At 35.9% G+C, this 71,699-nt stretch overlaps 4 protein-coding genes and 2 long non-coding RNA genes across 12 annotated transcripts in view; 1 reads left to right on the top strand and 5 right to left on the bottom strand.

The window, feature by feature from the left end:
- Positions 1–17,970: 17,970 nt before the first annotated feature.
- Positions 17,971–18,985, bottom strand: LOC112747150 (protein C2-DOMAIN ABA-RELATED 7-like). Its single transcript, XM_025795155.3, has 3 exons — positions 18,872–18,985; positions 18,413–18,508; positions 17,971–18,285 (listed from the first exon to the last, which is right to left on the bottom strand). The coding sequence occupies exons 1-3, from the start codon at positions 18,983–18,985 to the stop codon at positions 17,971–17,973; spliced, it is 525 nt and encodes a 174-aa protein (XP_025650940.1).
- Positions 18,986–43,987: 25,002 nt separating this feature from the next.
- On the bottom strand, positions 43,988–47,476 carry LOC112750654 (uncharacterized). Of its 2 annotated transcripts, XR_003175955.2 has the most exons (4): positions 46,844–47,473; positions 46,664–46,711; positions 45,710–45,834; positions 43,988–44,252 (listed from the first exon to the last, which is right to left on the bottom strand). It is a non-coding gene; the product is annotated as an uncharacterized lncRNA (long non-coding RNA). The 2 variants fall into 2 exon arrangements; XR_003175954.2 differs by lacking the exon at positions 43,988–44,252 and having other exon boundaries at positions 44,622–45,834; positions 46,844–47,476.
- Positions 47,477–47,620: 144 nt separating this feature from the next.
- Positions 47,621–54,979, top strand: LOC112750653 (polynucleotide 5'-hydroxyl-kinase NOL9). 5 transcript variants are annotated; one of them, XR_011872236.1, is made up of 10 exons: positions 47,879–48,407; positions 49,714–50,046; positions 50,383–50,416; positions 50,627–50,796; positions 50,936–51,119; positions 51,250–51,430; positions 51,725–51,824; positions 52,577–52,704; positions 52,904–53,687; positions 54,476–54,979. XR_011872236.1 is itself a non-coding variant. In XM_025799458.3 (9 exons), exons 2-9 carry the CDS (start codon positions 49,764–49,766, stop codon positions 54,527–54,529), a joined length of 1,134 nt encoding a protein of 377 aa, XP_025655243.1. In that variant the 5' UTR covers positions 47,621–48,407; positions 49,737–49,763; the 3' UTR covers positions 54,530–54,979. The 5 variants fall into 5 exon arrangements, 3 of the variants coding, with proteins under 3 accessions (XP_025655243.1, XP_025655244.1, XP_025655242.1); XR_003175952.3 differs by having other exon boundaries at positions 47,956–48,407; positions 49,737–50,046; XM_025799458.3 differs by lacking the exon at positions 52,904–53,687 and having other exon boundaries at positions 47,621–48,407; positions 49,737–50,046.
- A 507-nt stretch (positions 54,980–55,486) lies between these two features.
- On the bottom strand, positions 55,487–57,364 carry LOC140178971 (uncharacterized). The gene is made up of 2 exons (XR_011872235.1): positions 56,334–57,364; positions 55,487–56,208 (listed from the first exon to the last, which is right to left on the bottom strand). It is a non-coding gene; the product is annotated as an uncharacterized lncRNA (long non-coding RNA).
- A 49-nt stretch (positions 57,365–57,413) lies between these two features.
- Positions 57,414–66,230, bottom strand: LOC112750651 (protein FLOWERING LOCUS D). Of its 2 annotated transcripts, XR_003175951.3 has the most exons (7): positions 64,142–66,230; positions 62,798–63,559; positions 62,628–62,673; positions 62,422–62,546; positions 60,620–60,677; positions 58,134–58,271; positions 57,414–57,900 (listed from the first exon to the last, which is right to left on the bottom strand). XR_003175951.3 is itself a non-coding variant. In XM_025799456.3 (6 exons), the coding sequence occupies exons 1-5, from the start codon at positions 65,922–65,924 to the stop codon at positions 60,646–60,648; spliced, it is 2,748 nt and encodes a 915-aa protein (XP_025655241.1). In that variant the 5' UTR covers positions 65,925–66,230; the 3' UTR covers positions 57,414–57,900; positions 60,620–60,645. The 2 variants fall into 2 exon arrangements, 1 of the variants encoding a protein (XP_025655241.1); XM_025799456.3 differs by lacking the exon at positions 58,134–58,271.
- Positions 66,231–70,746: 4,516 nt separating this feature from the next.
- Positions 70,747–71,699, bottom strand: part of LOC140179316 (uncharacterized) — a 1,871-nt gene continuing 918 nt past the window's right edge. The window contains exons 3-4 of the mRNA XM_072218040.1: positions 71,575–71,685; positions 70,747–71,465 (exon numbers count right to left, since the gene is read on the bottom strand). Coding sequence (XP_072074141.1) covers positions 70,747–71,465; positions 71,575–71,685 — 830 coding nt within the window. The remainder of the gene's footprint in view (positions 71,466–71,574; positions 71,686–71,699) is intronic.

Here is a 71,699-nt window from a genome sequence, read left to right as displayed (position 1 = left end):
TGTGTATTTTTCTGTAATTTCAGGTATTTTCTGGCTGAAATTGAGGGAGCTGAGCAAAAATCTGATTCAGGCGGAAAAAGGACTGCTGATGCTGTTGGATCCTGACCTCTCTGCACTCGGAATGGAATTTCTGGAGCTACAGAAGTCCAATTGACGCGCTTCCAATTGCGTTGGAAAGTAGACATCTAGGGCTTTCCATCAATATATAATAGTTCATACTTTGCTTAAGGATAAACGATGTAAACTGGCGTTCAACGCCAGTTCCAGGTTGCAGTCTGGCGTCCAGCGCCAGAAACACGTTACAAGTTGGAGTTCAACGCCAGAAACAGGTTACAGCCTGGCGTTGAACGCCTAAAACAGCCCAGGCACGTGAGAAGCTTTAGTCTCAGTCCCAGCACACACCAAGTGGGCCCCAGAAGTGGATTTCTGCACTATCTATCATAGTTTACTCATTTTCTGTAAACCTAGGTTACTAGTTTAGTATTTAAACAACTTTTAGAGACTTATTTTGTATCTCATGACATTTTAGATCTGAACTTTGTAATCTCTGACGGCATGAGTCTCTAAACCCCATTGTTGGGGGTGAGGAGCTCTGCTGTGTCCTGATGAATTAATGCAAGTATTTCTGTTTTCTATTCAAACATGTGTGTTCCTATCTAAAATATCCATTCGCACTTCAACATGAATGTGATGAACGTGACAATCATCATCATTCCCCCACGAACACGTGCCTGACAACCAATTCCGTTCACCGTAGAATGAATGAATATCTCTTGGATCTCTTAATCAGAATCTTCGTGGTATAAGCTAGATTGATGGCAGCATTCAAGAGAATCCAGAAAGTCTAAACCTTGTCTGTGGTATTCCGAGTAGGATTCAGGGATTGAATGACTGTGACAAGCTTCAAACTCGCGAGTGCTGGACGTAGTGATAGACGCAAAAGGATAGTAAATCCTATTCCGGTACAATCGAGAACCTGCAGATGATTAGCCGTGCGGTGACAGCGCACTTGGACCCTTTTCACTGGAAGGATGGATGGTAGCCATTGACAACGGTGATCCACCAACACACAGCTTGCCATAGGAGGATGTGCGTGCATGAATCAGAAACAGAGGAAAGCAGAATTTCAGAAGATAAAGTATCTCCAAAACTCCAACATATTCTCCATCATTGCATACAAGTATAATTTGTGTTCTGCCCTTTTATTCCTTACAATCAAATTTGATAAGTGAATTATTTTATTGTTTTCCTGACTAAGAGTTACAAGATAACCATAGATTGCTTCAAGCCAACAATCTCCGTGGGATCGACTCTTACTCACGTAAGGTATTACTTGGACGACCCAGTGCACTTGCTGGTTAGTTGTGCGAATTTGTGAAGAATTGTGATTTCCAATTTTGTGCACTAAGTTTTTGGCGCCGTTGCCGGGGATTGTTTGAGTTTGAACAACTGACGGTGAATCCTGTTGCTTAGATTAGGAAAATTTTGTCTTTTGGGTCAGAGTCTTTTATATTCTTTTAAAAATAAATAAATAAATAAATAAATTTATTTTTTCTTAGTTATTAAAAATATTTTTCAAAACAAGTGTTACATTTACTGCCCATTTGGCTAGAGCGTTGGTCTGTGTTCTTGGTAAATTGGGTACCTTCTTTTTAAAATTCTTTTTCAAAAATAATTTTTACATTAAATCTTGTGCCAAGCTTTAAGTTTGGTGTTTTCTTGTTGATTTTTCTTTGGTTTTCGAAAAATCTTATTTTGGTTTTCTAAAAATTTTAAGTTTGGTGTTCTTTCTTCATGTTCTTGTGTTCTTGTGAATCTTCAAAGTGTTCTTGAGTTTTTCTTGTGTCTTGATCTTAAAATTTTTAAGTTTGGTGTTCCTTGGTGTTTTCCCTCCAAAATTTTCGAAAACAAGGAGCATTAGATCTAAAAATTTTAAATCTTATGCTATCTTATTGTTTTTCTCTCTCCTCTTTAAATTCAAAAATATCTTTTCTCTCTATTTTAAAGCAAATTTTCGAAATTTACCTTTAAAATTCAGATTTTTATTTCAAAATTTAAAACCTTTTTCAAAAATCATCATATCCTTTTCAAAACTTCCTAACCACTTTCTCTCTCCTCATTTTTTCGAAAATATTCACCCATTTTTATTTATTTTATTTTAATTTATTTTATTTTCAAAATAAATAAATAAATAAAAATAATTTTTTTAATTACATCATCTCCCTTTCTCCGTCATGGATCTAAGTGGAAATGAACAGTCCAGAAGGACTCTGGGGTCATATGCTAACCCCTCTACTGCTTCATATGGGAGTAGTATCTGCATACCCTCCATTGGAGTCAGTAGCTTTGAGTTGAATCCTCAGCTCATTATCATGGTGCAGCAAAGCTGCCAGTATTCCGGTCTTCCACAGGAAGAACCTACAGAGTTTCTGGCATAGTTTTTACAAATTGCTGACACAGTACATGATAAGGAAGTAGATCAGGATGTCTACAGATTATTACTGTTTCCATTTGCTGTAAAAGACCAAGCCAAGAGGTGGTTAAATAACCAACCTAAGGCTAGCATAAGGACATGGAAACAGCTGATAGAAAAATTCCTGAATCAATACTTTCCTCCAAAACGGATGACACAGCTAAGGCTGGACATCCAAGGCTTTAAACAAGGAGATAATGAATCTCTTTATGATGCCTGGGAGAGATACAGAGAGATGCTACGAAAATGCCCCTCTGAAATGTTTTCAGAGTGGGTTCAGTTAGACATATTCTATTATGGGCTTACAGAAAGAGCTCAGATCTCTCTAGATTACTCAGCTGGTGGATCTATCCACATGAGAAAGACAATTGAAGAAGCTCAAGAGCTCATTGATATAGTTGCCAGAAATCAACATCTGTACCTAAGCAGTGACCCTTCCATGAAAGAAGAGGTTAAAACAGTAACTGCTGAACTCAGTCCTGTAGAACAAGCTGCTGAATTCAATCAGCAATTGGACTTTCTAACACAACAGTTAGCCAAATTCAAAGATAGACTACAAGAGACAATGAAGGCTAATTGATAAAACCATATTTCATGAGTTCTTTTGTGCTTAATTTGAGTAATTTATTCAATCCTCCACCTACTTATTCATATTAACTGCATGGTTTTACTTTCCCCTCCTTATTATGTCATATTGTGAAAAACATGTTTCCTAAGCTTTAAAAATTAATTGTTTTAATTACCTTTATTTCCATTCGATGCCGTGATTAGTGTGTTGAGTAGTTTCAGAGTTTCTAAGGCAGAATGACTTAAAGGATGGAAAGGGAAACATACTAAAATGGAAGGAGAAAGCAAAACGAAGCTTTAAGGAAACTGGTATCCACGCGATCGCATGGACGACGCGATCGCGTGCCAAGCACGAATCAGCAGCGATGCGGCCGCATGACTGACGCGACCACGCACCTTAAGCAGAACGCACATGACGCGGTTGCATGACTGACGCGACCGCGTGGCAAGGAAAAGCTCCGAATGACGCGACCGCGTGACCCACGTGGACACGTGACAGAGGCCACGTATCAGAATTTACAGAATGCGCCCCCAGCGATTTCTGAAGCCCTTTTTGGCCCAGATCCAAGTACAGACAGCATAGACCAGAGGTTATAAAGTGTGGGAATGCATCCATTCAAAGAGAACTCGCATATTTTACTTTTCAATGATTTAGATTTAGTTGAGAGGGGGATCTTCTCTCTCTCTCTCTTAGGATTTAGGATTTCTTCTTATTTAAAGAGTGACTCTCAATCCAGGTTTTATATTTCTTTGTTTTAAACTTCCCTCTCACTTTATTTATTTATTTCAATATCTGAGTTGGCTATTTACCTTTATAATTGGATCTATGAATTCTTCCATGTTACAGACTATTATTTGAATTAATGATAATTGAGGTATTTTCAGTTCATGATTGTTCTCTTTGATTTAAGTTACCATTGCTTCCCATCTAAGGATATTTTTATTATTCTATCAATTTTACTTTTTCCCCTTTTGGTTCTGGTTAAGAATTCAGTAACTCAACAGTTATTAAACTCAACATAATTGATAATCGTTATCTTGCTAATTGAGCTGAACTTAAGTAATCCCAACCTTTTCTTAGGAAATAAATAGGATTCAAAGGTCAATTTAATTAGTCCCTTGACTCTCCTTTGCTTTAGTAAAGGTTGACCAAGTGGAGTTTAGATTCAACTTTCATTATAGTTGAGAGAGATAATTACGTTGGACCTCCAACTTCTCTTACCTTACCAAAAGTCTGCTTTACAGTATTTATTTATTTTACTTGTCATTCAAATTACTTGCTTCTCATCTTCTAAACCCCGATTACAACCTTTATAGCCAATAATAAGAACATACTTCCTCGCAGTTCCTTGAGAAGACGACCCGAGGTTTGAATACTCGGTTAACAATTTTTAAAGGGGTTTGTTACTTGTGACACCCAAAACGTTTGTACGAAAGGGATTTTTGTCGGTTTAGAGACTATATCTACAACGCAACTGTTTTTATGACATTCTTTACTGGCAAAAAACTCTAACGTCACTAATATAAATATGGAAGAACAATTGAAGCAAACGAAACAGCAGCTGTCAAAACAAATAACAGAAGAATGCCAAGCAGTTCAATTAAGAAGTGGGAAAACATTAAATACCCCACCTCAAGGCAGCAGGAAGCCAAGGAATGAGCAAACCACCCAAAATCCATCTGAGGACAGTAAAAGCCCAGGAAAAAATAAGTCTGGCGTCAAAACGCCAGAAATTGGGTGGAAGGCTGGCGCTGAACGCCCAGACCATGCTCAGAACTGGCGTTCAACGCCAGAAACAAGCTAGGAACTGGCATTGAACGCCCAAAGGAAGCACAGTTCTGGCGTTCAGACGCTAGGAACAGATGAGGAATTGGCGTCTAACGTCACTCCAGCTTCTAACTCTGGCACTCAAATGCCAGAGAGGGATCAGACACACACAAGTGCTGATGACAACCCCTCTAAAAAGGCTTCTTCAACTATTTCTGTAGGAAATAAACCTACAGCAACCAAGGTTGAGGAATATAAAGCCAAGATACCTTATCCTCAAAAACTCCGCCAAAAGGAGCAGGATAAGCAATTTGCTCGCTTTGCAGATTATCTCAAGACTCTTGAAATTAAGATTCCGTTTGCAGAAGCACTTGAGCAAATACCTTCTTATGCCAAGTTCATGAAAGAGATCTTGTGTCATAAGAAGGATTGGAGAGAAACTGAAAGAGTTCTCCTCACTGAAGAATGCAGTGCAGTCATTCTGAAAAGCTTTCCTGAAAAGCTTAAAGATCCCAGAAGCTTTCTAATACCATGCACATTAGAGGGAAATTACACCAGGACAGCTTTATGCGATCTTGGGGCAAGCATCAACCTAATACCTGCATCCACTATCAGAAAGCTTGGTTTAACTGAAGAGGTTAAACCAACCCGGATATGTCTCCAACTTGCTGATGGCTCCATTAAATACCCATCAGGCGTGATTGAGGATATGATTGTCAGGGTTGGGCCATTCGCCTTTTCCACTGACTTCGTAGTGCTGGAGATGGAGGAGCACAAGAGTGCTACTCTCATTCTAGGAAGACCTTTCCTAGCAACTGGACGAACTCTCATTGATGTCCAAAAGGGGGAAGTCACCCTAAGAGTCAATGAAGATGAGTTTAAGTTGAATTCTGTCAATGCCATACAGCATCTAGACACACCAAAAGACTGCATGAAAGTTGATCTTATTGATTCTTTGGTAGAAGAGATCAACATGGCTGAGAGTCTCGAATCAGAGCTGGAAAACATCTTTAAAGATGTTCCACCTGATCTAGAGGATTCAGAGGAATTGAAAGAGTCTCTGAAATTTCCTCAGGAAGAGGAAAAACCTCCTAAACCCGAGCTCAAACCATTACCACCATCCCTGAAATATGCATTTCTAGGAGAAGGTGATACTTTTCCAGTGATCATAAGCTCTGCTTTAAATCCACAGGAAGAGGAAGCACTAATTCAAGTGCTAAGGACACACAAGACAGCTCTTGGATGGTCCATAAGTGACCTTAAGGGCATAAGCCCAGCTAGATGCATGCACAAGATCTTATTGGAGGACAATGCTAAGCCAGTGGTTCAACCACAGAGGCGGCTAAATCCAACCATGAAGGAAGTGGTGCAGAAAGAGGTCACTAAATTACTGGAGGCTGGGATTATTTATCCTATTTCAGATAGCCCCTGGGTGAGTCCTGTTCAAGTTGTCCCTAAAAAGGGAGGCATCACAGTGGTTCATAATGAAAAAAATGAACTGGTTCCTACAAGAACAGTTACAGGGTGGCGCATGTGTATTGATTACAGAAGGCTCAATACAGCCACCAGAAAGGATCATTTTCCTTTACCATTCATAGACCATATGCTAGAAAGACTAGCAGGTCATAATTATTACTGCTTTTTGGATGGCTATTCAGGCTACAACCAAATTGCAGTAGATCCCCAGGATCAAGAGAAAACAGCATTCACATGTCCATCTGGAGTATTTGCTTACAGAAGGATGCCTTTTGGGCTGTGTAATGCGCCTGCAACCTTTCAGAGATGCATGCTCTCTATTTTCTCTGATATGGTGGAAAATTTTCTGGAAGTCTTCATGGATGACTTCTCAGTATATGGAGACTCATTCAGCTCCTGCCTTGATCACCTGACATTGGTTTTGAAAAGATGCCAAGAGACCAACCTGGTTTTAAACTGGGAAAAATGTCACTTTATGGTGACTGAAGGGATTGTCCTTGGGCATAAAATTTCAAATAAGGGAATAGAGGTAGATCAAGCTAAAATAGAGGTAATTGAAAAATTACCACCACCTGTCAATGTTAAGGCAATCAGAAGCTTTCTGGGGCATGCAGGATTCTATAGGAGGTTTATAAATGATTTTTCAAAAATTGCAAAACTTTTAAGAAACCTGCTAGCTGCTGACACGCCATTTGTGTTTGACACAGAGTGTCTGCAGGCGTTTGAAACTCTGAAAGCTAAGCTGGTCACAGCACCAGTTATTTCTGCACCAGACTGGACATTACCGTTCGAATTAATGTGTGATGCCAGTGATCACGCCATTGGTGCAGTACTGGGGCAGAGGCATGACAAGCTTCTGCATGTCATTTATTATGCTAGCCGTGTTTTGAATGATGCCCAGAAAAATTACACAACCACAGAAAAAGAATTGCTTGCAGTGGTTTATGCCATTGACAAGTTTAGATCATACTTAGTAGGATCAAAAGTGATTGTGTACACAGATCATGCTGCTCTTAAATATCTACTCACAAAACAGGATTCAAAACCCAGACTCATAAGATGGGTGTTGCTTCTGCAAGAGTTTGATATAGAAATAAGAGACAGAAAAGGGACAGAGAACCAAGTGGCTGACCATCTGTCCCGGATAGAACCAATGGAAGGGGCGTCCTCTCCCTCTATTGAGATCTCTGAAACTTTTCTGGATGAGCATTTGTTCGCCATTCAGGAATTAGTATGGTTTGCAGATATTGCAAACTACAAAGCTGCAAGATTCATTCCCAAGGAGTACAGCAGGCAACAAAAGAAAAAATTAATTACTGATGCAAAGTACTACTTGTGGGATGAACCCTATCTCTTTAAGAGATGTGCAGACGGCATAATCCGTAGGTGTGTGCCTAAGGAAGAAGCACAAAGGATCTTATGGCATTGCCATGGGTCACAATATGGAGGTCATTTCGGAGGTGAGCGAACAGCCACCAAGGTCCTCCAATGTGGTTTCTACTGGCCTACACTTTACAGAGATTCCAGAGAGTTTGTACGTAACTGTGACAGTTGCCAGAGAGCTGGTAATTTGCCTCACAGTTACGCCATGCCTCAACAAGGAATCTTGGAGATTGAGTTGTTTGATGTATGGGGAATTGATTTCATGGGGCCTTTCCCACCATCATACTCAAACACTTATATTCTGGTGGCAGTTGACTATGTATCAAAATGGGTAGAGGCCATTGCCACACCCACCAATGATACTAAAACAGTACTAAAGTTCCTCCAGAAACACATATTCAGCAGATTTAGTGTCCCTAGGGTACTAATCAGTGATGGGGGCACTCACTTCTGCAACAAACAGCTTTACTCTGCCATGGTCCGGTATGGGATTCGCCATAAGGTGGCAACTCCATATCATCCACAAACAAATGGGCAAGCTGAAGTCTCTAACAGAGAACTAAAAATAATCCTAGAACGGACTATAAGTACCCGTAGAAAGGATTGGGCACGAAGCTTGGATGATGCTCTGTGGGCTTACAGAACAGCATTCAAAACTCCCATAGGGACCTCTCCTTACCAACTTGTGTATGGTAAGGCTTGTCACCTGCCCGTGGAACTGGAACATAAGGCCTACTGGGCAACCAGATTCCTTAACTTTGATGCCAAATTAGCTGGAGAGAAAAGATTGCTCCAGCTGAATGAGCTAGAGGAATTCAGATTCACTACTTTCGAAAATGCCAAGCTTTACAAAGAGAAATAAAAAAGGTGGCATGACAGAAAACTATCATCTAGAATCTTTGAACCAGGACAAAAGGTTCTGTTGTTTAACTCTAGGCTCAAGCTATTTCCCGGGAAACTGAAGTCCTGGTGGAGAGGACCATATGTGATTACAAGTGTATCACTATATGGTTATGTGGAGCTTCAAGATATTGATTCTGATAAGAAGTTCATTGTTAATGGACAGAGAATCAAGCACTATCTTGAAGGCAATGTTGAGCAAGAGTGCTCAAGGCTGAGGCTAGATTAAAAACTCAGCAAGGTCCAGCTAAAGACAATAAAGAAGCGCTTGCTGGGAGGCAACCCAGCCATGGGGCATCACTTCCTCTAAGCATTTTGCCCTATTCTTGATTTTATTTGTTTATATAAAGTTCATTGATACTAAGGTAAAGAGTCAATTGTATAAGTTTACAGGGTTACAGAAGGATTCTGCACACAAAAGAGAGAAAAAGAGCTCACTGGCAAGAAAACGTCAGTAAAAGTCTATTTTGGGCGTTCAACGCCCAAAAGAAGCATCCACTGGGCGTTGAACGCCAGTAAGGATAGCCATTTGGGCGTTTAACGCCAGATTTACAGCGTCCTGGGCGTTCAACGCCAGAAAGAAGCAACAGCTGGGCGTTGAATGCCCAGGAGAAGCAGCAGTTGGGAGTTGAACGCCCAAAACATGCAGCGTTTGGGCGTTCAAACGCCAGGATGGTGGGGAGGAGGTAAATTCATTTTTTTCTTCATATTTTTCATTTTAATCTTAATTTTCATGTTTCAATTCATGATTTCTTGCATAAACATGTTACAAACCCTGATTTCTAAAATCCCTAATTTCTAAAAACCCCACTTTAAAAATATCAAATGTATCTTAATCCATAAGCACAAATCCTTTTTTTTATCCAATTCAACTCTTTTTCAAAATTTTCAAAACAAATCTATCTCTTTTCATTCAAAAATCTTTTCAACTAATCAATATCTTTTTCAAATCTCCATATTATCTTTTTCAAAAAGATCCAAATTTATCTTTTTCAAATATCTTTCATATCTTTTCAATTTTAAATTATATCTTTTCTTATCATACTTATCTCTTTTTAAATCATATCTTCTATCTTATCTTTCTCCCTATTTTCGAAAAACCCACCCCTCTCCCTTTTAAAAACACATTCGGCCTCCCTCCTCTCATCCACCATTCAACACTAGCTCTCCTTCTATCCCTCTCCTTTCTTTTCTTTTGCTTAAGGACAAGCAATCCTCTAAGTTTGGTGTGTTTATCCGTGATCACTAAACCATACCCACTAAGATCATGGCTCCTAAAGGAAAACAACCCACTCCAAGAGGCAAGAAAGAGAGTATTCCAAAACCACTTTGGAATCAAGGGAGGTTCTTAACCAAAGAACATTCAGACCATCACTACAAAATAATGGGTCTAAGATCTGTGATCCCGGAAGTAAAGTTCGATCTGAAAGAAGATGAATATCCGAAAATCCAAGAGCAGATTCGAAACAGGAACTGGGAAGTCCTAGCTAATCCTGAAACGAAAGTGGGAAGGAATATGGTTCAAGAATTCTACGCTAATCTGTGGCAGACAGACAGGCAGAGAATATCTGGAGCTGCCCTCTATGACTACAGGACTGTGGTCAGAGGAAAGATTGTTCACATCCACCCTGACAAAATCAGGGAGATCTTTAAGCTACCTCAGCTGAAAGATGACCCAGACTCCTTCAATAGGAAAATGATGAGAACAAACAAGGGCCTGGATAAGATTCTAGAGGATATATGCATCCCTGGAGCCAGGTGGACCACCAGCACGAAGGGTGCCCCAAGTCAACTCAAGAGAGAAGATCTCAAACCAGTCGTCAGAGGATGGCTGGACTTCATTGGGCGTTCTATATTGCCCACCAGCAACCGTTCTGAAGTCAATATTAGAAGAGCAGTGATGATCCATTGCATTATGTTGGGAAAAGAAGTAGAAGTTCATCAACTGATCCCATCTGAATTCTACATACTTGCCAACAAGAACTCCAAGGATGCCAGGTTGGCTTATCCAAGCCTAATCTCTATGCTCTGCAAAGATGCTGGAGTAAAGATGGGAATAACAGAGTATATCTCAGTGGAGCAACCAATCACTAAAATCACAATGGAAAAATAACAAATGCAGGATGACCCCATCAAGAGGAGGGCACAAGAATTCCTACCAGAACTCCCTCAATTTGAATACTGGGAGCATCTTGAGGCATCTGTCACTAATTTGCAAGAAACCATGGACCAATTGAAGGAAGAACAGCAAAATCAAAATAGCATGCTTTGCAAACTGCTCAGAGAACAAGAGGTGCAAGGGCGTGAGTTAAGAGAACTAAAGCATCAGAAACTATCTCTTGAAGGGCCAAGCACCCCACAGACTAAAGAGGCATCTGCTTCCCAAAGTCAAGGTTGTTGAGTTCTGATCTTAACCTTAACCCTGTGATAACTTTTTTTTCTATTATTTGAGTTTCACCTTAGGAGTCATATAATGGCAATTAGTATTTATATTTTGATCTTATCCCCAATTAAGCTATAATTTATTTTTCTCATCATCATTAAACATGAATAAAATAGAAGATTTTCTTTAGAACAAGGAGGCAATAATTTTCGAGTTTTTGATAAAACAAATTCTAATTGTTTACATGTGGTGGCAATGCTTTCTGCCTTCTGAATGAATGCTTGAACAGTGCATATGTCTTTGGAATTTGATGTTCTTGAATGTTAAATATGTTGGCTCTTGAAAGAATGATAAACATGAGACATGTTATTGGTAATATGAAAAATCATAAAAATGATTCTTGAAGCAAGAAAAAGCAGTGAATACAAAGCTTGCAAAAAAAAAAAAAGAGCAAGCAGAAAAAGCCAATAACCCTTAAAACCAAAAGGCAAGGGTAATAAAAAGGATCTAAGGCTTTGAGCATCAGTGGATAGGAGGGCCTAAGGAAATCAAATCCTGGTCTAAGCGGCTAAACCAAGCTGTCCCTAACCATGTGCTTGTGGCGTGAAGGTGTCAAGTGAAAACTTGAGACTGAGCGGTTAAAGTCAAGGTCCAAAGCAAAGAGAAGAGTGTGCTTAAGAACCCTTGACACCTCTAATTGGGGGCTTTAGCAAAGCTGAGTCACAATCTGAAAAGGTTCACCCAATTATGTGTCTGTGGCATTTATGTATCCGGTGGTAATACTGGAAAACAAAGTGCTTAGGGCCACGGCCAAGACTCATAAAAGTAGCTGTGTTCAAGAATCAACATACTGAACTAGGAGAATCAATAACACTATCTGAATTTTAAGTTCCTATAGATGTCAATCATTCTGAGCTTCAATGGATGAAGTGAGATGCCAAAACTGTTCGGAAGTAAAAAGCTACTAGCCCCGCTCATTTAATTAGAATCTGAGCTTCACTCAAAAACTCTGAGATATTATTGTTTCTTGACTCATTTGTATTCTATTTTATTTATCTAGTTGCTTGAGGACAAGCAACAGTTTAAGTTTTGTGTTGTTATGAGCGGATATTTTATACGCTTTTTGGGGTTAATTTCATATAGTTTTTAGTATGTTTTAGTTAGTTTTTAGTTTATTTTCATTAGTTTCTAGGAAAAATTCATATTTCTGGACTTTACTATGAGTTTGTGTATTTTTCTGTAATTTCAGGTATTTTCTGGCTGAAATTGAGGGAGCTGAGCAAAAATCTGATTCAGGCTGAAAAAGGACTGCTGATGTTGTTGGATCCTGACCTCTCTGTACTCGGAATGGAATTTCTGGAGCTACAGGAGTCCAATTGACGCGCTTCCAATTGCGTTGGAAAGTAGACATCCAGGGCTTTCCAGCAATATATAATAGTCCATACTTTTCTCAAGGATAAACGACGTAAACTGGCGTTCAACGCCAGTTCCATGTTGTAGTCTGGCGTCCAGCGCCAGAAACACGTTACAAGTTGGAGTTCAACGCCAGAAACAGGTTACAGCCTGGCGTTGAATGCCCAAAACAGCCCAGGCACGTGAGAAGCTTTAGTCTCAGCCCCAACACACACCAAGTGGGCCCCAAAAGTGGATTTCTGCACTATCTATCATAGTTTACTCATTTTCTGTAAACCTATGTTACTAGTTTAGTACTTAAACAACTTTTAGAGACTTATTTTGTATCTCATGACATTTTAGATCTGAACTTTGTAATCTCTGATGGCATGAGTCTCTAAACCCCATTGTTGGGGGTGAGGAGCTTTACTGTGTCCTGATGAATTAATGCAAGTATTTCTGTTTTCTATTCAAACATGTGTGTTCCTATCTAAGATATCCATTCGCACTTCAACATGAATGTGATGAACGTGACAATCATCATCATTCCCCCACGAACGCGTGCCTGACAACCACTTCCGTTCACCATAGAATGAATGAATATCTCTTGGATCTCTTAATCAGAATCTTCATGGTATAAGCTAGATTGATGGCAGCATTCAAGAGAATCCGGAAAGTCTAAACCTTGTCTGTGGTATTCCGAGTAGGATTCGGGGATTGAATGACTGTGACAAGCTTCAAACTCGCGAGTGCTGGGCGTAGTGACAGACGCAAAAGGATAGTAAATCCTATTTCGGTACGATCGAGAACCTGCAGATGATTAGCCGTGCAGTGACAGCGCACCTGGACCCTTTTCACTGGAAGGATAGATGGTAGCCATTGACAACGGTGATCCACCAACACACAGCTTGCTATAGGAGGACGTGCGTGCGTGAATCAGAAACAGAGGAAAGCAGAATTTCAGAAGACAAAACATCTCTAAAACTCCAACATATTCTCCATCATTGCATACAAGTATAATTTGTGTTTTGCCCTTTTATTCCTTACAATCAAATTTGATAAGTGAATTATTTTATTGTTTTCCTGACTAAGAGTTACAAGATAACCATAGATTGCTTCAAGCCAACAATCTCCATGGGATCAACCCTTACTCACGTAAGGTATTACTTGGACGACCCAGTGCACTTGCTGGTTAGTTGTGCGAATTTGTGAAGAATTGTGATTTCCAATTTCGTGCACCAGCACACCAGCAACTTCATCCGGAGTCTCTTTTGGACCTTTCGTCATCCCAACACTTTTCTTTCATGGCACTTTCTTTCAATGAAGAAGCTCGTCCTTCAAACCAACTTGAGCTTTTGCCAAGTCCAACTACTCATTATCTTTGTTCTTTCAATACCTTTTCTACTGTTAACAATTCTTCAAATCGAGATTCATTCTTGAATACTTGGATCATTGATTCTGGTGCCATAGATCACATTGCATCAAATTTGTCTTGGTTTATTTCTTACACACAAATTTCTCCTATTATTGTTCATTTACCAAATGGTTCTCGAACTACTGTTTCTTATAAAGGCATCGTTCAATTTTCACCATCCTTGGTTCTTCATGATGTTCTTTATTTACCTCATTTCAACTTTAATATTATCTCTGTTTCAAAAATTACTTCAGCACTCATATGTGAACTCACTTTTTCATCTTCTTCTTGCACTCTACAGAGCAACAATTTGGGGACAATTGATTTGGCCAGAATGAGAGAGGGATTATATGTCTTTGAACCCAATTTTGGTAAAAATTCATCCACTACACACTCCATAAATTCCATCCAATCTCCACCCATTACACCTTCCAATATATGGCATTTTCGTTTAGGACACCTTTCTGGACAAAGACTTAATCATTTACATAAACAAAAGAAACTTTCATTTTCTCAAAGTTTTAACAAAGCCAATGCAAGTTTTGATTTATTACACTTTGATATTTGGGGTCCGTTTCGACAAAATTCTATTCATAATCATAAATATTTTTTTACTATTGTTGATGATTTTAGCCGCTTTACATGAGTTACTTTATTAAAATCAAAAGGAGAAGTACAAAATCAAATAAAAAATTTTATTACTTTAATTGAAACACAATTCAACTCCAAAGTCAAAACTATTCGTTCTGATAATGGACCAGAATTTATTTTACCTGATTTTTATGCTTCAAAGGGCATTATTCATCAACGTAGTTGTGTTGAAACTCCTCAACAAAATGGAAGGGTAGAACACAAGCATCAACATATTTTGAATATAGCTCGTGCTCTTATGTTTCAATCTAATTTACCATCATCTTTTTGGTCTTATGCTGTTAGACATGCTGTTTATTTACTTAATAGAGTTCCATCATCCGCAATTAATTTTAAAACACCATTTGAGATTTTATTCAATCATCCACCAAATTATCATGACATTAAAGTTTTTGGATGCTTATGTTTTGTTTCTACCCAAATGACAAATAGATCAAAATTGGATCCAAGAGCCAAAAATGCTGTATTTATTGGCTTTCAATATGGTTTTAAAGGGTATATTGTTTATGTTTTAGAAGATAAAAGAATTGAGATTTCTAGAAACGTGATTTTTTATGAAAAGATCTTGCCCTTAGTCACAAAAAATGTCCAATTCCAGACACTCAGCCTAACATTGCCAAACACACCTTCTCAAAAACAAGATTTAGTTAGTCTTCCAGTTGAACCCTCACCTATACCCATTGACCCAACTCCACCTAGTTCTTTATTTTCTCCAACAACCTCTCCTTCTTCCTCACTATCGTTTCCTAACCAAGTTGAACCCATGACCACCGAATCACTTTCAACACTAGACACCAGTCCATCATCACCTTCTCATCCCCCGTCACCTTCTTCACCACCTGAGCAACCCCATCCTCGTCATTCCGACCGGCCTCACCGACCTCCAGCATATCTCTCTGATTACTTATGTAATTCCTCTCTCATCTCTACAAATCAATCTCCCTCAAAGTGCAAGTACCCTTTATCTTCAGTCATGTCTTTTTCTTCTCTTTCATCTTCACATAAAAGGTTTTTTTTATCTCTACATTCTGACGTTGAGCCAAAGTCTTTTAAGGACGCCAATCAACACTCTAATTGGCGTAGTGCTATGAAAGATGAGTTGGATGCTCTTGAGCTGAACAAAACTTGACGTCTTGTTGATTGCTCTGCAGGGGTTAAGTCGGTTGGCTGTAAATGGGTCTATCGCATCAAACGCAAGTCTGATGGTTCAGTTGATCGATATAAAGCACGCCTTGTAGCTAAAGGGTTCACTCAAACTGAAGGTGTTGAATTCTTGGAAACTTTCTCCCCTGTTGTCAAGCCTGCCACTATCAGATTAGTTTTGGCATTAGCCTCTATGAAGCATTGGCCTATACATCAGTTGGATGTCAATAATGCTTTCTTACATGGGGATCTTTCTGAGGATGTTTATATGACTCTGCCACCCGGATTTATATCTCCTCAACCGAATCAATGCTGTAAGCTACTAAAGTCACTGTATGGTTTACGACAATCTAGTCGTATGTGGTATGAAAAACTTTCTCATCTTTTGCTATCTCATGGATATCAGCAGACCTCATCTGATTATAGTTTATTTGTCAAATTCATTGGTGATCAAATTTCTATCCTTTTAGTCTATGTTGACGACATTGTTCTCACTAGTAATTCCATTTCTGAACTTGCTTCCATTAAGTCTATTTTACACCAACACTTCTGAATTAAAGACTTGGGCCTATTAAAATATTTTTTGGGTATTGAAGTTGCTCAATCAAAGAAGGAAATTTGCTTATCTCAGAGAAAATATTGTCTTGATCTTTTGGAGGATTCTGGTTTATTAGGTACTAAACCTGCCTCTGTTCCAATGGATAGTACCACAAGACTATATCAAGACAAAAGTCCCCTACTATCTGACCCTTTTGTATATCGTCGTTTGGTTGGCCGTCTTATCTATCTCACCACTACTCGACCGAACATCATGTATGCCACTCAACAATTAAGTCAATTCATGGCATCTCCTACTGAATCTCATCTTCAAGCTGCCAAGCATGTGTTACGATATCTGAAAACTAGTCCCGGCAAAGGACTTTTCTTTCCAAGGGAATCAGAAATTCAGCTTCTCGGCTTCAGTGACTCTGATTGGGCCGGATGTCATGACACTCGGCGATCTTTAACAGGTTATTGTTTCTTCTTAGGCAGTTCTTTAGTCTCTTGGAAGACCAAGAAACAAACCACCGTTGCCCGCTCTTCCACGGAAGCAGAATATCGTGCACTTGCCAACACAACTTGTGAACTTCAATGGATACTAAATGTGTTATAATTTTTACGCATCTCTCCTATCCGCCCACCAGTTTTATATTGTGATAATCAGAGTGCTCTTTATATTGCTGCTAACCCGGTTTTTCATGAACGGACCAAACATTTAGAGGTTGATTGTCACTTGGTTCGACAAAAAGCTCAAGCTAGAGTGATGAAACTTCTCCCAATTCCCTCTTCTGGGCAACTAGCTGACATCTTCACCAAGCCTTTGTCTCCTCAACCCTTCCATCTTAATCTGAATAAGCTTAGTGTTCTTGACATCTTTCATCCTCCAGCTTGCGGGGGCGTATTAAACCACTCTTCGACCTTAGCCCATGACAACAATAAAGACGTCTCACGGCCCACAAATTCAGCCCAACAGAATACACAAATTAAATTATAATTTAGTCCTTATCTTATCTTATAGTTATCTTTATCTTTATCTCTATCTTATCTTTATCTACTTTTATCTTTCATAGGCCAATACTCTATATATACTTAGTTTTACCTTCATAGTTTACAATTCATTCATTCAACAATCAATAAAATTTCTTCATCTTTTTCTTTCACAATACTTTTATTTTCCTATTCTTTCATAATTTTATTAGTTTTCTTTCTCATATTTTTTTTAGACCAACCTATGAAATAAATAGTGAGAAATCACACTTTATCTTCTAAAATAAAATTCAAAATTTAGAGGATCAAAATTTTAATTTTTTTGCTAATTTAGCTACAAGTGATTTCTTTATATATAAAGTCATACGAGTTAACTTAAGGTATGATGAAAAAACAAGAAAACATTATTATGTGCTAAAGGACTACATTCTGCAATATGCTAATGGAGAGTTGGATGTATTTTTTATATATATACAATCTAATTATCGAAAAAATTAAGCACTTGTTTGGATAAATTTTTAAATTTTTTTTAAGTTATATTTTTTAAAAAAATATTTTGAAAAAACAAAAATAATTTTATTTTGAATATTTTATACAAAAATATTTTTTTATTTATTAATTATGTTTGAGTATAATAATATAAAAATATTTTTTATTTATTTATTACGTAAAAAAATATTTTTAAAAAATATAAATTATCATTTTTCAAAAAAAAAATTCTAAAAAACTTTTTTTAACATTTTTATTTTTATTATTAAAAATTTACCAAATACACTAAAAAAATATTATAAATTTAATAATATCTAAACAAGCACTAAATATACACATAATACTATTATTTCTGAACGTGTATATACACACTATATAGCTAGGAAGGGGCAATTATATAATACTTAAGCATGTAAGTGTTGTAGCTCTAATAAGCCCATAGAACCTAGTACACTAAGCCATTCAAGTTCACAGAGTAATTCACCACACTCAACATTTCTCAATTTTAAGAGCATACGTTGGATTATAGTCCCATTGTGCCAAATACAGGGACTCTCTTCTGCAAGATAGTTATTTTCATTTGGCTGAATTCTTTTCACTACACAACCATTTGGGAGTTTTTCCAATCCTTTGTTCCAGCACTTAACATATGGCTTTATATCTATAACTGCTTCACCCATTTCATCATCTGCTGAGAACAAATCTTTGTCGAAAACTTTCTGCAGAAAAAATTTAAACTATTAGACAGATGTATATGATTAGTTTTATATCTAATTATAATAATTATAATTATTATTGTGACATAGTAAATAAGTCTACTAAACAATTTACTTGACTAATACATACCAGATGTATTGGAGTTTTAATATCGTCAACCATAAGGGTCAATTCTTCATTCCACTCAGGATTGAGATCTTTATGCATGATCTTAGTTTTCAGTTTCTGCACACCAAATCAAATATCAAATTAAAGAATCATTTTAATTTGCTAATAATAATAAGCACATATTTCTAATGAGAAGGGGAAAAAAAGGATTTCAAAAAAAAAAAATTACAAACAATAATTCTTGTTTAACAAAATTATTCTACACATTTTAACTCCAACTAACATACCAAATATGATAGAAAAATTAAGAAAAAAATATTTCAAAACAAATAAATTAAACAACTCAAAATGAAAATTTATTTATATAAAAATATTTTTATGTAAAAGATAATAACTAAAAATTGTTAGATAATTTAATATATTTAATTAAATTGCTTTGCAAATCGCATCTTAACAATTATATTATAATAAGATTCTAACCTGAGTACCCATGCTGACAACAACATAAGGATCACTAGAACGCAAATCGCGAATTGCGAGATTAATGCCTCTCTGAATCCTAAGTTTGAGAACACCATAGATTTGGTCCATCATAGTACAGTTTGTTGTCGCCTCTGAAAATCACCACAGGATGCTAAGATATCGATGATGATGGTGATGATATTCTTGTTACTTATGAAAAACTTAGTTTGATATATAAATATGTATGTCTAATTCTTTAACATTAAACTACTCAACAATAAGTTGCAAGGTTACAATGATTTGTTTAACAAAATCAGTTCAGCAAAAGAAAAGAATATAAAGATGTGAACACTAACAGAACTTAAACTAATCTACACTAATCTATTTTAGATATTTGGTTTTCTTATCATGCGGGCTACACCAAACTTTTCCCCTATGTGACGTGGCCTTAATTAGTTGATTTTAAAAACAAAATAAATTCCTTCAATTACGTTACAGTTTTTAAGTATTTTAAAAACTTACGATCAAGATTATAACAAAGACCATTGTCCGTTTTAATTAAAGGATAAAATTAGCACATTCTGTATTTGTTCGTTGTTGGAGGAGCTCTAATGTACTAGGTTGAACTTGCAGGATATTGTTCTTTCAGTTTGCTGCATGTAACATTTATTATATATTACCATTTTTATTAGTTATTTTTGCTTGAGTTGCCGGTAAAATAACATCGAGTCATTTTTAAGATGTTTGAGATAACAATAAGGCTAAAATAAGTTAGGGACAAATATTAATACTTACCCCAAGTGTGTAGTGCAAAAATGACCTTTGTCTTAAGTAAATCACAATATTTTGGTAACAAAAATATTTAATTTTAGACATAGTCTTCTGGGAAAAAAAAAAGATATATAGTAAATTTTGTTTGACAAAAGTAGACATATTATCAATTGGATTTAGAAATAGATTGTTATATGAGAAAGTGTGGATGTCAATAGTATTCAGTAGCTAAGTCAGTTATGTAGTAAAGGAGTTAGTTATAAATAAGTTAGTTCTGTTAGTTGTGCTGATATGACAGAATTTGTTATAATTCTATTATGCAGTGTTAGTTAGAATGTAAGAATGTCAAGTAGTTAGAACTTATTAGAAGGTATACTATTTTATAGTAGTTGTTGTTAATTATAACAGTTAGTTAGTTCAATTTAATGAAATTTATTTTTCAGACGAAGAGAAACTCTCTCTTTCTATTTGTAAGAAATTCTTTTAAAATATTCTCTTTAAACTTTTCAGTATTTTAACACGGTGTGGTGAACGTAAAAAGAGAAATCAATGAAAAATTGAGCTTTGAAAAAACTTAATCAACAAAAATTTCATTGATTTCGGTTATTTCTCAAATCTATTACATTTTACCATTTTTACTCATTAATTATCATATTTTTTATCTCAATTTTCTCTTCTTTCTTCTTTTTCTTTCCTTCTCTTCCTTTGAGACTCAAAGGATAGAGACTAATAAAATTTGTGTTACTTAAACAAGAATCAAAGATTCAAGTAAGCATTTTTTATTAGCGAGTTTTGAAAAGAAAGTTGAACAATTAATTGTAAACACATGCATTAATTGAAGAATAGCGTCAGAGGCAAATCCAATAATTAATTTGCAAACACCGGCAAGTCTTCTGAATCAACTAAGCCATGTAGTTCAATTCGAATAAAAATCAGCATAATCCAGTATTAAATCTAGCGAGTCCATATTTCTTACCTCTTAGAGAAAGTTCAAGAATAACTTTAAAGGTTTTGCTAGATAAACAATGATTTTTGTAAACAATGTGAATAATAGGTTTTAGAATTGACCCAATAAAGTAAAAAAAATACTCCACTCCCAAATTACCTCCTAAACCTTAACATTAGGATAACCATCTACACACCTAATGAATTGAATATCCAGTCATTGTAAACTGAGTAAATCGAATCAAAAGAAATAACCATTGATAAACCACTATTTTATGGTTTATCTTGTGCTCAATTGAGTGGTTTTTATCTACTCTTTACCCACTTATTCATACTATTATGCATGGTTTTACATTTGCCTTCCTAATTATGTGCTTTGATTGAAAACATGCTTCTTTGATCTTATATTTGCTTATTATTAATCCTCTCTTATTACCATTAGATGCCTTGATATGTGTGTTAAGTGTTTTCAGATATTATAAGGCAGGAATGGCTTGGAGCAGTGGCGGAACTTGAAACAAAATTTTGGGGGGGCCAGATAGAAAATAATTGTCAAAATATTTTTGATATGGACCCCATTTAAGATAAGCTCGTCCAGGGACGGATCCAGAAATATTATTATGGGGGGCCAATAACACATATAATATTAAAAATTATATAAAAAATTATATAATATAAGATGTATTATAAAAATATACCGATAGAGAATATATTTTAAAGTACAAAAAATATGTGTGTATTTTTTATTAACGAAGGAGTAAATTTTTCGTATCATAAAATTCAATGATAATAGAATTTTTGTCAAATTTTTCAATAATTTTCTTTTAAATATAATTAAAAGACAATTAGTAAGAAATTTATTTTTTATTTTATTTCTGAGTTATTTTTCACAATATTCATAGTCGAAAAAGATCTTTTAGTTGTAGCAATTGAAACAGAAAAAATTAATACCAAATGAATCAAAAAAGACGGTCACAAGAAGAAAAAGAATTCACTTTATAAGATTTGAAAATTTTTATTTAATTAAAAAATATTAGTAATAATATCTTTTTCAGATTTTTTTAATATTGTTACTTACTTTTTGGATATTAGAAATCATTAATATTTAAATTGGACTGGACTATTATTTATACTAGACTAAATACTAAATAATTTTTTTAAATTAAATTATACATAATAACATATTACTATTAATTATTTTAAAAAAAGCTGGGGGAGGCCTCCACTCACCCCCTTATGTCCGTCCCTGAGCTCGTCTAATCTTATCTCTCTGGTTTGGGTGATATTGCCAAATTTAAAACCGTTTTTCAAGATCTCGTTCCAAAAAGTTAAGGTTAAAGTCATCAGATATAATTTTTTGAACTTTTGAAGGTTATATCTCACTCTCTTCGTGATTCATTAAAGTAGAAGAACTATCTACAGGTGTTGATATTGTAAAAGTTATATGTTCTCCTTCTTAAATATTAGCCTTCCTCTTAAAAAATGTATTAATTTTTTGATTTTTTATTATTATTTTATATAAAAATTTGAACATATATCCTCTAAAATATGTAAAGAAGAAGTTAGAAAGACAAATATTAAAATTTATAATATTTATTGATAATTTTTTTATCAATTTATACAAATACAATAATATTAATACTTATTAAATATTTTATTATTTTTTATCATATAAAAAATTAAATTAAATAAATAGTAAAATATAAAATAATATTAAATTAAATAAATAAAAAATCTAATTTTTTATATTTGAACTTAAAGATAGAGAGAGTGTTGTTTATTGAACTTATTAGATACTTTAAGTCATAGTAAAGTATTTAAGTCAATTGAATTATTTTTTATCTTTTGAAAAAGTACTACTAAGTTTTTTATAAAAAGTTTGGGGGGCCATGGCCCCCCTTGTCTGAACTAAGCTCCGCCACTGGCTTGGAAGATGGGAAGAAAGCATGCAAAAGTGGAAGGAATGCAAGAAGTTGGAGAAATTGCTAAGCTGTCCAGCCTGACCTCTCTGCACTCAAACAGCTATAACTTTAGCTACAGAAGTCCAAACGATGCGGTTCCAGTTGCGTTGGAAAGCTAACGTCCGGGGCTTCGATTTGATATATAATATGATATAGTTCCCCTGACGCTAGGCGACGCGACCGCGTGATCCATGCGGCCGCGTCGCAGTGACGGAAATCAGCGCAGTTGAATTCGAAACCAGCGAATTCTGGACTGTTTTTGACCCAGTTTGCGGTCCAGAAAATACAGATTAGAGGCTATAAAGTGGAGAACTGCATCCATTCAGAGGAGGCTCTCACAATTCATAATTTTAGGAGTAGATGTAGTTTTTAGAGAGAGAGGTTCTCTACTCTCTCTTAGGATTAGGATTTAGGATTTCTCTTAGTTTTAGGAGTGACTCTAAATCCCAGGTTCAACGTTCTTTTACTTTATATTTATCTCTTACGTTCAGATACTTTAATGCTTATATTAGTTATGTTGCCTATTTGGCTTATGCTACATTCATGTTATGATTTTCTTAATTGATATTATTTGAGGTATTTCAGATTTAAGATTGCTTTGCTTTATTTATAATGATGCTCTGTTTAAGATTGCTTTTAATTTAAATTAGATATTTTCTCTCTTTTGGCTTTGGTTAAGACATTGGTAACTCTTGAGTTATCAAACTCATTGTTGATTGAAAATTGGAATTAATTTGTCCACTTAACTTACCTTCATAGTTAGAGGTTAATAAGGTGGGGGAAGAATCCAATTCTCATCACAATTGATAAGGATAATTAGGATAGGACCTCCAGTTCTCCATACCTTGCCAAGAGTTTATTTTATAGTTATTTATTTTATTTTTATTATCATTCAGCATACTGCTTCCTCACTTCCAAAAATCCCCAATTTACAATCTTCATAACCAATAATAAGAACATACTTCCCTGCAATTCCTTGAAAAGACGATCCGAGGTTAAATACTCAGTTATCAATTTTAAAGGGGTTTGTTACTTGTGACAACCAAAACGTTTGTACGAAGGGATTTTTGTCGGTTTAGAGACTATATCTACAACGCGACTGTTTTTATGACATTATTTACTGGCAAAAATCTCCAACATCAAAATGGCGCCGTTGCCGGAGAATTGCAAACGTGTGCCTTATTATTGGTTATTGTAAATATTTGCTTTTTACTTGTTTATTTGTTTCTATTTTTATTTTTATTTTTGCTTTTTCATAAATTAAGAGGTTATTGGTTTTTATTTAGTTATTAAAAAAAATTTTCAAAAATTTGTTCTTAGTGTTCATCTTGATCTTCAAGTTGTTCTTCGCGTTCATCTTGACCTTCAAGCTGTTCTTAGTTGTTTTCTTCGTTTTGATCTAAAAATTTGAAATTTGGTGTCATTTTATTATTTTTCTCTTTCATTCAAAAATATTTTTAATTAATTTTTTTTGAAAAAAAAAATTTTCAGATTTTTATTTTTATCTTATCTTATCTTATTTCAAATTTCAAATTTCAAATTTCAAAATTTCAAATTTCAAAATTTAATTTTCAAATTCAAAATTTAAATAACCTTTTTAATTTAAATTTATTTTTATTTTTATTTTTAATTTTTATTTACTACTATGAACTCTCACCCCTTTGACTATGAGTCTAGTTACAATTATGTTGCAGGAAGAAGAAATTACAATGAGAATAGGCATCAAGGTTGGAACAATCAAAGATGGGAGGAGCCACAAGGACTTAATCAATCCTCATGGCAACAACCACCTCCAATGGACTATCAACAACCACCACCATATGCCTATGAACCCTTTCCTCAACATAACTTTGGACCACCAAACTCACAAGCCCCTTTCCGCCATTCACCTCCATATGACCCTAACCCTCAACCACCATACCAACCACCTTATGAGCCATATGAACCATATATAGAACCACCCCAATTCCAATCCAATTACTCCCAAGAACCACCACTTCAATATTCATCATCTCCATATCCATCAATCCAAGATGACTATGATCCTACTTATGAAAGCCGAGTGCATCAAGAGGCAAAGGATCGTCTCAAGAAAACAGTGGATCGATGTCAGGCAACCATTCATCAATGGGCGCAAGTAATAATGAGTCAATTAGCTTCCCGACGTTCGGACACTCAAGGAACCCCCATGGCTTCATGTGGACAATCTAATGAAGAACGTAGCATGAAGGAGATACCAGAAACCCCAGTGGACAAGACAGAGAATGAATTCGTACTAGAACAAGTAGAAGACGCTGTCATTGTTCAAGAAGAAGAAGAAGTGGTTGAAGACTTAGGAGATGCAAAACCTCCATGGGAAAGTCCAGTCATAGAACCCCTCCCAAGACGTTTGAAATTGATGCTAAGGAGGGTGTACAACCTCCAAGGCATATCACAGTTGAAGACTTGGAAGAGGTTGATCAAGAGATGGAGATTCAAGAAGAAGAAGCACAACCTCCCATGCCCTTGGAAAGCAATGAAGAGAAGATTGAATTGGAAGAAAGCTGCCAAGAGGAAGAGGTTGAAATTGAAGAAGCTTGCAAAGAGGTGGTAGTTATCAGAAAAGAGCACAAGGGAGTGGAGCTTGCAATTTCATTAAACACACCTCCCCCTAAGTTGCCATCATCCTTCACAACATTCAAGTGGGTAAAATTCATATCCCTCAACTTTCTAATTCCACTTGAATATGGGCTACTGGAGACGGATGGTCAACTTAGAGCTCTTTGTGGCATTAAGAGTAAGAGAAAGATGGCCAGTGGTAAGAATTGTCCTGCAAGGTTCATTATGGTTGGAAGCTTTAAGTTTAAATGCAAAGGTTGGTGTAAAGCTCAACTGAATGGATCTAGAAAGTTGTTTGGCCGCTTTAGTGAGAATTCAGGTTGCTTGCTACCCGGATGGAATCATAAGGATCAACATAAAGACGGGTGTAAAAACAAAGTTTGGGACTCCGGAGGTTACTGGAATCACAAACATTGGTGGAGATTCCTGGATCAGTACAAGCACAAGCCACCATAACAAAGGACTCCCCAAATGTCCAACTTAAGGACTCTAACTAAAAGTGCTAGGTGGGAGACAACCCACCATGGTATGATCATCCTTTTTCATTTTTATTTAGTTTTATTTGTTTTTGAATTTTATTTTATTTTGTTATATTGAACTTGGAGTTTTGCATCACATTCATATTAACACTGCATTCTGCATTTTTCAGATTACAAAAAAAAAAAAAGCTAGCACGCGACGCGACCGCATCAGCGACGCGTCTGCGTCGCAAGGAGATGGGAGACAATATTAATATGAACAGAGAGTTACGCAGGAGCAGCGCTGGAGGCGTGCCAATGGCACAAATCGCCCCACGCGACCGCGTCATATGGGAATAATGGCCTCCCACGTGACCGCGTGACCTGAAATCGGCGTAAAAAGGGTGTATGGCCGAAAGTTGAGCTGGAGTTGGGCTGGACTCGTGCTGGAAGCCCAAGCCTCACCATGCGAACGCGTCTCCCACACGTCCGCGTCATATCCCCATGATGGCCACTCACGCGATTGCGTCGACCACGCGATCGCGTCACCCAGAATTTTGGCAAAAAGAGTTTCGAACATAGAGTTGTGCGACCGCGAGGCTGCACTCGCGCCACTAACACAAATCAAGTCACGCGATCGCGTGCCCCACGCGTCCGCGTCACCCAACCTTATCGCGCACCACGCGACCGTGTCACAAGCGGCACACAGAATATCCAGATCAGCCAATTTTCTTATCTTTTCTTCCCTAATCCTTATTTTTCTTCTCTTTTCTTATTTCTTTCTTCTTCCTTTCTTATTTTCTTTCACTCCCATTCTAGTTTATTTAATTTATTTGCATACTTTCATTCATTACATATTTTTATTTTTCTAAAATTATTATTGGTGTTCAAATATTCTTATTCAACTGTTACATCTTTTCTGATATTTTCTTGATGCTTAGTGACTTGTTTTATTTTGAATAGGTAATATTATTTATATCAATGCCAATCTTTTATACCTGTATTACTTTTACATTGATATGAATTTATATTATCTCTCCTTACCCACACTCTCCCTCATTGTTGCAACATTTTTGCACCACTGGTATGCCATGTGCTTCTATTGTTTTCTCACTTGCATGTTGTAGCTACCATGTAATTGAGACCCTCATTCTTTGGCATTAACCAACCCATGTTTTAAATTGTTTCTTATCTTTATTTCTGCGTTACTGTTCTTTTTTTCCTCTTCTTTCAGGCTGGCCACCAAAGACGGCAAAAAGGAGAAACTTCTAAAAGGGAGACAAACAAGTCCATCTGCAAAATCTTTAGAGAAAAGCAAACAGTTGAAACAACCCGTCCACCTGCACATCTCAGCATGCACCGAGGACGGTGCAATCTTTAAGTGTGGAGAGGTCGATACCGATCTCCATGGGTTAGTTATTTCCTGACTCAACACCAAAATTTTTATGTTATTTGTTTGTTCATTGTTGCATTTGCATGTTTGATTGCATATTTGTTTAATTTTGTGCATATTTTACCACTTGGTTGAAGTAATATTTTCTTTTTTAAGAAAATTTTTAGAGAATTTCACTAATTTGAATAAAATTTAATGTTACACTTGTTTGAAGAGATATTATACTGGAACATGGTTTAGAGCTCGAACACACAAAACCTGTGAGATTTTGAGCCTATTTGAATTGGTTACATTTTATCAACCAAAAATTTTGTTTTAGTGTGTATTTTTCTCTCTAAATTTGTGATCTTTGTCTTGCTTAATTCTATATTTCCATGGTTTGATGTATATATGCACTCAGATGATTGAGGCCTTTATTTCACTTAGCTTACATACCCATATGGCCTAACCTTTCATTATCCATTGCAAACTAATTTGAGCCTATTATACCCCTTTGTTCTTTATTTTAGCACATCATTAACTCTAAGCGGAAAACAATAATGTCCTTGATTCGAATCCTTGGTTAGCTTAGACTAGTGAAAGTGCTTATGATTTAAGTGTGGGAAATTGGGTTTGGAAACATTTGGTTTGAGAATTGAGTATGTTAGAATTTTCTGAAAATGTGAAAAAAATGTTGAGAATATGTTCATGCATTCAATACTTTAATCATATGCATTAAAAAAAGGAAAAAATAATATAAAAAAATAAAGGAGAAAAAGAAAAGAAAAAGAGCAAATAAGAAAAAGGGGACAAAATGCCCCATAGTAAATGTTGAAAACAATGCATATGAATTGTACTTGAAATTAGAATGCATGAATATGTGGAAAACATGGTTAATGGATAGTTAGATTTGTATTATGATTACATGGATTGTTTAAGTTAGGTGGAAAGTTTAAGTTAATTAAGGATTCAGATTTTAGTCCACTTGGCCAAATACAATCCTACCTTGACCCTAACCCCATTACAACCCTTAAAAGACCTCTTGATATGTGTATTTGTGCATTAAATTTATGTTGATTGTTAGATGAAGAGCAAGCCTTAGAAAGCAAGGTTAGTAGAGAATTGAGAGAATCGAACCTAAAACACTTGAGTGATTAGAGTGTATACACTACCAGTGAGGGTTCGATGCTCAATCCCTTGTTCCCTGCTTTCATGAGCTATTTTCTTCTACAAGTCTATTTGTACTTCATTTTCATTATTTGAATTAGTGAAATCCAATTCATACTTGTTCTTAAAAGATTTGTTTACTTTTAACCAAGTAAGTAGAAACATTTTGCATGTAGTTGCATTCATATAGATAGGTTGCATTTCATACATTCTACCATTCCTCTTCATCTTTATAGTTTCTCTTGAGCTTAGCATGAGGACATGCTAGTGTTTAAGTGTGGAGAGGTTGATAAACCACTATTTTATGGTTTATCTTGTGCTCAATTGAGTGGTTTTTATCTACTCTTTACCCACTTATTCATACTATTTGCATGGTTTTACATTTGCCTTCCTAATTATGTGCTTTGATTGAAAACATGCTTCTTTGATCTTATATTTGCTTATTATTAATCCTCTCTTATTACCATTAGATGCCTTGATATGTGTGTTAAGTGTTTTCAGATATTATAAGGCATGAATGGCTTGGAGGATGGGAAGAAAGCATGCAAAAGTGGAAGGAATGCAAGAAGTTGGAGAAATTGCTAAGCTGTCTAGTCTGACCTCTCTGCACTCAAATGACTATAACTTTAGTTACAGAGGTCCAAACGACGCGGTTTCAGTTGCGATGGAAAGCTAACGTCTGGAGCTTCGATTTGATATATAATATGATATAGTTACCTTGACGCTAGGCGACGCGACCGCGTGATCCATGCGGCCGCGTCGCAGTGACGGAAATCAGCGCAGTTGAATTCGAAACCAGCGAATTCTGGACTGTTTTTGACCCAGTTTGCGGTCCAGAAAATACAGATTAGAGGCTATAAAGTGGGGGACTGCATCCATTCAGAGGAGGCTCTCACAATTCATAATTTTAGGAGTAGATGTAGTTTTTAGAGAGAGAGAGGTTCTCTCCTCTCTCTTAGGATTAGGATTTAGGATTTCTCTTAGTTTTAGGAGTGACTCTAAATCCCAGGTTCAACGTTCTTTTACTTTAAAGGTTTTGCTAGATAAACAATGATTTTTGTAAACAATGTGAATAATAGGTTTTAGAATTGACCCAATAAAGTAAAAAAAATACTCCACTCCCAAATTACCTCCTAAACCGTAACATTAGGATAACCATCTACACACCTAATGAATTGAATATCCAGTCATTGTAAACTGAGTAAATCGAATCAAAAGAAATAACCATTGATAAACCACTATTTTATGGTTTATCTTGTGCTCAATTTAGTGGTTTTTATCTACTCTTTACCCACTTATTCATACTATTATGCATGGTTTTACATTTGCCTTCCTAATTATGTGCTTTGATTGAAAACATGCTTCTTTGATCTTATATTTGCTTATTATTAATCCTCTCTTATTACCATTAGATGCCTTGATATGTGTGTTAAGTGTTTTCAGATATTATAAGGCAGGAATGGCTTGGAGGATGGGAAGAAAGCATGCAAAAGTGGAAGGAATGCAAGAAGTTGGAGAAATTGCTAAGCTGTCCAGCCTGACCTCTCTGCACTCAAACAGCTATAACTTTAGCTACAGAAGTCCAAACGATGTGGTTCCAGTTGCGTTGGAAAGCTAACGTCCGGGGCTTCGATTTGATATATAATATAGTATAGTTCCCCTGACTCTAGGTGACGCGACCGCGTGATCCATGCGGCCGCGTCGCAGTGACGGAAATCAGCGCAGTTGAATTCGAAACCAGCGAATTCTGGACTGTTTTTGACCCAGTTTGCGGTCCAGAAAATACAGATTAGAGGCTATAAAGTGGGGGAATGCATCCATTCAGAGGAGGCTCTCACAATTTATAATTTTAGGAGTAGATGTAGTTTTTAGAGAGAGAGATTCTCTACTCTCTCTTAGGATTAGGATTTAGGATTTCTCTTAGTTTTAGGAGTGACTCTAAATCCCAGGTTCAACGTTCTTTTACTTTATATTTATCTCTTACGTTCAGATACTTTAATGCTTATATTAGTTATGTTGCCTATTTGGCTTATGCTACATTCATGTTATGATTTTCTTAATTGATATTATTTGAGATATTTCAGATTTAAGATTGTTTTGCTTTATTTATATTGATGCTCTGTTTAAGATTGCTTTTAATTTAAATTAGATATTTTCTCTCTTTTGGCTTTGGTTGAGACATTGGTAACTCTTGAGTTATCAAACTCATTGTTGATTGAAAATTGGAATTAATTTGTCCACTTAACTTACCTTCATAGTTAGAGGTTAATAAGGTGGGGGAAGAATCCAATTCTCATCACAATTGATAAGGATAATTAGGATAGGACCTCCAGTTCTCCATACCTTGCCAAGAGTTTATTTTATAGTTATTTATTTTATTTTTATTATCATTCAGCATACTGCTTCCTCACTTCCAAAAACCCCCAATTTACAATCTTCATAACCAATAATAAGAACATACTTCCCTGCAATTCCTTAAAACGATGACCCGAGGTTAAATACTCGGTTATCAATTTTAAAGGGGTTTGTTACTTGTGACAACCAAAACGTTTGTACGAAGGGATTTTTGTCGGTTTAGAGACTATATACAACGCGACTGTTTTTATGACATTCTTTACTGGCAAAAATCTCCAACGTCAAAACCATCCAATTAAAAATAATGAACATAATCATCTGCATACATATTGAATTAAACATCTGACTTATCCATTATTCATATTATTTAGTATTCTCATTATCTACTTATACTTTTCCTAACTTTAATTTCTATTGTGTTAAAAATGGACTAATCTATGAATATCCTGATTAATCCAGTATTTCATAAAAAAAACTAAACACATAGAAATAGATTATTACATTATGAGAGACAAATATCAAGAATAAATCACAAAGTTACTACCTATTTTCACTACCAATCAAGTGGCAAACATACTAACAAAGGTACTGGCACCCAATCAATTTTAATTGTGTCAAAGCAAGTTTAGAATGATGGATAGCACCGATTCTAGCTTGAAAAAAGATGTTATACGAAAAAGTGTGAATGTCAATTAATTAGTAGTTAAGTTAGTTATGCTCGCTGTAATTGAGTTAGTTGTGCTAACATGATCGAGTTCGTTATAATTCTATTATGCAGTGTTAGTTAGAGTATAAAAATATCAAGTAGTTAGAATGTATACTATTTATAGTAATTGTTGTTAATTATAATAGTTATTCAGTTCAATTCAATAAAATACATTTTCAGACTGAAAGAGAAACACTACTTTCTGGTCACAATTTTTCTACGATAATAGGTTAATAACCATATATTAAAAAAAATTGAAAAAGGAGGAGTATAAATTTAATTTTGTCTTAATTTTTTGCATACATTTTTTTAAATAATCATTATCTACATATTCCCATATGTTAAAAGGTTAAGTAAAATGTACAAGTTATTTGTTAGAGATAAGTATTGTTTTGGTCCATCACGTTGAGGGTCAGAATCGAAATCGTTCTGATATAATTTTTGATTTAAAATCGTCCTTAGTGTTACATTTCATTTTAAAATAGTCCTTTCTAATAAAATTTTTTTAAATGACAAAAATACCCTTTTTTTTTCCACCATTTCATTCTTCTTGTTGTTGTTCTTCTTCTTCCAGAAGAACAAATTCTTCTTCCATTAACAAAACTCAAAATTTCAAAATTTTAAATACAATTAACAAAATCCAATTATAAGAATTAAAAATACTCAAATTCCTCTTCAATTACAAAAATAAAAAATCTATAAATTTAGGAAAATAAGAAACAAGAACAAGAAATAAAAACAGATTAGGAAAATCCAGAATAAGAACAAGAACAAATTAAAAAAATCCAGAACAACATCAAATTCAATAACAAAATAAAAAATAGAAGAATCAAAAACAGATGCAACAGATGCAGAAAAAGAAGCAAATTCAATAACAAAATTCAACAGATGCAGAATAAGAAGCAAAATTCAAATGCAACAGCAAAAACAGATGCAGAAACAACAAATCACAATTATAATTGTTTTTGCTATTTTAAAAAAGATGATCATGAAGGAAATAAATATTATAGAAGAAATTAATGAAGAACGATTAGAGAATTAATCTATTTTATTATATAAAAATTAAATTTTTATATGGTATGCTTTTAAAAGTGTTTTTTTATTTATTTCTTTTAACTCATTAAATACAAGTTATTACGATAAACTAACTATATCAATTAATTGATTTGATTAAATATTTAAATATTTAAATATTACATAATTTATTATCATTTATATTAATTTGATTTAGTAGTATTTTCTAATTTATTTTTTTAATATTCTGTTAGTATTTTTTAATTTATTTTTTTTAATTTATTACATCAAATTTGTTATGTGTACTAAACTACTAATTAATTAATTTGATTAATTTATTAGTCATTAAAATAATAAATTTATACATAAAATAAGCACCTGAGATATTTTCAACTAATAATTAAATCAAATAATATATATTTAGCCAAATTCAAATCATGTGAATTAAGGACTAAACTAAAATAAGATGATTTCTTATTTATTTAAATTAAATACAATAAATACAAATTAATTTTGTTAGATAATCATAGTTTTCTGGTCTACTATATATAGATGGCTACACAAAATTATAAGAATTATGATTTTTATCACTCTTGCTATTTCAACTCTTCTTTTCTTCTTCTTTTTTTCTTTATGTATAATTTTTTTTATGTATAAATATACTCAAAATGAGAAGGCACGGATAAGTGTTTCATTGATTATTTGTTTGACGACTACTATAGCCTGAAAATATCTCAATTTAGGCATTCTACACACTACTAGAAAACTAGCTATTAAAGACGGATATTTCCGATAGGTTTTATCCCACGAAAATACAAACAGAATTTGCGAGGGATTTTTTGTCGAAAACAAAGGAAAATAAAATAGAATAAATTACAGACGGAAAAGAGAATCTGTCGATAATTCTGTCAGAAAAATTAATTTTCTTCGTGGAAAATAGTTACCGACAAAAATTCCGTTTGTAATTAAATGAACAAAAACGTTGCGTTTTATTAAACTATTACAGATAGAAAATCTGTCTGTAATTCAAAATATTCCGTCAGAAATATTGAGTTAAACCTAACTCTATCCCTACCCTCTCGAGCTCCATTCACACTCCCAACAAGCTTCATAATCATCTTCCTCGTCGTCTAGCTCCATTCACACTCCAAACCTTTCTCCTCAGCGCCTTCATCCACCGCATTCTTCCCCCCAATCTCCATCTGAATCATCACTGCCACAATTACCATCATAAACACCTTTGGGACTTCCATCACTCTGTTTTCCATGCCGTCCCTTCTCTTCCCCTCTTTTACGAGTACAAATCCTAATCTTCCTTCAGTAACTTTTTCTTCTCTTTAAACCCAACACCGATGGTGAGTATTTGAATTTTCTTCTATATTTTCTTCCAGTTTTTTATACAATGAAATTCCATTATTACAATGTAATTTTCATGTCATGTTAGTTTATGCTTGATTTCATTTCTGATTTGGGATTAAGCTAGCGTTTGCCTTTGAATTTTGTTTCCGATTTGTGATTTATTTGGTTGATGTGATGAATTTTTTATTTCATTAAAGCATTTGGAATGATACACGTAAGCTGTTTGATAAAAATTTTCAGAAACAAGATGGGTCATTCAATCAATATTTTTAGATTGAAATCATCAAGTCATAAGTACCGTATTATTGTGAAATAGTGTACTATACTGTTTGAAACTTGATTTATATAATTGATATAATCATTGTGCAACAGGAGAAGTTTATAAAAAAGTTGGCAGAAGTTCAGGCCCAACATGCCGAGGCTCAAGCACAGGGAATGGAGCTACCACCAATTAATGAAGACTTGATTTGGGAGGAAGTGTGTGATGGGAAAAAGAAGAATCGAGTTTACAAAAAAAGGGCATTCTTTTCTAGCTCTATCAAGTCTGGAACTACTTCTGGCAATTCTGTATCTGGAAGAGCATCTAGAAATCAAAATTCCATTCTTGATTTGTGAAAACAGATTCATAATCTCATTGAAGAGTTTTTTCAGCGTGTTACTCAACAAATAGATGAGCGTATTAGTAAGTTGTTAGATACACGCTTGGCTCCTTTGGAAAAGACTCAAAAAAAGTTGAAAAAGTTAGAATGGGCAATTAGAAAGGCTGAGAAAGAAAAGCTGAAACAGAAGAGATGGAATGAGGCTTATGTTAGCTATTACGAGAAGGTTAGAGTGTCAAGTAGTTCCAGTGCTGTTCCGCCACCGCCGCCACCCTCAATCTCTTCGGATGAGGACTATGATGATGATGAGGATGAAGATGATACTGAAGACTATAGCTGATAGTTTTAGTATGGTTGAACAATATACTGAGAATTATAGTTGATGTATCAATACACTTTATTTATGTTTTGAATTATATTGACTTGCTTGTTTATAGTAGTTTTCTTTTAGTTTGATAATACGATGAATTTGGTTATTTTTTGAAATATTATAAATATTTGAATACAAATTAGATAAAAATTTGTATTTATTAAATTTATATTTATTTTGTATGAAAACAGGTTTATTTTGCAATGGAAAAATCTAAAAAAAAAAATTCTATTTTACCTTACTGACGGATTTACAGACGGATTTTTTGTTTGTATTCAAAGTTTCGAATGGTTTTCTAAGGTTCCAAAATTACCGACGAAAAATTCGTCTCTAATTACCGACAAAAAATCTGTCGAAAAATCTGTCTCTAATTACCAACAAAAAATTCGTCGGAAAGTTTGACGTTTCAGGGAAATGGAAGGGAGAATTTACTGAGGAAAAATCTATTGGTAACTAGTAAAAATCTGTCGATAAATTACCGACAAAAAAAATCTGTCGGTAAATAATTTTCGACGAGACTTTTATAGAAGGACAAAATCCGTCAGTAACAAAAAATCCGTCGGTAATAAAGACCAAATCTGTCTGTATTAAGCAATTTTCTAGTTGTGTACAATTATCGAATTGAAGTTGAATATGTAGTAATTCAAGGTGGCCGGTGTATTTTTTTATAGTATTAAATAGAAGAATATTTGTAAAAATGAAATACCCATTGTAATGAAATTTCTTTTTCAATGGTTAGATTTTTATGCCAAGCTTATGAATTCTTTGAAGGCACAAGATCATAAAATAAGTTGACTTTAATATCATTAGAAGTTAAATTTAATTGTTCAAGTAAGCACCACTAATTAATCTTCTAATAATATGATTTATATTTTAATTTTTTCGAATAAATTCTTTTCAAAATGTAGAAATTAGACTCAATTACGCTAAAATTTTAAAAGTAATATAGAATTTCACAACAAAATTAGCATTCATTTAAAAATAAATTTATTTATGACTTTTTTCTAATTATAAATAATAACAAGACTTATGAAAAAATATTAATGTCATTATTCTTATTAACTAAACCATAATATAGGTAGTTGATAGTTTGATAGGCGAAAATTATTAAGTAATAACGTAAAAATTAACAACGAACAAGCAATAAGGATTCATAAAAAAATCTATTATATATTACTAATTTTATAATTAAAATATGTCACATATCATATTCTCATCTACTATATTTATTATATATTCTATTATATAAAAATCAGGTTTCTGCAGTTAATGATGGAGTTGACGCGACATACTTTTGAGAGTGTTTAGCGATTTATTTCTTTTAATTCATCAAATATAATTTATTACGATAAATTAACTATAGCAACTAATTGATTTGATTAGATATTTAAATATCGCATAATTTATTATAATTTATATCAATTTGATTTTATATTATTTTCTAATTTATTTCTTTTAATGTTCTATTAGTATTTTTTAATTTATTAAACCAAATTAATTATACTAATTATTTGTATTAATTAATTAATTAAACCAAACCAAATCATATATATTGAGCTAAATTTAGATCATGTGAATTAAGGATGAAACTAAAATAAGATTATTTTTTACTTATTCAAATTGAATGTAATAAATATAAATTAATTTTGTTAGATAATCATAGTCTTCCGATTTTCTATATATAGATAGTCACACAAAATTATAAGAATCATCATTTTTATCGCTTTTGCTATTTCAACTCTTCTTTTTTTTCTTTATGTATAATTTTTTTTATGTATAAATGTACTCAAAATGAGAATGTATGGATGAATGTTTCATTAATTGTTTATTTGACGAATACTATAACCCGAAAATGTCTCAATCTAGGCACTCTACCGCTGTCGATAGAAGTTAAACCTATAATAATTCAGGGTGGCCATTGTATTTTTTATAGTATTACATAGAAGAATATTTCTTAAAATAAATATACACATTGTAATTAATTTTCTTTGTCAATCTGTTATCTTTTACCTAACAACCAATATCCCTTGAATATATTATTTTTATCAGAAGTCATACATAATTTGATTGATAATTCTATGTATAAAAATACTCCTATGATAAACTAAATACCATATTGTTAACTTGCTAAAGTTAATTCTCCTATGATTATGCAATGTATAGCACTATCAGATGAAAATTGATTAGATTATATTTATTTTCAACAAGGTGGGTGAGCTTTTAAGCCTAATCATGGTCGAAGTTAAGGAAGCTTTGAAAAATACTAATAATACAAATACTTTTTATTTTTAATGCATAATAATAAATATATAAATTAAAACTAATATTGTTTCATACAAAATAATAAAACGTATATTATACCAAACATATCTAATCCATATTAACTGTCATTGTTTATCAGTTACTTACTGACAAATTTGGTTATTAAAAAAAATTAAAATTAACTTAAATATATACAATATTATTCCATGCATTTCGTTTTTATTTTATCATCATAAAAAGTCATATATATTATAAGAGAACCTCATCTTTTTACCAACAGTTCTTCCATTCAGTAGTTTCTATAAAGAAAAGATGGATAATTTTGTTATTTTCAGTTCTTTGGTGTGTATGGATGACACATAATAATATTGTGTTTGGCAATAATATATGAAATTTTGAAAGGCTTAAGCATAGGTTTGGTCCTTGACATATTTGTAGATGAAGTGCATAGTAGATAAAAAAATAGGCAATAAAGAATAAATGGTTAAAACTTCCTAAATGCTAACAGTCGTAGAGCATGATAGGTGTTCTATAACTTTTTTGGGTTTGATTGTGTCTTTATTATTATATATTGTGCTGTTTAATTTATGCTAAAAAGATTTATGATGATCATCTTATCGTGTTAGTGTAAAGGTTGTAGGTGTTATATTTACTTTGTATGCTCTTAAATCTCATGTCCCTGATTGATATATGTGACTGAGTAATTATTAAAAGAAATTGGTTTAATATCTATTTTATATTCTATTTAAATTATAATAGTGAGTAATTTTTTTTTTAAATAAATAATGCGATTTTTTCATAAAAACAACGGTTAAATAATTGTGAAATTAGATTATACCACAGATAATGATAAATATCTTAGCATTAGATCTATTATAAAAAAAACTTTTAAGAATATTATGTTGTATTATATAATTTAGTTATATTTTTCTTATCTTCAATCTAGATTATTTGGATTGACATATTTCTAAAAAATGTTATTTAATTTTTTAAATTATTAAATCAAATCTGTTACAACTAATTAATTAGGTTGATTAAATATCTAAATATCTTATAATTTAATATAGTTTAATTTATATAAATACATAACTTTTACAGTTTTACTATTTATGTAATAAATTTTAGAGATAAATTTTGCAAGTTATAATTTATTTTTTTATCTGCATATTCAATTTTTAAAAATAATTTTTTTACTTTTTTTATTTATGAATAGATTATTTTCTACTTAGCTTTAATATATGTATATGTGTGTGATGAATATTTAACTTTATAATTTTGGATTATTGTATAAATATAATTAATATAATTTTATTTTTATTATTTGAACATCAATAATGTCTTTATGAATTTTTTTATTGCATAATTTGCTTTAACAAAAAAATTAATTTTTAAAAATTTAAACTTGAGTGCTTACTGTAACATCCTTACTATTAGAATGTCACGTTTTCAGCTACGCTACTCTGATAGAGCGGATATTACGACGACTTCCATACATATATAATAATAAAATATGAGCCTTTAATTCGAAATCGTATTGCTGTTTATTTTTTTAAAAACCAAAAATATTTTTTCTTTTATACGTACGTACATACATACATATAATATATATATATATATATATATATATATATATATATATATATATACACACACACACAAAAATACATCTCATCACATTTTGCATTTATAAGAATAACTTCTACAAACATATATGTATATACAAACCCATCAAATCAAACACTCCTATTCGTCTTGACGAAAATGTAATAATAATGGTGAAGAAAAAATCAATAACTAAAATAATACATCAAAGAAAAGCACATCAAAAGCTTAGTAAAATTTTCATCGGCTTCCTCGTCTGTTTCTTGAAAAAGGATAATGTTGTAGGCACTACAAGAAAAAAGATTTTTAGCGATAAACTTTTAGCAGCCATAATATTATTGCTATAATTTTTTTTTAAAACCATCTTTTAGTGAAAATTGTATATTTACCATTAATATCATAAATTATAATGGCATGCTAAAATTTTAAAAATAGCAACAAACTTAAACGGCTAAACTAAAAATATATCCACTCGTCACTCTATCTCACACAAACTACTCTCGGTTCTTCATTCCCTCTGAGAACCACACACCGCTCTTATTCTTCTTCTCACATCTCTATCATTCCATCTTTTTCATCGCTCGAATCTCTTCCAAGTTTTTATCTCAATGTTAATCATGATCTGAATCCTTTTCTCGGACAAGCTAGTGCTAATTTTCATATAAATCTGAATCACGCTCTAGTCATCAGGTATGAGTTCCTTAATCTCCCTCTTAATTCTGATTCTTGTGCTCCCAATTTATGTTCTATCGCAACCTGGTGATTTTTCCCAATTTTTTTGGGTTCAATATACATTGTTGAAATTCAATTATCATTGTTATTTTGAAATATTTATTTGATAGGATGAATTAGGATTATTAGAATACAAAATTGAGTTTTGTTTTTTCTCCTTTATTTAACGGTTATAGATAGAAGCAGGAGATGATTCTGATTGAGGAGTGAAGTTAGAAGGAAAGTTAAACTTAGGGCTGCAACATTTGGGAGACAAGGGTTTGATTGGTTGGATTAGGTTTGAGATTTATGCTTTATCTTAAGTAAAAAAAGATCAGACTTGGAGAATGAAATTGCTCTAGAACTGGATATGAGCAAGACATATGATAGAGTGGAGTGGTGTTTTCTGTAGTTTATAAAGAAAATGATGGGTTTTGATGTTAGATGGATAGTATGGATCAAAATACTGATTTCTACTGTTTCTTACTTTGTACTTGTGGAGGATCAACCTTTTATATTTTTAGGCCAACTAGGGGTATCCATCAAGGGGACCCCCTATGACCATATCTTTTCTTTTTAAGTGTTGAAGAATTTTCTTTTTTGCTACACAGAATAGAGCAAAACAGGATTGCTCAAGGGATTCAAATTCACAAAAGATGTCCAGTAGTCAGCCACATTCTCTTTGCAAACAATGTTCTCTAAAAGCATCAAAAGAATCATGTGCTAATATCTTGATTCTATGACTACGATATGGTTAGTGGATAGAAAACCAACCTAAGTAAGTCAACAGTCTTCTTCAGTTATAACACTCCTCTCCAAATTAGACAACAACTAGCAAACATTTTGAATATTGGACATATAGGGCCTAAGATAAATACCTAGGTCTCCCGTCAATTGTACAAAGATATAAAGAAGCCGTTTTTGGAGCCATCAAAGACCAGGTACAAAAGAAGCAATTCCTGTGTATACTCTATCCTATTTTAAGCTACATGATTCACCATTGGATTAGATTCATAGAATTTGAACACAATTTTAGTGGGTCAAAGAGCCATAGAGAGGATAATGTCACATGGATTAGTTGGGACAGAATGACAAGACTTAAGAGAAAGGGAGAACTGAGTTTTAAGGACTTGCGTGCACAAAATCTGGCTCTGCTTAAAAAATAATTTTTGGACATTGGCTATTAATACTGATGCTCTGCTTAGCGAAATTCTAAAAGGTCATTACTTTAGATATAAGTCTCCATTGACTGTAGAAAAAAGGGATTAAACCTTCCTAGGACTGGCAAAGCCTTTTAGAGGGTAGGAACGTGGTGGAAAAATATTTGAGGTCGAGTATAAGGTCAGGAGATGATGTTAATGTTTGATAAGAATTCTAGTTCCCCCTTACCCCCCCACATACCCATATCATATCATTCTCAGCAATCAATCCAGCAACAACATGTTTCCAACAATTAATAAAGTAAACAACCTACTGACCACAGATAGAAAATGGAACAGAGAGTTTATAGAGATGATCTTTCTCCCTTAAGTAAGTACTCACATCCTCTCCATAAAACTGAATGAAGATGGCAAGGACTCTTTGGCCTAGGCTTTGGACTTGAAAAAGCAATATGATGTTGCATTTGGATATGTGGTAGCAATAGCATATAGTTTTGTGCATGTTTTCTTCTACATTTTTAATGTCTTGTTTAAGTATTTCTTTTAAATAGTAAATGATGAGTAGTATAATAATGTAATTCTAACATCCAGATTAATATTTTAAAAATAATATTGACAGGTTTGTGGAGGTTTGAAATCCCATAGAATAGCTGTTTTTTTTTAATATAAAATTTTTTTGTGGGGGTTTTGAACCGCCACAAACATTAACCAAGAACTGCCACAAAATACCAGCACAGAACCCCCACAAAAGGGATAGAAAACCGCCACTAAATGACATTGTGGGGGTTGTGAAAAACCGCCACAAAGGAGCTCGTGGCACCTCAAATTTTGGAGGTTTTTGAAATTGTCACAATTCTTTTTGTGGGGGTTTGAAACCTCCACAAATAGGAAAAAAAACCTCCACAAATAAACAAAAATTCTGTAGTGTGGTACTATCCACTTTCACCACAGCTTCAATTTCATGCTCAATATATATTAAAAGAGAAATATTAAAACTTTTTTATTTGATCAACCGAGAGAAACAACACAACCACAAATTAAAAAAAATGAAAGCCATGGATGCATTAAGTGAACTACAATGAATTCAAACTAACTAATTCTCTTACAAAATATTTTGAAACAATTAAATACCTATAGATCATGAGAGTGAGCACCTATTTCATGGTATGTAGAAATCAGAATGTAATAGGTAGCAGATAAAGAGAATGGGTCGTACTGAAAAGAATTCAAACTAACAATTAAAAAAGTAGAAGAATTCAAGTCTATTGAGACTTCACACCTGAAAAATATATTTTTTTCAAATGAAAAAAACTACTCTTTAGAAAGTAAAGGGTAAATTGCTATCATTGTACATATTAAATATAATAGTAATGGACATTGAATATGATGGATATGATGAACATATGTGGCCAACAACAACTGCATTATGCCTATGCATTTTCTTGAATCTTTTCCTCAAAAAATAATGAGCAAATATTTGTGGTTTATGATAAGCGTAGTTAAGAATTATATTGGATATGTAAAACTGTTTTAATTTCTCTTTCTTTTTCTTCCGCACACATAATTTGCGTGTTTAACTTGTACTAATAACTACATATTATAAGGCAACAAAATTAAAAAGCACCATTCTTTTATAGTTATAAAAAAATGACTTGACACATTTGATGCCTAGGCATCTTAAGCTAGTTTCACAAGCCTTTTTCATTAGTTTTCATTTGATTTCATGCACTTTCTTAGGCAATAAGTAAGCTTTGGATGAGAATTGCATGCATATCTTGATTCAATCAAGCATGGTTAATTATGTGCATTTTCATGAGATTTATGCAAGATTTACTTGAATATTATGAATGATGTAAAATCTTGTGATTATGGCAAGGCTTTGAAGCATTTGTTTGGTTGATGATAGGTGAGCAAAAGCAGAGGAAGAGCAAGGAAGAAGCAGAGAAGGCAACTTTGGTAGCCAAAGTTGGCTCACCAATGTTGCCATGAATGTTGCTTGTGGAAAAGGAAGCAACGTTGGTAGCTAAGTTGGCTCACCAACGTTGCTACAAATGCTGCTTAAAGAGGAGAACTAAGCAATGTTGGTGGCCCTGGCTGGCTCACCAACGTTGCCATGAACGTTGCTTGTATAAGGATGAGCAACGTTGGTGGCCAAGTTGGCTCACCAACGTTGCCACAAATGTTCCAGGCATGAGAAGCAACGTTGGTGGCCCAAAGTGGCTCACCAACGTTGCTAGCAACGTTGCTACAAGAGAGGTGCAACGTTGGTGGCCAAAGATGGCTCACCAACGTTGATCACCAACGCTCCAAGGCCTAGCATGCAACGTTGGTGGCCCAAGAGTGGCTCACCAATGTTGCTGGTAACGTTGCAACTAAGAAGGGTGCCCAACGTTGGTGGGAACGTTGGTGAACCAATGTTACCACCAACGTCTTCGATAAAATATCAAGTTGAAGTTGGAAAATTTTGACGCGACGCATACGCGTGAAAGTGGAAAAATAGCAAGTTTTCGTGCATGCATGAGCGACGCACACGCGCAAAATGGCAAAAAATCAGCTTTGACGCGTACGCGTGGGCGAGGCGCACGCATGACCAAGCGAACGTTGGTGCCACCAACGTTGAGCCCAACGTTCGTGGCAACGTTCAAAGAGGCTTTTGCATGCAACGTTTCTGGTACCGTTTGTACACAAACGTTGCCCACCAACGCTAGCACCAACTTCAATTCAAAATGGCACCCATGCAAGTATGAACGTTAGTTTGCTAATGCCTAGGCCAACGTCACTAAAAGTCACTCCTAACTAGCTTCAAAAAAGGCTAAAGCCCACATCCAAAGACTTGAAGATTGATTGGGAAAGTGTATAAATAGGATAGATTTTGAGTTAGAAAGGAGGCTGGGAAGCAGGGACCCTAATTGGGAAACCCTGAAATAATTTACTTTGTACTTTTCTTTCAGTTTCATGTACTTTATTTTTTTTTAGATTTTGATTGAGCAATGATGAACTAAACCCCCATTTCATTAGGGGGAGGAGCTCTATTGTAATACTAATGAATGAATGAACTTTGTCTTCTTCTCAATCCACTTGGGTAGCTATAGGATATCTTCTATGCTTATTGAGATTCACTCACTCCGGAAGGGGGTTTGAATCTATTGAATGCTTGTGTGAGCTTCGGAAGGGAAATCATAGGCATTAGAATTGGAGCTCTATCCTTCACAATTCTCTTGACCAACACTATTCGGGAGGAATTGAGGTCTTGAGAAATTGTGTGGCTTATGGATAAGAAAATGCACTTAACCTCTTCTCATGACAATTAGATCAAGGAATTGGCAAGATTGATTGTGATTAGAGAGATTGGGTTGCCAAGGAATTGGGATCCAATCAATTACAATCCGCCATAGATCTACTCATATGATTGAGACAGAAGTTGAGACCCATTTGATTCATGATGGATTATGATATCTCCAATCCCTAATGAATCTTTCTCTTTGATTCTCCTCAAATTAGATTGCCTTGAATTTACTTTAATTGCAATTGTTCACTGCTTTCTTTTAAATTTTCAGCACCCAATTTCCTTTACAATTCATGCAATTTAAGTTTCATCGCCATTTATATCCTGCCCTTTTTCTTTCTTGTCATTTAAGATTCAAGTCATTTACATTTTTTGCTCTTTAAGTTTCAACCTTTTACATTTTCCGCCATTTAAGTTTTTGTCATTTACTTCCCAGCATTTAATTCTCCAATACTTTACTTTCCAGTATTTATATTTCTAATCCTTTACATTTTGTTGCTTTACTGTCTACAATTTACTTTCTGCCCATTTAATTTCACCAAACTCTTTCAACATTAGCTTGACTAGACTCATCACCCAACTAAAATTGCTTGATCCATCAATCCCTGTGGGATCGACCTCACTCTTGTGAATTTTACTACTTGATGCGACCCGGTATACTTACCGGTAGTTTGTGCGGATGTGATTTCTTGCCATCAACATTCTATATGTAAAGAGCAGATAACTTTTAAATTGCATGAGTTTAGTCAATAACAATGTAAAATAAAATCAGAATAATGTAGTTTTAAGATAAGCATCAATAAAAGATAGTTTGATCAGATGTGGAGTATTTCACTATTTTGTAAACAACTACAAAATTATATAATACTGAAAATAAACGAATACTCATTAGTGAAAATAGTCTTGCAAGTACGCAAACTATGATGCGCTTGCATGTAAAGCCTTACAGTAATTAGAGGTGCCTAAATCTGAACCATCTATTGTCAAGACTAACCACATCATATCAAGAGCAGTAATTTCTCACAATCAAAATGGATAGGTTGAAACTTGAAAAGACAAACTTAACATGATATAAACCAAATTGAAGCTAGTTTTTATAAATATCCTTATCATGTTACTTTACAACACCAAATTAATAATTAATAACTCACAATTAAAAACACTTAATAGTTCAGTGTCCAATAAATTTCAAATACATCAAAACTTAAATAACGAACCCTCTTACAGAGGAAATGAAGTTTCTAAAAAGAAATATCACTATTAAAATTCCAATATGCTCAACGAATGAAGAACAATTAAATTTAGATATAAGGAAACATCAAATTATGGCATATGAAACAGATCTTAATTAAAGAAAATATGCTTAATGAAAATTGGGAAACCAAGTTTAACATAAAAATAAATAGAGAATTCAAGATATTCAGGATCTAAGGTGATGAATTGAACATCAAGGGAGCTATCATAGAGAATTTTAAAATTCGTCTAAAAAGGTTGGGAATTGGTTGTACGTGATATCTACTTAGCTAAACTATGATATTTTAAGCTGTGGAGTGAAAGATTGATAATGAATCTTTGATGGAAATAGAATATAATATGCTCATCTATAAAATTTATTTTCAGTGAAGTATTTCTTCTTGATAAATTCATTTACAATTGGCTGAGACTATATAACTGAATTTTGTAGTGTGTAAAAATTTTCATGCACATCACCCCTTCCTTATGTTAACTTTTCTCTTGATTGGATAAAATAAAAATGAAGGTTGGATAAGTAATAAAACAGTACAAATAAAAATTTTTAATTATATATATATATAGAGAGAGAGAGAATTTAATCATTAATGCATGGTTATATTCCTTTTGACTTGTAATGATCAACAGTAGCAGAACTTGGTGATCACTATGAAGCTAAAACTATATTGTGCTTTTGTCATTGGTTAATTATTTCTAAAGCTATGAATGTTAAATTGTGTACAGTGGAAGGAAATGGTGCAAGGACCTCCAGAAGGACATAGAGCAAATGCTGACACCCTAATAACTTCCTATGTTGAAACGACTAATAACATTCGAAATCTATCCTTATATGACATCTATCCTTATATGAGAGCGATGCAACAAACACTATAAAGGAATCCAATAGCAATACAACAAATAGAACATTACCTAACGATGCCAAAGCACAAAGTAAAAAGACAGAGCGGGTGGTGTAGGATGAACCAGGCGTATAGTTGCTACTTGCTGTCAGTAGGTAAACTTAACTCCTTTCAATTTATTCTGATCAGATTCACCTTGAACGAAAAAACAGTATATAGTTTAGTTTCTATCATGTCAAACATTGCTAGTTGATTAAATCATAATGTATTTATGCTAAATTCTTCTCAGTCCAATTTTCAAAAGTTTTTTCCACAGTAAAAGATTGTTTATGCAGGGAGAAGGATATAACATATTAGCAACAATGCAATATTAATTCAAACCAAGATGCACGCAATATTAAGCACAGAAAAAATAATAGAATCATATAGCAGAGTTAACATAAACATGAAATTTACAAAGTTTCATTTGAAAGCAACAAAGCTGAAATGGGCAGTGAAAAAAATTTTTTGACCCAATTTTAGAAGACAAAAGACCCAAAAATCGAGAATTGAAACTCACTACCGTGAAGAGTGATGAATATAGTAGATATAGTTTAAGGAACTGAACAAAAAAATTAACAGAAACACAATAGAGTGGATACAAACCTCCACATTAGCTGTAGAAAGATCTTCTTTTACCTTAGTTGCTAAATTATTTTGAAATTACAGAAGCCATGACATCAAAAACCAAAGGAAAAACGAACAATTCATGTTGCATCACTTAGAAATCTCACTTGCTCTTATTGGATGCAAAATTAAAGATAAGAAGAAATCAAGTTAAGACCTTTTGGTGAAGGGCAATTAGAATCCTGGCAATAATATTACGGTTCTGGATTTTCTGCATCAACGGAGAAAGACGCATCGCAACAACAATAACAACAATAACAGTACAGACATTTACATCAGATCAAATAGTAAGGAACACACATAACTTATCATCGCAAACCATTACGAATTTGTCATTAGAAAAAGAAAAAAGAAATACCCCTAGGTGGGAGCGCGTCTCTTGAGAGTGATCTGGTGCTGCCACCTGCTATGAAGACACAATTTAAATAAACAAAAATAATATTAAAAAAAAAGAAAACAGGGGTATTAAAATCTTATACTTTCATTTTCTCATAGAGCTTGTTGGGCAGTCTGTTGCAAAATGTCCATAAATGCTTACAATTTTAGCAGCTTCTGCTGGCACAAACGCCGCCGAAACCTACTTCCGCATCCGCCTCCTCCCTGGTTGCAATCCTTGACCCATTCCACCACGGCTGTAGCATGCACGACAGTGGACCCATGCCGCCTTAGACTCCTCCACTACTATAGCCGCCGTCGCCACCGCATCCACCTTCATAACCCCTACTACCACCGCTGCTGTCTCTTCCACCACCACGACTCCCCTGAAGGTTGGAGCCATTAGGTACAGTGACATCAACTATTTTGAAACTCTATAATCTCCACCTTCAAGTTAGATTAGGAACAAAAAAGCTAAAGAAGAAAAAGAGATCGAAAAATAGTATTAGAGAACGGAGAAACGAACTGAAGAGGAGGAGGAGGAACTAATGATGATGATGAAGAAGAAGAAAGAAAAATAGAAAATGAGAATGGAAGGAGAACGTAAATGACGAGAATGAATCTCTTTTTCAATTTTGATTTTGAAATTAAAATTCAAAATTTAAAATTTCATGCTCAATTATTGCATTTGTGGCAAGTGACAACAATGACGCAGAATGGGAGAGATGAGTTTGATATAAAAGGAAGGAATTGTTTTGAATGAATCTAGAACATGCCACGTTGGATTTCCACTCCCGAATAAACCTTCTTTTAAAGGATAGTTATAGGATTATAGGATAGGATATAGGATTAGGACTGGTCTTGCATCAAAATCGGTGATAATCGATTTGACCCGTGTAGATTTCATGAAAATTGGTGAATTGGTCAGTTTTTGAAATTCGGACCGGTTTATTTTTTTTAGAAAAAAACTTTTAATACTACGCTGTTCTAGTTTAAAAAAAAAGAGAATGAATACCCAACCCCCAACTCCTTATAAGTATTTCGAGAGGACAACGAGATTCTTAACAAAAAAAAATGGGACTGATTAACTCATATGCCAAAAGAAATATATTGACTTTTTTTACAAGGACTAATCAGTCCCATAAAAATAAAGATCAGGAGCCAAAAAAAATATTTTTTTTAAGAATTTCGTTATCTTTCGAAGTAATTGTCAGCGGCCGAATTTTTTTCAAAAAAAAAACAAACAAAAAACCCTAATTTCCCAACGGCAACCCCAAGGCCCCAACCTAAAGTCTCAGCACACTCTCTCCCAAGAACCACAGATTCACTCACTCTCACCTCTCTACCTCACTCACCGCAGTTCCGAACGTTCACCGCCGACCACAACGGCAGCCAACGGAGGACGTCACTCGTCCCTCCCCTCGCCGGCTCCTCTGCGTCGTCTCGGCGCCGCCAGTGTCTGCTCGCCTCTGCCTTCTTCGTCTTTGTTGTCCCGGCCACCTTGGCTCCGCCGTTCCTCGCCTGCCTCCGCCTCGTGCCTCTTCTGCCTCTGCTTCCTCCGTCGTCATCGTGTTGGCTCCTCTGCTGGCTCTGCTCTGCTCCTCTTCGAAGCTCTGCTCTCTCTCGCCGGTGGCCTGCTCTGCAACGGGCCAACACTGCAGCGGCCTCAAGTTGGAAAACCGTCCCTGATTCTGTTTCTGACTTTCTGCTTCTGCACTGTAGTGTAGGTGAGTCTGGTTTTTAGTTATTCTTATTAATTTTTTATACTGGATTTTTGCTATTTTAATGTATTGATGGTAATTGTATTTGTATGTAAAACTGATTGATTTAATTTGTATAGGTTTAGATGAATTGTTTTTGTATGTAAAACTAATTGATTTAGTTTGTTGTTCTCTTTGTTCTTTTTCCTTTCTTGAGGCTTGTATACTAAAGTTGGAGAAACAGATAATAGAGCAAAAGACATTTTCATTAACACTAAAAAATTTGTTTCCTAGCTTGATAATCAAATGATGAAGGTTCAATAAAAAGGTCTTCTTCTGGTGTTGTGTAGCACTCTTTAATTTCCTCAGTGGATTAATCACTTTGCAATAGTTTGATTTGGAGGTCAGTGGTAATAAACAAGAGTTTGTTTTTAAAAGAGAGAAAATGGGAAGGTTCTAGCAGTTTTAAGTTTCAACATGGAATTTTCATTTGAGTTGAAGTTTTTCTTGTTATATTTGTCTTGTTTTTCATTCAGGAAGGGTCTTCCAAGTTCTGTTCTTTGGCCCTTTTGTTTTCCTTTGCATCTTTAAAACAAAGATGCTAAAAAGTGCAAAACAAGAGAGAGTGACTGTATGGAAAACTAGAAACAAGAAAATATTCAACAATGAATCTGTGAATGTACAGGCGATGAACTGATTTCGTTTTATAAGGAGTCATGGAAACGAGGCAGGAAAGACAGGATAATTGATCATTGAAGCTGTTTTGTTTCGTGCCAGTAGCTAGTGGATTTTTTTTGTGTTAGGAGTGATTACTAGTTACTTTGTTTTGTGTTGGTTGATCTGCGTTTTGTATTCTTGCTTTGGTTGTATCTTTTCGTCCTGTTGCTGCCGGTTGTTGTAGTTGTTTTGCTCCTCACCACCCTCTTTGGATTTATGGATGTGACTTAGGCTTTTCTAGAGGAATGTTCATCTCCACAAAAAAATATTGGAATGCTGCTATATTAGTTTATTTTCCAATGAAATATTTCCTGGAAAACAAAAAAGTCATAATTTCAGCCTTTATATTATAACTTTAATATTCAGGATTTCTCTTTTTCTTGATTAATCTCTGGACATTTGATTATTTAAGTGACACCGGGTTAACCGGTTCAACCAATGACCTAGTAGTCTGACCGGTTCGGTTATGATAACTATGGTAGTTTGTCCTTTTAATCTTTCAGTGATATTTTTGTCGGTGCCTAAATCTTGAGGGAATTTTTGGTGATTTACCCAATTTTCTCAAACATTATTTTTCCAAGATTGATATTTTAGTACCTTATCCCAATGGACATAGTCTAAACTTGGCAGCGTGAACAGTGTCATCCATACTCCAGAAACTTGAAGATGAGATCGAATGAGAGCCCTTTGACGGAGATATACATACCAGGAGAATGGTCGGACGCGGTGGAGTTTATCGTGTCAAAGTGGAGCCCTCCTCCTATTGTTTTGATTTGTGGCGCCAAGAATTGTGGGAAGACAACGTTTTCCCGCCATCTCATGAATGTGATGTTGCAGAATGGCATGTGTTCCTACGCCAAGGTTGCTTACCTCGACACCGATGTCGGCCAGCCTGAGTTCACTCCTCCTGGTTTTCTCTCTCTCACCATTGTTGACAAAGTCACTTCAGGTATGATCAAAGATATTTCCTCATCCGTCCTTCCATTTTTATTATTATTAATATTATTGAGTTACTGAGGTTACACAAAATAACATTTGGCTGAAAGTTATCTATGGAAGAATAAAAAACCAAAAGTACATGAAGGATCATGTTTTTGCTAATAAAAATACCTATATTTTGGATACATTGTCAAATGAATCAAGCGTATAGTGGCAGTTTTTCTCTTTCTTTCATGGATAGTTTTGTCAGCCACAATCTTTGATTGTTCCTGTGTAATTTAATTGTTATTAGTATTGATTCATAATAGCTTATTTCTTGCTCTTCTTTTCCTACCTATTATTTTAGATTTGACAACTCCATGCCTGAAAACACCGGAGAGGTACGAAGTGTTTTATTTTCTTTATCTTAATATTTTGGGAACTTAATATCTCTTTTTTGTTTTATTTATTTGTTTGTTTTGCATGTTGTAATGTAATGTTTCTTTGGATTTGAAAAATTAATGTTCTTCATGTATTAGTTATTCTTGCCTTTTGTTGATATGAAGCAATTAATTGGACTTCTTGACTTACTACCTGCCATTTATTTGTAGGTGCCTTTATTTTGGTGATGTTTCTTCTAAAAGAGATCCATCAACATACTTAAATTATGTATTTTCCATATTTGATTACTACCGGAGGGAGTATTACATGTTTGATGAAGAAGAAAATTCTCCTGGGACTCTGGTGCCTCTTATCGTGAACACTCCTGGCTGGGTGAAAGGTAAACCCGTTTAATTTTCAGTTATTAATCTGACTTTTTCTTAGGGCTGCATAATCTGACTTTTTCTTAGGGCTGCATACATGTTAGAATAATATTTTTATGACACTTAGCTGGGTTTTGCATTTATCTCGATTTCCAGGCATTGGTTATGACATATTGGTGGATATGTTGAAACATATTTGCCCCACACAAGTTGTTAAGATAGGCATATCCTCCACAAATAAGAATTTACCTGCTGGAGAATTCTGGTTAGATAGGGAACATGATGGAACAATTGACTTAATCGAGATAAAGTCAGCTCGGCAAGACTCATTCAATAGATCGTAAGTCTAAGTCTGATTAGAAATTTATTGATTGTTTTCGTTGCTGATGCTGCTAGTTTGGCCTTTTATTTTGATCTCTTAGTCTCTTATGCATCAAGTTTGATAGTATATCATGTGTTTGTTTCCACAGGGTGCTTGTTCAAAAGGATGCACATCTCTTGCGTGATTTACGAATAATGGCTTATTTTAGACAGTGCTTCCCTGGTGATTCAGATATTTCTACTATCAAAGAACTTGCAAATTCCTTGGCCTCTCACTGCCCTTATGAAGTTCCCATTGCAAGCATAAAGATTCGACATCTTCATTGTGAGGTTGGATCCAGTTTGATTCCTTGTATGTCTAATTCTAATTTAGGTTCATGGTTTCTTGCAATAGGAATGTTGCTGCCTTTTGACTTGAATATTCATGGGTTGTAGTTTCACTAACAACCTCTTTGCTCTCAAGATAAGGCTGTTTTCATCCAACATTTCCTAAACCCGACAATGGCAGGGTCTCATTACTAGCCAGCCACCATTTTTGTGTTCTGAACTTTCTTCTGTGTATTTGATTCATTTCATTTCCAGACCTAAAGCCTGTTTTCTTATTGTTTTACTATGTTTTTGCAGGTCCGAAGCTCTGAAATATTCTACAGTTTGAATGCTAGTATTGTTGGCTTAGCAGTTGATTCTGAAGAACCTGAAAGTTTACCTTGGTGTCTTGGTCTTGGTAGGTTATTTTAGACTTGTCTCCAAATTCCAAAATGTTCCTCATTATGGAGGGTCATTTACTGAAAAACTACTAACATGAAATTTATTATTTAGATGTTGGTAGTAGGAAACAAGTGGAAAGCCCCTGATTCTGCATGTTTACTATCTATACAACTGGAAAACTTCTGATGCCTTGTAAATGAAAAGAAAAACTCTGATACATGAATCTTGATTAAAAGATGAAATGGATTATTGAACTTGATATCAGTTTCAAACTTTTGGTGGGTCTGTGGCACACAAATATCGTGATAGGAGTTCTGGGGGTTAGTTCCATTATATCTCATATTCTGTTGTTACATTTTTAAGATCATGTGTTAACGAATCTCTCACATGTGACTATCATACTAAAACAAATGCATAAGATAAAAGAATAACAAGTGATATTCCTCTCAAAGTGTTTCTTTCAACCAGTGACTATTACACACTATTATAGACCATTAGTGGTTATGCATTGGATAAATAAGTATTTTTCCTAGTTAATATAATTTGAGATAATATTAAAGGCTTGTTTTTCTTTCAATGTTTTTGTTTTGAATATTTTGCAAATAAAAATGTGAAAATAGAAAATAAGATTTTATTGTATTCACTTTTTTATTCCTCAGCTAAATCTTGAAAACAAAAGAACACTAAAAATAAAAAACAGAACAAAATTCCAAACAAAACAGACCCTAAATTTTTTCACTATTAAACACCTGCTTGATTTCCATCCAGGGATTGTGAGGGGAATTGACACAGTCAGAGGTGTGCTCTATGTGATTACACCTGTGCCGCATAGTTCTCTAGAAAGGGTCAACCTCCTCCTACAGGGCTATATACAAATTCCTACCTCTTTATTGCAAGTAAGACACACTTTTATATCCTTTTGTTTTCTTAACATTAAATAATAATCATGTGGCGACATTTGACTCGGATAGCCAACTTTGCCTAGAATAAGAAAAGGCTTGATTGTTATCGTATTCTTTCTTAACTTATAGAAACGTAAGGCACATTCTCAAACGTGTAATCTAACTCGCGTTCTTTCCCTTTGTTCTCTTATAGGAAAAGAAGTAATTAGTTGTTAAAATGTGATGTGCTAAATATTAGAAAAGGAACTACGCCAGAATGGTTTCCTATTTCTTGTCATGAGGTTGTGGCCTTGTGGGTGGGACTGGAAATGATTGGTGATGTCCATCTCTTAATGATTATAGAGTATTTTTAATATCACGTTATTTTTCAGGTGTTAAAAGGGATTTGAATACTTTCATGTTCAAAATGAATATGACAACCTTGCTTACTCCCTCTAGTCCCAAATTGTCCATTTATAAAGTTTGATTTTGGTACAAAATAAGTGACCATTTTGGAAAACTAGACAGCAATAGTTCATTTTTCTAAATGAAAGCAAGAGAATTAAGTAGCAAAAGAGAGCAAGTATAAGAAAAACAAATTTAACAAGGATAATTTTGTCACGATTAGTTTACTTCTATCTAAAATCAAGATTTTTTTCATTTCTTTAATTCACATGCGTAATTATAACTTGACAATTATTTGGGACCAAAGAGTATCATTTTAACACTTTCTTCTAAATAACAAAAATTAGTGGACATGTGAATATTATTAACAGGTGATATTCATTTTGAACATGATAAAATCCAAATTCCAAAACTTACATGTTATTTCTGACCATTGTTTTCTATTCATTCAGACACAACTAGGATACAGTCATCACTTATCACTAATCACCTATGGTTCTTTGTGATTAGAAGCACAGGTTTTACTTAAGTTAGTGCTCTTATTTTGGGTTTCGCTTAGCGTTACCACGTGCAGAAATTTTAATAAAAAAGGGGTAAAGTTTACTTTTTTTTTTCTCTAATGTTTTCGAAAATATTCTTGACATCTAATTTGTTTCAAGTTTGTCCCTAATGTTTTTGATAAGTATCAATTCTACCCTTATTGAATTTTTTTATGATCAACAATTAGTCAAATCTTCTTTTCCAATTTTACCCATAAAATCCAATTCACCCTTCCTTCCTCTCTTCCACACCATCCTCTTTCCAAACTCCACGCCCACACACACCACCAACACCACCACCATCATCTCCCCTGCCTCTTTCATCCACCATGCACTGCCATTGCATCTGCCTCCTCCACCATTGCCCATCGCGGCAACCATCTCGGCCGCTTCCACCACTCGCTACAACCATTATCTTCTCTTTCACCATGTGCCACCGTCGCATCTGCCTCCTCCCCCATTTGTTGCTGCCGCAACCATCTCTGCCTCCTCCATCACTCGTCGTAATGGATGTTGGTGGGGGGTGGTGATGATGATAGAGAGAAAAATTAATGATGATGATGACGGTGATAAGGAATTGATTATGAGAATTAGGGTTAGAATTGGAAAAAAAGTTGAATAACTATTAACCGTCAAAAAATTAACGGTTGAGGTTATTTTGACAATTTTCAAAATGTTTGGAGCAAAGAATTTATTTTATTATTTTTAGAGTTTTTCATGCATTGGGTATATCAGAATATTTTTATTTTTATTTTTTTCTATTATTTTTTCTGTTTCACTTTTACCACTCTTTACCGATGCAATGTTGTTCCCCCGACTGAACAATCATGGTTCCTTTTCAGGTGTATGGATGCATATCACCTTACATGACAGCGAATGCTTTGACCACAAGCTAGTTAATAGTTATCGTCTTGAGTTGGTAAAGACGACCATTGCAGTAACATAGCAGTACTAGACGTCTTGATTACTGTAGATGCTTCCTTTTCCATGGAACAATCTCCCAGGATAATAATTATGTGTGTTCGATTGAGAGTTTGTTTCCTAGGTAGAAAATTATAACAACTTTGGGAATTGGGATGCTAATTCGTTTCTTTGAAATATAGTAATAGAAAATTGGATTGCGTTACTAGTGTTCTGAATTCCGTTTAGCAATAATTGTCTTGCATAAAGCTTGCAAGCTATTTATTATTTACTTTACCAATGATAAGAACCAGAAACTTTAGTAGCTAAACTGATGAGTTGAATTAGAGATGAATATGTTTGGGGAACTATGACGTTGATAACGATTCATATTTGTAAGTAATATTTTCCTTTTCCTAGGGTTTTAAAGCCAAGGAGTTGTGTTATTCATGGTTGAAGATTGAGAGTGGAGTTGTGTTATTTATCGATTGTGTTACCTAAACACCTAATCTCATTATATTGATCATGTGTAAACTTCAATTGCAAATTAGGGCCAACACAACATCTTGCATATATATTTCTGAGTAGTTCCCAGAACACCCCTCACATTTGATTTATATAATTATAATTATAAAGATAATTTGTTTTATCAATGTCTACATCAAACTTACTCCTAGACTTGGTTGGTTTTCATTGGTATTTTATATTTATAGCCAAACGAGATATCCATTCAGGTTTGCATTTTATTAACTGTATACATATACATATGTTTGTTATCGGTTACAAACATCATAGTTGGTAGTTACAAGTTCTGCAACCTGTTATAGGATTTTGACTTTTTGAGGCTTGATGATGCTGATTTTGTTTTCCTTATTTTATCAACCATTAGAATTATGAAATCAACATCAAGTAAACCAACAACACTCTTCCAAAGTAGTTTAATTATATTTGGATTTCCTTAACTGCATATATGCATTTTCCGCTAGTTTTATTTTTGGTATTAGTATTTTCCACTAGTTATAAATACAATAAATGGTCGTTACAAGTTATGCAAATAGGTTACAAACTACGAGGCTTGTTGATGTTTCAAAATCAAAAATGGCATGGCCCATGCAAGGTGCCATGGGGAGGGTAGTGCTTTCAACCTTGTATAATGCATGGACATCAAATGTACATGGGAGGCCGTGGCCAGTGGCCACTCTAGGAAGAAACTAAACAAATCCAAAATAAAATCAAATTCTTGTTTGCAACAAAATAACTCTAAATTCCACAATATCACTTAGTTGGCACAACTATTATCAGCAATTACCAGCAACTAACTATCAGAACAAAGTCAAACGTAAAGCCAACCCTGCATACATACAACAAACTATACAAACTCGCACCACAAGTCCACAACATTAGCTAATTACTTGCCAAACATGCTGTGTTGCAAGTTTTTTCCTCTTTATTATGCCCTCAGCAAGTTGCGCTGTCGTCCCAACTTTCTTTCTTCAATTTAGCATACCCACGAGCCATGGGATTTGCCATGAAGGCCGAGCTCTCAATTCATCCAGCTGACACATGGGCAATGACCAACCCAGTGAGAAGGAGGAGCACAAACCCTCCAACACCAGCAACCAAAATTCTCAGAATAAATATCCAACTTCTATACGCACAATGAAATTCTAAACTCCTACAAATTTACAACACAATATCATGCTCGCATTTAACTTATTTATTACCTCTGTGTGCTAGAAAACTATCAATATATATTTTTTCACAAATTTAGTTATACAAGAAATTAAACTAGTTACAAACCTCAATAATGTTTTCCAGATTAATCATACCCGCGGGCAACGGGATTTGCCATCAGAGCCGACCTTTCAATTCTTCGGAGGCCACATGAACCATGTACCCTCTAACAGTAGCAACTAAAATTCCCAGAATCAATATCCAACTTATTTTTTTGTACAATGAAATTCTAAATTCCTACAAATTCACAACACAAATGTGAGCAACCTTATAATTTTTTGGCTAGAACATAGGCCGTGTACTAAACCATAGAAGTCATGTACCCAACATACCAATGAAAATTTCCAGAGTCAATATGCAACTTCTATTTGCACAATGAAATAGTAAAGGGTAAAAAGAGGTTACATTATGGGTGTGTAAGAGTGAGAGGATACAGTGGGCAAGAAAGGAATTATAGGTTGTGGATGCGTAAGAAAATAAAAGGGGGTTATTGTCTTATTGATTGTCAACTATTGGGTGTAGAATTTCAATAAAATAGTCAAACGTTTCTAAATTATTGGTTCTCAACTTCATTCTCCCTTGTTGAATTAGCAAAACTCTTTTAAATTCAAATGTTTTGAACTTTTGGGGTGTAGAATTTCAGACGCATATGCCAGAGAGCATCTTATCGGGTAAGTTCACGAGTTGAAGATAAGCAAACTCAAACCGCTGACATTCGTCACAGGTTAAGCTACCGCCTCTCAGTCCCCAGTTGTCTACTATAAAAGCCAACAATAGACAATAACTTTCCCTCGAACACAGCTTACAACTTCCATCGTATTATGCTCACTTAGGTTGTCCTATAGTTTTGGTTCTATGTTGCTGAACGTGATGGGGATCTAGTTTTATTAAAGAGAAAAAGAACACTCTAATATTGAGGATGCAATGTGTTTCAGCGACGATGTAGAAGTAAAAATAGGTTGAATAGGTTGATGCAGGTCAAGATTGATCCATTATTATGCCCTTTTCTTTGACAAGTTGATCAAGCTCATCCATGCCTAGTTTTACTTTCCAATTGTTTGTTAAGGAGACGCCATGATTTTATTGTATTAGCAAGGCTGCAAAAAGTTCAGTCAACAAAAATAGAAGAGATTGTGAAAAGTATGATAGTGAAAAAGTATCTATTACTCCGGCCAAAGAAAAATATTATACAGAATTAATCATAATTTAATTGCAATCAAGTTTCTATCGGTTAAAAATTAATCAAATCCTTACATACAGGGAAAAAAAATTATCGAATCCCTACTATGGAAATGGAGCACACACTTCTTTAATCCTAACATTTGCTATGGAATAAATACCAATGACTAAATTATCATTGAACTTTGACTTAAACGGTGAGAGATGTATTCTAGAAGAACCACTATTCCCCCCTTCATTTGTCCAACTATCTCATACACATCTCCGAAACACCCCAGCACCAGTTGCACACTTAAAAAAGAAAAACAAACTGGCTTCATCACCCACCTGCCTTTACTTCCTCCGTTTTATTTGTTGACGCTCACTATGATGTAAGCTTGTGGTTCTCATCAAGGGCGACTCCTTTTGTTTTGTTTTGGTATTTTTTCCACCCTCAAAGTAGGATGCTACTTAGCTGCATATATTTTGTGGGATGCGAGTTAGCAGCATTAAAACACCAAAGGTATTATTAGCAAGAGGCCATCTTCAATTTTATCAATTAGATAACACAAAATCAGATAAAAAAAATATTATGCACACATAAAAAATCAGCCACCATATATTTGTATATGTGTGTTCGAACAGGAATTAGTTAAATGGTGACTTAATTTTGGTATACACATAGCATAGTTAGATCTAGAAAGCTACCTCAAGGTTGATGAATGAAATTTGACATACTACTGGTGCCTGTCTTGACAAAACAATGTCCCGTAGAAAGATACCCTTTTTTCATTTGAAAGCCAACACGCTGTGACATTGTCATCACGATCTCTAATGAAATTGCACCTGAAGATTTAAAACAACACTTACTATATAATTGATTATGTGAAAATCAATTTACGTATTAATGTTTTAACTGAAAAGAGATTTCAAGATAATTTGTTTTGTTTGGATTGTACGGAAAAAACTGTGTGACAAAAAATAGTTTTGGTGAAGCTAGAGGAATAGGACCGAGAGACAAGAAGTCATGGTGGTGGAATGCGAGTGTACCAAAAAAGATAAAGACAAAAAAAGTGCTTTAAAAAGTGGTGTTTATGCCGCAATACAGATAACATGAAAAAATATAAGGCGAGCATATGAGAGTCTCTACCAGCCTTTAGGCATGAAGGAAAGAGAAAAAAGCATATATAGAATTGCAAAGAGCCGTGAAAGAAGAACAAGAAACTTGTATCAGGTTAAGTGCATAAAGGATAAAGATAAAGAGGTTTTGGCTCAAGATGAGAAGATCATTAAAAGGTGGAAAATCTACTTCTATGAGTAATTTAATGAAGGACAGATGAACCTTGGTCGATTATGCACGAGGGAAGAAAATCAAAACTTCGACTACCATCGACTATCGAAGGATTCGAGACTTCGAGGTAAAAGAGGCTCTAAAGCGGATGAAAAATGACAGAACTTTGGGACCCGATAATATTCTGATTTAAGTTTGGAAAGGCCTTGGAGAAAAGGCATCAGTTGGTTAATCAAGCTTTTACATGAGATTTTAAGGTTAAAGAAGATGCCAAATGAATGGAGAAAAAACACCTTGGTACCTATCTACAAGAATAAGGGAGATATACAAAATTGCGAAAACTATAGAGGGATCAAGCTCATGAGTCATACCATGAAGTTATGGAAAAAGGTGATAGAACGAAGATTGAGACAACAGACACAAGTAACAAAGAATCAATTTGGGTTTATACCAAGCAGATCCACCACCGAACCTACATACATGTTAAGAAGGATGATGGAGAGGTATCGTAATAATAAAAAGGATCTACATATAGTGTTTATTAATATGGAGAAAGCGTATGATAGGGTGCCAATAGAGGTCATAGAAGGTTTTGGAAATGAAGAGAATAAAGATCGCATATATTCACGCAATTAAAGATATGTATGATAGGGTTACAACTAGTGCGAAGACTCAAGGTGGTATGACAGAGGAATTTCCTATTGGTATTGAGTTACACCTATGCCGATGATATTGTTCTTATGAGAAAGTCAATAGAAGACCTAAATAAAAAGCTGGAGTTATGGAGAGAAATTCTAGAAGTATATGGTCTAGCGCATAAGCCGTAGCAAGATGGAATATAAAGAATGTAAGTTCGACAGCCGAAGGGAAAACCCTAATACAGAGATGAAGATTGGAAAACACATCCTACGAAAAGTTAAAAGTTTTAAGTATCTTGAGTGCACTATACAGGATAATGGAGAAATTGAACAGGATATAAATTTTAGAGTCCAAACAGATTGGTCAAAATGGCGGAGTGCGTCTAATTTTATGTGACAAAAAAATGTCTTTAAAACTTAAAAGACAAATTCTATCACACTACTATCAGACCGGCTATACTTTATAGTACAGAGTGTTGGACGATTAAAAGGGACCACGAACATAAGTTAAGTGTAGCAGAGATAAAGATGTTGAGATTGATGAGTATTCATACGCGTTTGGATAGAATAAGGAACGAAGATATAAAATAGAGAGTTGGAATAGCACCTATTATAAAAAAGATGGTAGAATTGAGTCTCACGTGGTTTGGACATGTGAGAAGAAGACCAACAAAGCGTCCAGTCAGGAGGGTGAATGAAATAGAGGATGAACAAGGGGTGAAAGGCAGCGGAAGACCTAAAAAGGCTATCTATGAAGTGATCAAACGAGATCTACATGTAAACGATCTCTCCGTAGACATAATACATAATAGAACTCAATTGCATCATTTGATCCATGTACTCGATCCCATCTACTAGGACAAGACTTTGTTTTTGTTGTTGTGTGATAAAACTACTAAAAAAAGACCGTTATTATTTATATTATTGACTTATCAAGCAAAAACACTAATGTGTGCATCGAACAAAAAACCTTTTCAAAAAAAATAAAAATAAAAAGGAGAGGAAAAGAAACTTAAAATTTGGACAACACATAATCACTTACATAAAAATTACCCAAACATGATAAAAAAAAAATTCAAAACGATGAAAAAGAAGTCTTTTTTTGGAGTTCAACAAACATACTCTCTATTCTCTATGGTCTTTTTCATTATAGTTTAAAATGAAATTCATTGAACTCCTCCCCCTTAACGTGACAAGGTAATCCTTTAAAAATGGAAATCATATACAAGAAAGACTATAAGAATTAGTGATGTTTGGTGTCTTACCTCCTGGATGAATATAGGTGCTCGCTTCACGGATTTGACAAGCCACTTTGGGTGTTACCTAGAAATACCTTTAGTTAGTTTTGTAATTCATACTGACAAAAACCATAGCTACAAAAGACATACATAAATATAATGCATGTACACTTGACAGTTTTAGTTATACAATAAGAAAAAGGCTTTAATACTCTATAGGTCTTTATAGTTTATCAAATTTTAATTAAGTCCTTATAGTTTAAAAGTATGTACTTAAGTCCTTATATTAGATAAAAAAATTCCAATTAGGCCTTCTCTAACTATTTTCTTTTGTTAAAAATACAACTATTTTTTGGAATATTCATTTTTGTGTTTCATGTAGGATGAATTATGGAATATTCTAAAAAAAATACTCTAGAATTATTGCATTTTTTTCTGAAAAATAATTAGTAAGAATCTAATTACAAATTTTTATCTAGTACAGGAATCCAATTACAAACTTTTAAACTGTAAGGCCTAATTAAAAATTTGATAAAACTATAAAAGCTAACAGAACAATTAAACCTAAAGAAATTTGCTAAAGATAATTATTTAAAGTGAGGTACAACAAGGGGAGGATACCATATAATCCAAAGCATCAAGCAACCAAAACAAGGAAGCTACTAGAACAACAAAGCTTTGCCCCACCACTAGGTGGGATCAACAAAACTCCGGTGTCTTATCATATACCATGTCTAAATTACCCCATTTATGCTTAAAAGTTGGGGGCACCCTAAAAGACCAATAAAAGGAAATAATTACATTATTTGCTTGAACAAAGTGATTAGTAAGAAAAAGAAGCTGGCTGGGTTTTACATGAGCTTTAACAGCAACACACGTGCAGCTTCATCCATATGTTTGCCCCTACCAACTAGATATTTCTAAAAATTACCAATATGTTCTCGCATTTTTTTCCAAATCTCAGAAGGATGGGGTGGAAGGAATATGGTACCCTGACCATTTAAATTTGAACCTGATCAGTTTAGCCTTATGACCCCTTATCTTTCCATGGTATAGCAAAATGGTAGAGTAAATAGGAAGGGCAACAAATATCAAGTTCGATTTCAAAGCCTAAGTATACATACAGGATTACAGGCCTTAACTCTAGCAAACAGAATGAGTCTCATATCTCATGAGAACATACGCAAAGATTGTACAGCAGTCTATTTATTCTTGTAACTTCACCTCCCCTTCCTTTTAAAATCAAAAGAATATGGAGCTCAGAAAATTAGTTATTCTTTTGGGTGTTTTGAATTCAAATCCATTGTTTTTAGCCCAAATAATAGGTTTTGATCTTTAGATCAATCTGAAATGTTTTCTTGCAAATCACACCTTCAGTTCCTAAATCATTCCTTGAACAGAACCTCATTCAGTGCTTCCACCTTAATAGACCTATTTGGAAGCCCAGAGCTCCCCTTGAGGTTCAATTCAATCCTTTTTATGGATCCGTTTGTAAAACAGTGCTTAATAGAATTACTACAATAATTATGTTGCATGTCTCAGTGTCATATAGGGCTAACTATCTTTAAATGTGTGTTATTTGTTGACTGTTTTGCTGAGCTCTGAATCTGTTCCATATCTATTTTTGCATTGTTCTGATGATGCTGATGAATGTCAGGTTTGTCAGGTTTGCCATAGAACCTTGATCCAGTTGGTTCACTAGTTTTGATGGCTTTAGGGAATGAGAAAGAAGCCAAATCATTTTGACAAAGCACATTCTATGCGCCAGCACTTAACGTAATGCAATGTAATTATCATAATTTAATCAAGAATTTTGGACAAACAATTACCTAAAACAGGCACTCCAGGAAGTGCTTGATCTGTCCTATTCTCTTCCGTTACGTTAGTTGTATTCACCACATTTGTGCTAGTGTGCAGCAAGGATCCATGGGTTTTCTTCACCACTTTCGCCTTCCTGTGAGAATCAACTAGAGTTATCGTCATGTCCAACAGAACATGAATAATATAAATAAACATCAACAATTTAGTCACAAACCTGATTAGCTTTCGCTTAATAATGCCGGCTTTTAGTTTCGATACCCCTTTATAGACAATGAGAAGTATTATTTACCTTGAAGAAGAATCCACACATAAACAGAAAAGGAAAGAAAAAGAAGAGGAAAATAAGCAAAGAATCTTGGACAACTAATGTCTACTATCACCCACCTGGTTTAATAATCGCAGATGTTGAAAGAGGTTTCCGATTGCCCCTTTCAGCTTTAATGGAAGCAATGACAGAATCACCACTAGGCCCCAAGCCTTTTCTTCCCACCAGCTTCACTCCTAGCTTTTCACAAAGGTAATTCAATCTCATTTCATCACCTCCTCTTACTTCTCTTAGGTCAAGAATCTGTTGCCTTGATAGTAGAGTGTAAACATGAAGCTGCTGCTGCTGATTAAAATGTGACTGAAGCTGCTGAAAAAGCAATTTGTTTGAGTGCTGTTGTTGGTCCTGTTTTGCAACTTCATGACTCTTCTTTCTATGCTCACTAAATGTTACCCGCAAGATTGCTGGTGACTTGGAGTCTGCATTCTTCCGAGCAAAAATGGCAGAAAAGCTTCCAAATTCTATATCAGGTTCTCTAAATAAGTCCGCAAGAAGGGAAGCACAAGAATAAGCATTTGAAGGAGCCCTATCAACCTTCAATCTTCGGGATCGAATATCAGCATAGTGAGCCATATTTGCTGCTTCTCTAAGACCACTAAGAAAAGCCCCATGCATGGTAGCAGGATAGCGCCTAGTGGTTGCCTCCCCAGCAAAGAAAAGTCTACCATCTCCAACAGTTTCTGCTAAAATATCATAATCATCCCCGGAAGCTCCAACTGCAACATTAGAATAAGAACCAAAGCAGAAAGGATCATTTCCCCATCTAGTACAGACAGTTTGGATAGGTTCAGGAACACTAATTCCTTTTGGTTCATAGATACCTGCACACAGACAAAGCATGTGTCATAAATTTATCCTAAACAGAACAGTAATGAAAATTGAGTAACGTTTGACTCATTTTCATAAAATACTTTATTAGGAATAGTTTTAAGCCAAACTTCACAATGGTTACTGTGGAAAACATTCAAAAAGGTCTGATATACTAACTGATATTGATCCAAGAATTGGATGTTATATATAGCCTACACAAATACAATCTTTCCCCCCCCCCCCCCCCCTAAAAAAAAGGATATGTGGGTTCGTCAATATATACTAAAGAAAATGTTATAATTACATAAATAGCAAATAAACTTTAACAATATAATTAGTGGTGGAGTTTCCATGCTATAACAATGATCCAGTTTAGCTTTTTATACATTTTGCACAAAATAAATAGACCAACCAAAAGCACACAAGGAACTCAGGAAATCATGCCAGCTGCTTGAAATATTTCGAAGACAGACTTGCAACTTCTTATCTTGTGGTTCATTTTCCCCTTTTTTTAGGTACCATTGGTATCCAGAAAATCTACTATCTAATTATGAGGGGAATGGAAATCTAGGTTACAGTTTTCATGGAGTTACCCTTGAGAATTTGAAGAACACGTGTGACTGCATCTGTTGGGGGCATGCTCTCGAACTTATGTGCAGCTTCCCCAGCCACTAAAGCAATCAACAGTGGACCACCAGCAACTGGGGCATAACTGTAGAACAGAAAAAACTCCCCACGGCGACTTGGATCATCAGTAAGGTGTCCAAAAGTGTCAAGATCTGTCTCCCAGAATACATGAGGAAAAAGCATAGCAACCTTATTCAGTAGACCAAAACCCAATCTTTTTATTCCATCAAGTTTTCTTTGAGGCAACTCAGGTATAAATTTGATGGACCCCTTCTTTAACACTCCTAGTGGAACAGTGCACAATGCCATATCACCCTCAAAGACCTGATTTCCTGCAATAACCTGCACTCCATCACCACTGTATCTAACAGTATGTACAGTTTTCTCATATAGAATAGACACGTTCTCAGCCAAAGCTTGAACTAACTTCCCATTTCCTCCAGGCAAAAAGCAATGATCCCCTCCCATATCATATGGATCATCTTGATCCCAAAACGCTAGCGAAAGATGGGACAACAAACCGGCATTCGCATACTCCAAATTGGCTAGATGCCAATTAAACAAGTTCATCTCCTCATCATTCACCGCATCCTTGTACACTTGCCTAAACGTTTCCAATGCTGCACCAAGGGACACATCCATAGATACCTCCCCCATCAACTGTCTAAGCCTGCTTGCCTTGTCAAGCAAACGGTTGAACGCATTTTCCACCTTTACATCCATATCAGGGTCAACTGGCTTTCCATCGAGACTATAAAGTGGACACTTATCCCTTACCTTATGAAGCACATCACCTAACTGCCTTGCCACAATGCCAAGAGGATTCCCTAAGGTACCAGTTAAAACACTCCCGCCCAAATCCGCAGCTGCACACACCCTATTCCCTCCCTCCATCTTCTTCGTATAAACTCGTCCGCCGGCGCGCTTCCTCCCTTCCAAGACCGTTACTTTAAAGCCAAACCGCATCAGCTGCCTAGCAGCCGCCAATCCGGCCAGGCCAGCGCCGATGATGATCACGCTCGGTTTACTCATTTCCAACGGAATTTTTTCCTTAATTAAGGGTGCAACTCCAAAATTGATGTATCCATGCGAGACGAGGTAGTTATAAGCGGAGTCAAGAAGAGCGTGATAATGCTGAGGTATGTAGTCAACGAACATCTCCTTCGTGACCCACTGGGACACATTCTCGCGCCATTTGGCAATTATATGGTTCCTAATGAGAGTGTAGTTCACTTGCTCTATCCCTCCGATGACCGGGAGAACCCCCGCTTCGATCTCCTCCTCGGTTAGCGAATCGGCTGGAAACCCGGCGCTGAGGGCAATCAAGGCTTCAGTCTTCGGCTCCTTGTTGATCACAATAATCTCATCGGAATTGTCAGGCACCGAGTACTGCATCGACATTGACAGCGGCGGGGGCGGCGGGTTTCCGATGACGACTTTCGACAAAGGAGCCGAAACGGGGACTGCCGCAGCGGAAGACGAGAAACCGTTGTTGTTGTTAGAATTGGAAGCGTCATTGGGGTTGAGAGGGATGCGAAACAACGCCGGGTTGCGTTGGGACCTGCCGCGCCTCCTCTTCTTCGGGACGGTGAAGGAAAGATAGTTGTGCAAGTTAGGGTTAGGGTTTTCAGCCCAGTTTGGGAAAGAATCGGAGTTGGGATCCAAAAAAACGATAGGGTTAGGGTTTTGTTGAGGAGGCAACTGGGTCTGGGATGGGGGGAAGGAAGAAAATTCGGATGGGGAATCCATCTCGTAGTGCTATAATTTTAATTTAAGGTTTTTATTTTTTCTTATTTTTTTCTTCCTCTTCCAAAGATGGACGAATTTCACAGATAATGGAAATAAAAGTGTTGTTTCATGTTTGTGACCGAAATTCCAGTATCCACGTAGCTCAATAGCTCATCCGTATGCCGTCACCATTGTTCAATGTCTGACGGACCAACGGCGGTTCAAACACTGGAAACGCCACTGGGCACGGAGATGGATTTTTAACTCGTAAATAATCGCTATCTATTTTTATCTATCTATTTATTATATTGCAAAACAGTAACACCCTTCACATATTTCAACACCTGTCTATTTTTCAACTGTTTTTGGCATTTCTCCAATTGACACGTGTCTTTATTTCTATTAAAATTACAATCATATTCTATATATACATTGGTAATTACACCCTACTCCTTTTTCATTGTTGCAAGGTTCTTTTGTTCTTGTTCGGTTGGTCGGATGCCAAACGGACCGGGTGGATTAAATGGGTGATTGACGAAGGGAATTCGGCTTTGTTGATAGTGAGCGGACGGATCTTTTGGACTGTGGACTAGGAGGGAGGAGAGTCAGACATCACAACCTCGCGAGCAGTTGTGTTTAGAAGGGGGGAGCCACTTGCAAAAAGGATTTCGACGCTCAAGTCAGAGACCGTATAAGTGGCAGTGAGAGTTAAGGGATAGTGACGTACTGTGGGGGAGGGGTAGGGCCCTCCCATATATACCCTGTCAGTGAGGTGGGTCCCACGAGGACAGTCCCACCTTCTTGGAAGCTTCCTTCCCCAGCTGTCTTGTGATGGGTTACAGGTGGACAGGTGTCCGAGTCAGTTCCCCGGTTCGGGTCCGATGTCACAGTTGGGTCGGACGCACGGATCGGGGCGTTATGCTAGCCGGGCCGGGCCGTAACAGTGCCCCCAACGCGCCAGCTAGGGCCGGGAGTACCGTTGTTGGCGCGTTCTGAGCCTTTTGTTTCGTCGTGGGGTCGGTCGCTCGTAATTGGGACGTGTCTCTTATGCGCGAGATAGCTTCGTCGATTTGGGGAATCGCCGCTTGTTGCCTCGTTATCCGCGACTGCCATTAAGTGCATTTATGGGTGATTTGAAAGCATGGGAAAAAGTCCATTTTGTCCCTGTCTTTCGCGATTCTCCATTGTAGTTACACTTCGCTTTGTTTTTCCTTTCCTTGCCTTATTACTTCAGTTTGTCACTCCCAAATATCTGTTACGCATTCCTCCTTTCCTTTCCACATTTTCTGAAGTTCTTCGTTCTCAATCGCCCCTGATTCGTCCAAATCTCTGCAGTACTCCCCAGCTTCTTTCGATTATCATCATCCTGGTAAGTCTTTCTTTGCCTTTGATGCTTTTTGATATTGTTGCACTTGTATACTGCATGTTTTCCCCGTTCGCGTTTATTTGGATTAGATGTTGGTCTTGCATGCTTGGTAGCGATAGGCAGAAGTTAGGGGGGTTGCCATTTAGGTTTGCGATTTCTGATCTTTAGGTGGCTGTAGATTTATCCTTTCTTTAACTGCAAATAAGCTTACTGTAGCGTTTAGTGCGAGTAGCATTAGTTTAATCTTCTTAGGTTTCCCGACTTCCCGGCCTGGCAGTCTAACTTTGTGGTGCCCCCACCGTAGGTATGGCGCAACTTCCCCTCCCGAGACCCCCTGTCGACAGATATGTGTGGGTTACTTCCAATGTGAAGCGAACCCCTTCGCAAATGACATTAGAGGAGTTCACGGAGTTCCGTGTCCGCGACCAGCTTTGTGGGGGCGATGATGAGGAGGCGCGCTACGAAGCCTTTGTTCCCGCCGCTCATGAATGCCTATGCCAACTCAACCTTAATACGCCCCGAATTGCCGACTGGATGTGGCTGTATGAGGCGATGTTCACTGTCTTGGGGGTTCGCATCCCCTTCTCCCCCTTCCAGATGGCACTCTTAAACCGGTGCGACGTGGCCCCGTCGCAGTTGCACCCGAACAGTTGAGCCGCAATTCGGTGTTTCCAAATGACGTGTGAATACCTAGACTTGCCGGCCTCGGTGGAGGTTTTCTCTAGTTATTTGTTTTAATGAATCCTTCTAAAGAGGGGAGGTACAAGAAGGGGTTCATGTCCTTCCGGGCTGCTCGGGGGAGAGGCGAATCTTCGGAACTTTTGAAGATTCATTTCACGTCCTTAAGGACAAGTTCTTCAAGGTCCGGCCTGCCGAGAGAGTGCATCCTTTCTGGCTAACCTTGGAGGGTGAGCGGTGGATCCCGACTTACTGGAGCTTCGGGGCCGGGTCTAATGCTTTTACCAAGGTAACCTACAAGGGCCTGACCTAGCAGGACAAAAACATCGCCGATGTGTTGCTGGCCATCTTTAATAAAAGTAATCTGAATCCTCATCTCTTAATGGGTGATCGGGAGACGAGTAGGAGTTATGTGGGTAAGTGGTCGTTTGGTAGTGTTGTCCCCCTCCCCCTCTTCTTTTATATATATATATATGTACCGGTCTAACGAGTTGTTCTATTGATTGCAGTAAGCATGGCTACCGAGCGCACTGGCCTTGAGGATTTAATGGCCCAATCCCTCCCTGAAGTGAGTGATGATAACTCTGCTACGCATTTTGTCGAGCAGGAGGCCTCCCCTCATGCCGAGGTGCACTCAACTCCGTCTTCACCACCAAAATCTGCCGAGCCAATGGTTACAACTGGACCGAGCAGCAGTGGCGTGGTTCCTCATGAGGCCGAGCCGATTGTAGAGGGTCCCGATGTCACGATCATCGAGAACCCTCACAAACGGAAGCCGGCCTCCAGTCCCGAGGGCTCACTCACTGTGATGGAGAAAAATTTCGATGCTGGCGGCTTTATTGATTCTCAGCTCGTGCTTGGTACAGACGAGTTCTTTCATGATGGGGATTTTGGTGCTCAGGCTCGCTGGATGTACCGGTGTATGTTGAGGGCAGCTACAATTGCTAGGAAAGCTGAGCCTCTTCTGACTCGGGCTGGGACTTTGGACGGAAAGTATCGTCAATCCGTTCGGGAGGTCGAGAGCTTGAAGTCGGAAGTTAAGACTTTGAAGGAAAAGTTAGCTGAGTCGGAGGGGAAGGTGAAAACCTCCGACGTGACGGTCGCCTGACTTCTTGAGTGGGAGATGACACTGGAGTCCCAGCTCAACGCCACTCGCTGTGAGACTTTTGCGGCTCAGACTAAGATTACGGCTCTTGAAGCCAAGCTCGAAGAGGTCGAGAAGTTGGCCAAGAGTGCCAAGGAACAGGCTACCGGTCTAAAGGAGGAGGTCACCGTTTTGAAGAAGAAAAATAAGGATACAGTGAAGAAGGCCAAGGAGGTGATAAATGGCACCGAGGAGGCGATTAAAGCCCAAGTCAAGCTGCTTTCTCCCGACTTCGACACTTCTACAATTGGAGCGTTCAAGACTATTCGGGATGGTCAGATTGTTGACATCCCGAGGAAGTGATTTACCTTTGTGTTTTTGTTTTGACTTGTAATATTTTGTGTAGACTTTTGAACTCTTGTTTAATGGACTGGTTTACCGCTTTGTCGGTAGCCATTGTATTGCATTTTTACCGTTTCATAGGTAATTGACTATTTATTTGCACTTGTTTACCGTTTTGTTGGTAATTAAAGAAGCCGGGTCGTGGCTTTTTTGTTTAAGCATCCGAATTTTGGCTTTGTTTAATAGCCGTTTGTCGTAGTGTTCGCGACTTCAATGGTTCCCGGGGTGATCAGTCCCGGGGTGCCGTATCATTATTGACTTAACTTATTTCGCTGGGCAAGGTAATTTGACAATTTTGAACAGTGTATCAAAATTTTAAACAAGAAGTTTGAAATAAGGGGAGACAATCAGTGTAGTAAATTGTCATCTATATAAACAATTAGTAGGGAGTAAACTGAACATAAAGTAATATGGGTCTTACTAAACCAGCTACACCGGCAGGCCGCCTGCTCGCTGGGTGTGCTTCGATTTCTAGGAATAGAATCTTCTTAGGTTTCTTGCGTTCCAGGTTTTGGGAACTTCCTTGCCGTCTAGTTGTTCCAACTTATGGGCACCATTGCCGAGTACCTCCTTCACCCTGTACGGACCTTCCCAATTTGCCGCCAACTTTCCTTCCCCTGCTGTCGGGAGTCCGACGTCGTTGCGTCGCAAGACTAGGTCGCTCGGCTCAAAATCTCTCTTTAGTACTTTGGCGTTGTAACGCAAGGCCATCCTTTGTTTCAACACCGTCTCCGACAAGTGGGCCATCTCTCTAGTATCATCCACTAAGTCTTTTTCTACAGCCTCTTTGACTCCTCCCAAAAGTAGTCGTAAGCTCGGTTCCCCAATCTCCACGGGTATTATTGTGTCGACCCTATAAATGAGCCGAAAGGGCGTTTCTCCGGTAGATGACTGCTGTGTTGTGCGATAGGACCAGAGGACCGATGCCAGCTCGTCTGCCCAGGCTCCCTTCTTCTGGTCAAGTCACTTCTTGAGACCTTGTAGGATAACCTTGTTCGCTGCTTCGACTTGTCCGTTAGTTTGGGGGTGTTCGACAGACGAGAACTTCTACTTTATCCCTAAGCCGGCAAGAAACTCCCGAACATTTTATCGACGAACTGTGTCCCGTTGTCCGAGATGACGACCTCTGGGATTCCAAATCTAGCTATTACTTGCCTCCACATGAACTTTCGGCAGTTTGCCGAGGATATACTGGCCAATGGCTCGGCCTCCACCCACTTTGTGTAATAATCGATGGCGACAATTAGGTATTTGACCTGCTCCGGCCCAACCGAAAAGGGTCCTAGCAAGTCCACGCCCCATTGGGAGAATGGTCAGGAGGCCATCAGTAAGCTTAGTTCTGCTGCCGGTGCTTTGTGGAAGTTGGCATTTTCCTGGCACCTTCTGCACTTTCTCACAAACTCTTTGGAATCCGACATCATGGAGGGCCAATAGTATCCGGCTCTGACGAGCTTCTGGGCTAAGGCCTTTCCTCTGATGTGATGGCCGTAACACCATTCGTGGACTTCGGGTAAAACGTAGTCCGTCTGGTCGGGGCATAGGCACTTCAGTAGGGGTTGGTTCAGCCCTTTTTTAAATAGCTGGCCCTGTATTGTCGTATACTTAGTAGCTTCTCTTCTAAGCGCCTTCGCCTTCTTGTCATCATCAGGGAGCTTACCCCCTTCCAAGAAATCAATGATTGGATCCAGCCAGGAGAGAGGGTTGGTTGCCTGTATTATATGCAGGGTTACCGTTGGTTCCTTCACTAAACCTTGAATCAGAGATCGATTTCCCGTTCCTGGCTTTGTGCTTGCCAGCTTTGATAGGAGGTCAGCTCGGGTGTTCCTCTCTCTCGAAATGTGCTGTACCGTGACCTCGTCAAACTCCTCGCTCAGCTTTTTGACCTTCTCCAAATATTTATGCAGCAGTGAATCTCTGGCCTGATATGTTCCATTAATCTGTGATGTGACGACCTGATAGTCGCTGCATACATCCACTCTGGTGGTCCCGGCCTCTCTTGCCAAGATTAAGCCGCCAAGAAAGACCTTGTATTCTGCTTGATTATTGGACACCGGGAACTCAAACTTGACCGATTGCTCATATACGACTCCCGTTGGGCTTTCTAGGAAGATTCATGCTCCTCCGGATGTTTGGTTGGAGACTCCGTCCACATGGAGTCTCCACCGTGTGCTCGACGTCTCGGGAGGGTTTCCCGTTACTTCTACCAGAAAATCGGCCATAGCCTGGGCCTTGATTGCGTGTCTGGGTTCGAACTGTAAGTCATATT

The sequence above is a fragment of the Arachis hypogaea genome, chromosome 15 (genome assembly GCF_003086295.3).
Source record: "Arachis hypogaea cultivar Tifrunner chromosome 15, arahy.Tifrunner.gnm2.J5K5, whole genome shotgun sequence".
Lineage (NCBI taxonomy): Eukaryota > Viridiplantae > Streptophyta > Magnoliopsida > Fabales > Fabaceae > Arachis > Arachis hypogaea.
Note: the sequence above shows the minus strand (reverse complement) of the source record. Positions and strands in the feature narration are given on the sequence as shown.

What these genes read in the sequence shown, in the direction of transcription:
- LOC112750651 (XM_025799456.3), bottom strand. Translation starts at nt 65,924, where the DNA reads ATGGATTCCCCATCCGAATTTTCTTCCTTCCCCCCATCCCAGACCCAG. An exon ending in ATCTGCGATTATTAAACCAG is followed by an intron (nt 62,674 to 62,797) that starts GTGGGTGATAGT and finishes TTGTCTATAAAG; the next exon opens with GGGTATCGAAACTAAAAGCC. An exon ending in TCCTGGAGTGCCTGTTTTAG is followed by an intron (nt 60,678 to 62,421) that starts GTAATTGTTTGT and finishes AGGTATTTCTAG; the next exon opens with GTAACACCCAAAGTGGCTTG.
- LOC112747150 (XM_025795155.3), bottom strand. Translation starts at nt 18,985, where the DNA reads ATGATGGACCAAATCTATGGTGTTCTCAAACTTAGGATTCAGAGAGGC. An exon ending in TTGTCAGCATGGGTACTCAG is followed by an intron (nt 18,509 to 18,871) that starts GTTAGAATCTTA and finishes TTTGGTGTGCAG; the next exon opens with AAACTGAAAACTAAGATCAT. An exon ending in TTAAAACTCCAATACATCTG is followed by an intron (nt 18,286 to 18,412) that starts GTATGTATTAGT and finishes TTTTTTCTGCAG; the next exon opens with AAAGTTTTCGACAAAGATTT.
- LOC112750653 (XM_025799458.3), top strand. Translation starts at nt 49,764, where the DNA reads ATGAGATCGAATGAGAGCCCTTTGACGGAGATATACATACCAGGAGAA. An exon ending in CAAGACTCATTCAATAGATC is followed by an intron (nt 51,120 to 51,249) that starts GTAAGTCTAAGT and finishes TTGTTTCCACAG; the next exon opens with GGTGCTTGTTCAAAAGGATG. An exon ending in ACCTTGGTGTCTTGGTCTTG is followed by an intron (nt 51,825 to 52,576) that starts GTAGGTTATTTT and finishes ATTTCCATCCAG; the next exon opens with GGATTGTGAGGGGAATTGAC.